This window comes from Urocitellus parryii, chromosome 4 (genome assembly GCF_045843805.1).
Source record: "Urocitellus parryii isolate mUroPar1 chromosome 4, mUroPar1.hap1, whole genome shotgun sequence".
NCBI classification, from domain to species: Eukaryota; Metazoa; Chordata; class Mammalia; order Rodentia; family Sciuridae; genus Urocitellus; species Urocitellus parryii.
This window is the reverse complement of record NC_135534.1, coordinates 54821560-54893058: the sequence shown is the minus strand read 5'-3', so window position 1 is coordinate 54893058 and position 71499 is coordinate 54821560. Positions and strand designations below refer to the sequence as shown.

General features: G+C 47.6%; 1 protein-coding gene across 1 annotated transcript; it reads right to left on the bottom strand.

Moving 5' to 3' along the window:
* Positions 1 to 21047: 21047 nt before the first annotated feature.
* Lmo1 (LIM domain only 1) lies at positions 21048 to 55692 on the bottom strand. The gene is made up of 4 exons (XM_026409577.2): positions 55678 to 55692; positions 25754 to 25967; positions 22651 to 22776; positions 21048 to 21153 (listed from the first exon to the last, which is right to left on the bottom strand). Exons 2-4 carry the CDS (start codon positions 25957 to 25959, stop codon positions 21048 to 21050), a joined length of 438 nt encoding a protein of 145 aa, XP_026265362.2. The 5' UTR covers positions 25960 to 25967; positions 55678 to 55692.
* Positions 55693 to 71499: the final 15807 nt, after the last annotated feature.

The window sequence follows — 71499 nt, the reverse complement described above, 5'->3', positions numbered from 1 at the left end:
TGAAGGAAGAATCCTGTGTCGTGTTTCCTTTGCTGGCGAGGGGACGCGGCATTTCCCCAACTCCCCCCTGTCTAATTTGGTGAACTTCCACTCCCTTCTCCCCCACACCTATTATTAATCAGTATCAACATATCAGAGAAAACATTTGGCCTTTGGATTTGGGGGATTGGCTTTTTTCATGTTAGCATGATAGTCTCCAATTCTATCCATTTACTGGCAAATGTTGTAATTTTATTCTTCTTTATGGCTGAGTAATATTCCATTGTTTATATGTACCACATTTTTCTTGTATATATGTACCATTCATCTGTTGAAGGGCGCCTAAATTGGTTTCATAGCTTAGTTATTGTGAGTTGAGCTGCTCTAAACATTGATGTGGCTGCATCACTATGGTATGCTGATTTTAAGTCTTTCACCAGGAAGGTTTTGACTCAAGGTTAACATGCCCAGTGGATTAATTTTACACCAAACTGGGGGATAATCATGTCAGTGATTAACAACAGTCATAGACTAGCCAAAGAGCTACATAATTGTGTCTAGGAGTTGGTATTTCTTTAGGTCTCATCCAAAGTAGTCTCATATACATCATTCAAAAATAAAGTTAGCTATTAATGCTAATTCATATTCTTTCAGTTATTTTAAGAGTTCTATCTATAGAAAATCATAATGGAGTGGAAATTTTCTCTGTTCTTAATAACAGGTAATGTATCTATTAATCTATTAATCTCTCTCTATCTCTTATCTGTGCATGTGCGCATGTACACACACACACACACACACACACACACATACACACATACACACAGAGTCATATATTTAAGTGAAGTGCCAGGAAGTGGGAGAAACAGGACCATGTTGCCTGTAAGCTGAGGAGAGAGCAGACCTAGTCCTAGAGGGACAGGAAGGATCTGGGAGGTAGAATCAGATTTATGTTTTCCAGAAAGCTTGAATTCAGGGGAGCATGGAGCCTGGGAGCCAGGACCCTGGACTAAGCCTTTCTGCTCACAGTGTCTTCTGTGGAGTGAACCTTCAGGCAGTACTTTCACTGAAGACTTCAAAGCTCTGTCCTGCCAGAAACCAGCCCCTAGGACCCTGTGTCCAGAACTCCTCCCACAGCAGCACTGGATCTCTGCTCCAAAGCCCAGAGGTGAAGAGCTAGCTGGCATTCAGACAGCATTTCCACGAGCACCTTGTGAGCAAGACAGGCATCTCAAGCCTTCATGGATTTTCTCAATACCCATCGAACTCTACTATTTTCTCCAGTCAGGACCTAATTCCTAATTTTAGAGGAATTGAGGCAAGGCTGCTAGCTCTGCAGGTTCTGGGGCCTTTGGAGTTGACAAAACAGAAATATATCAATGCTGCTGTGGCTGTGAGCCCTCTCCTATTTTTCCTCACCTCCCTTCTCCATCATGTATCCAGTCTTTAAAGTCTGAGGGGGTCTTAACAAAGCATCTAAATTTTTATTTACAGTCAGTGTGAAGAGTGGCAAAGAGAAAGTGAAAATACACTGTGGTTTGTCAATCACTGTAGAAAAGGAAAGCCCTGCCCACATGTTGCACAAGAGGCAATGGATGCTCAGAGAAGGGGAGGGGCTCACCCAAGGTCACACAGCAATTCTCTCTTTTCCTTGCTCTAATAAGCTTTTCTATCCACAAGACCATATTAAGGCCAAACGGTAGGCCACCCTCAAAGAAGAAGAACTAAAGAACCAATCTCAAAGTCTGCATCTCAGCCATAGAACCCTCTGTGTTACAAGGCCCTAAGGAAATGCAACCCCCCAAGTTTGAAGTGAGGAGGCCCCCTCTTGAAAAATCAGTTAGAATGCCCTCCTTTATGCACATGCCAACTTTGACTTCAAAAAGACTTTATTCCCAAGGATAAACAACCCCATGTTTGTGTAATATAATTAAGTGAAGGCATCTTTAAATGTCATACTAGCTTGTGCCCATTTCAAATTGTTATGCATCAACAGAACTTAACGAGATAGCCAAGCCTTCCCCTTGCTGTGAGACTGAGATAAGCCACAGCACTGTGGGCCCTTTAATAGATTGCCAAAATAAAGCATTTTCTATGCAAATTATTCATGCAGTGGGACAGCTAATCGCTTGCCAAGAGCCCGCCCACCGCCTCTCTGCAATTAGTCGTGAAGTTGAAGGAGCTCCAAACTCCGCAGGCGCACTCAGGGCCTCCTGCTCCTATGGCTTGTTTTCAGGTTAACAGGAACTTTCTTTCCTCCCATGTTAGGGCTCGTACACCCCCACAAAGGAGAGAGTTGGGTGTGTGGGGAAGGGGTGCAGTAGGCAGAGAGCTAAAGGTAAAAGAGGGAGGACTGTCCCTGGATTTTCTTGGCCCAGCTGCTGACCCCAATGTTTACAGTGTGTACTCGGGCACCTTTGCACTCTGAACCTTGGTTTCCTCATCTATAAAACTGGGGTGGACACTGGTCTGAGGGCTCCAATATTCTTGAGGACAAGTGGCAAAGAGAATTGGGAGTAAGCTCAGCCCTCTCCCTGCTCAAGGAAGAGGGCTCCCAGGAAACCAGATACTCAAGGTCATTCGAGGGATTTGGAGTCAAGAAAAACCAATAGGGTACCAACCCACCACCAGTCCCATCCCAGAAGCAGTCCTTGTGGGTATTGCATGTCTCTGTGGCAGCCAAAGGAGAGTCCCAGATAATCCAGACAGGGATAAGAGATCTCTCTCACACAAGCCTGCCAGCTCTCTGGAGGCCTCTCTCTGCTTCTCTTGTTAGTCTATCTCTGAGTCTCCCCATGACTCTCTCTCTATAGCCATCTTCGGTCACTGCCTCTAACTACCTCTTACCAACAACTGGGGAGCCCTTCTGAAACAATCAGAACAGATTTGACCTGGGGAAAGAAGACCAGGTTGTCTGGCCCCTGTACCTGCTTAATGCAGGGCCGTGTTCATAACCTGGATGGCACATTCACTCCCCAGAGAGATTGGGCTCTAACCCAGAGGAGAGCAATTTTGGGCTTCCTCTTTCAAGATTCAGTGAGATGGGCCAAACCCAAATTGTCCAAAGGAGCAGACTTGCTTGGTGAGGGATCAAGGAGTCCCATGAGAGCTAAGGCCATGTGCCTGGGCAGACGTGGGAGAGAGAAGAGAATGTTTTTGGTGCCTGGGCAGCTTCAAAGCTAATTGTTTACTTGCTAGGTTAGGCCCTGAGCTCACCCATGGGTTCTCAAGTCAATAGTTTGCTTATTGAACAGACAGCTGTATTTCTTATTAGAATTCAACACATCTGAATGGCAGTCATTGAACCTGGCAGAGCAATGACTGATGGATACTTGCCTTTGATATTCTTCAACAGCCTTATGATACACCGAGAGCCTCAGGGAGGGCACAGATGAAAGGATCTTTTGGTTGGGGCCATGAGCATCAGCTATGCCCCTCCTCATTCTGATGGCTGTCGACTCTGGGAGCCCACACAGTCAGAGCATGCAGCTGAGCCTCCCCTGAGGTCTGGGGCAGATCTAGAAGTGCCTGTTGGTCTTCCCATGCAGGACCCCATTCCTAAAGGGAAAATGACCTAGGAGGAAACGTCCATTAAGCCTGTGTTGCAGATTCCCATTAGAGACAAAGGAACAGATCAGATGGCCAGCTACCTTGAGAATATGTCCAGGAAGTAGAAAAGACTTTCAGCAGCTCTTGCTCTTCATTCTAGTCTCACTCAGTGTCACATCTGGAGGACTTCAGGACTGATGACTTTATTCTAATTGTTTTGAGGCTGAAGGCTCTGATGGCTCACTTGTCCAGGACACCATCGTCCTAAGCTTAGAGCTGTCCTTTGCTTAGACCAGTGTTGTCCCACCATACCCCACAGATCCCGTGACTGAGTCCTGTCACCTTTTAAAACTCAGATCCTTATACGTGGCCCGGATTTAGGAGCATGGTCCTGAGTTCTCTCACTAAGCTCCACCATTTGCAGAGTCCTCCCCTACCGTGTTGATAAGGACCACAGAGGCTGAGTTGAGTTATGCTTGGTATTTGGCCTTTACTTGGGGCCTCCTTGTTCCTGATGCTGGTCTAGCTCACACACAGCATGTAAGAGAAGGTGGAGGGAGAACAAGGGGTATTCTCCCTACGCACCTCATCCTAGGCTACCTTGAAGTCCAGATCCCTCTATGGCCCTTCTGCCTTAGTGATCAGACTTGCTCCTTCACATGAAGAGACACAATCAAGGGGGTCCTCTAGTGCCCATAACTCTGGATGTGTGGGTCTGGGTTGGGGGAAGTTATGGAAAAGGCAGAGCTCTGAGACTCTGAGCCCTTCCAGAGAGGGCAGGCCTGGGAGGGTGCCATGATAGAGAATGAGCTAGTGGGGTGAAGGGAGAAGATGGGGCACCACAGGAATATATAGGGCTCCGAAGAAACTTCCCATTCAGGAAGTAGCCGAATCTTTATCCTAGGCTTTGGGTCTTAGTAAGTGTAAAGGTAAGCCCCTTCTACCTTCTTCTTTCCTGATTTTCTCCAGCCTTCCTGATCCTGTGACCCGCTCCTGTAAAATGGATGTGCTGAAACTCAGCTCTACTATGGGTCTCACAGTATCTGGGGGCTAGCTTGGAAAGGTACCCTCCCGTGGGGACCCTCGTTTCTATGGAAACTCATCCTGGCTCCCAGTGGATTTCTGGAGGCAGAGCCCTGTATAGCCAGAGCTTGTCTCAACTGTTGGTCATGTGCAACCTCATTCCATACTGGACAGGACCCCCATGGGCATGACCATGGCAGCCTGCTTTTCTACCTCTTTGCTGGCCATCCTATTGTTCCCAGAGTGCCTTATGCCTACCAGTGCTCAGGACACATACTCCATGATTAAAAAAAGTGTAAGTTTACACTGCAGGGCCTGGAAATATGTGTATTTAATCTTCACCCCCACCCCTACCCCACTACCACCACCACCACCACCCCCCAGGTGATTCTAAGACTAAGCCAGGAGTGGAAACCCTGATCTTGTCAACTGCTTCTTAAACTTCAGCATGAAAGTCTTCTGGAGAGCTGGATAAAACAGACTCCTGGACCCCATCCCTATAGGCTTATATTCAGAAGATCTGAGGTTTCTACCAAGCTCTTAGGCAATAGGTTCTACAAGTTCATGGACCGTACTTAGAGTAGCGAGGATCTGGGCCAACCTCTTGTTTTCCTGAGAAAAAGACTGAACAATGATCAAAGCAAAGCAAAGGATGCTGGCCACCCACCCAAACACCCAAGTCTATAGGGCTTAGGTTCCCATTTAGGATGGCAACAAAATTTAGGCCAAACCCAGTGGGCCATGTGGCTGCATGTTGGGCTCTGGCCTGGCCCAGATGGCTGGGGCATAAAGAGTGTTAGCCACTGCCATTGGCTGATCCCTCATTGACAGGTTGTCACTGACTGCAGAAACCTGGCCAATGGCAATCAATCAGGGGGCCCGCGCTGCCTTAAATACCAGCAGAGCAAACAGCCTCAGACAAAGCTGTGCCATATATCAATTACCAAGAGGCTGCGTGCTCCTCTGGGCGGAGGCAGCCTGAGTGAGCGGCCAGGGCTGCTGCCCCAGCTGATAAGGGCCCGCATTGTTCCGGGACAGCTGGCAGCCCGATAAGGGCCTGCTTGCTTGAGATAATGGCAGTGGGCAGGCGCCTCGCGGCAGTTTAGAATTTCTTGGGTCTCCAAGAAAGGTTCTATTAAGCCCACTGACCCCAATTGAATATTAATTAGCTAATTAACGGATTTATTGTTCCACGCCATTTCTGGAGAGGCCATTTTTTTTGAGTGCCATTATTTTTGTAAATGATTTTTCGCATTGTGCATAATTGAATCTTTGCAGCTGCCAGCATCTTCTGCATGATTTGGCAAAAAAAAGGAAGCAGAAGCACTTAGGGTTTTCTCCCCCCACCCTCTCTCTGAACAAATGTTTTCAGCTCCTCCTGCTAATGCTGGAGGAGGGGGAGCAGGGGGACTGTCTCTGTTTCACAGGTTTGTTTCTTAAGCTCCACTGCAAAGTCCACACTCCTTTTTCCTGCCTTTTGTAGGCAGCTGAGGACTGAGGCACTCTGGGCGGTCCCCGTACCAGCCCTTTGTCTGTTTGTCTTCAAACTGGCTGGACTTAGCTTTTCTCAACCCAAATCCTTAAAGCATTGTGCTTTCTATTAGGAGGTAGATAGAAGGAACAAGGCCTGAGCTTGTCCTCCTCAGAGCTCTCCACAGAGGGAGGCCAGGTCAGAACTGCCGGAGGATGAGCTCTGACCAGCAGGGGAGCTCTACCCAGGTCTCTACCGGGGCTCCCCTATCTACCTCACAGTTCCTTACTGGAGCCTACAGTGGGTCTGACTGCTCTGCTCTGTTCTGGGGGAAGAGAATTCTCATCCCAGCGCCTCTCTGCTACTCTTTAATAAGTCTTTGCTCCAAATTTCACATCAGGGTGGCCTGATTCACTGATACTGGCATCTCCCCATAATAAATTGACCCAGATGGTCCCACAGGCAAATGACTGATTGAATCAAGCCCATTCCTCTGCAGAGGGTCTGGAAGGGAGGGTATGTGTGCTGGGGTGGGGCTGGGGTGGGCGACTTGGCAATATTCTCAGGCAGCATCAGGGAGCCCTGTTGGACCTCTTGGCCCCTTCCGCATGGGTAATGAAGCCAGGGGCAGACAGAGGCTCCAGGAATATTAGTCAGGGCCCCCCGGTGGGCGGATCTAAAGAAAGCTTGTGCCCAGGACCTGCCCCTGGCCACCAGGGGCTGCAGAGCTTTATTGGGATTTTTTATTAAGCCACCTCTTCCTGCCCCGCTCCCTGTCCCTATCCTGTTGTTTTGTGCTCAGAAGAGGAATTTTGAGGACTTTTCTGAGCAAGGAGATAAGTCAGAAAGGAGTTCTTGAGTCTTCCTCTGCAGGCACTGGCTGGGACCACCTTATCTATCCCTTTCTTTTCTTCTGGGCTGGAATAAAGTTTAGCAGACAAATGGACAGAGTATCATGGGCATCTCATCCAGGTGCAAAAGTTATGGAAGAAACCACATGATGTAATGCATATATTACCTAGATTTAGCCCTTCTACAATGTATGTATAGAGCAAAACATTATGTTGTGCACAGTAAGTACATGAAATTTTATCTGTCAAATTTAAAAAGTCATATAAAGGATGACAGAAGTCTACTTAAGAACTGGTGGTAGCCCTTAGAGTTGGCTCCCCAACTCTAATGGAATGGGAAGCTCACTACCACCAAGGCAGTTGATATTAACTACTATGTGCCACATGCTATACTGGGTATTTTTCATATATCACCTCTTGTAGTCTTCCTATTGTCCCTGTGAGGTAGGGAGGATTTTGAGGCACAGACATAAGAAGTAAGAGATGCAAGGTCATTAAGGAAAGTAACACCACTGAACCCAAAACCCAATGTTGACAAATGCCAGACTGCCCACTTTTGACCACTTTGCTCCATGGTGTGGAATGCCAGGATCCCGAAGCTGCACTCCTGCAGGGAAAATAAGCTTAGCTGCTATAGCTGTGCCTCCTTTGAGGTCTTTTCTGTTCTAGACCTTCCTCCAGAAGGAAGTCTCCTGGTCTGGCCAGGAGAGAGCAGAGTGAGCCTGTAATCTTCTACAGTTTAACCCCTATATTCTGTTAATACATCCTGGGTTGGAAATAAGGTTCTTAGCAAAGGGTCACAATCCTTCATAACGTCCCCTCTCCAAAACATTAGACTTGATGTTTTTTTTCTTTGTTGTTGTTTTTTTAAAAAAAGCTAAAAAGTTCACCCTCTCTAATCTTCTGAATTGTAGAAAAATTTGGTCAGATTCTCTCCAGGATGCAAAAGGTATAGCTTTCCCTAGAATCTAGACAGGGATCCCTTCTCTGATCCTAGTGACATCTGTAACCTTCCTACTGGGGTTAGTAAGAAAAGGAGGCCTCCATCCAGGAGGCCAGGGAGAGTGCATAGACCTGGCCTGCCATTTTATTCACACGATCCAGTGAGGACCATCCAGCATGGGCAGGATGCCTCCTGCTGGCCTCTCTGGGGTCCATGAGCCCCACCTTTGGTCATGAGGGACTTTCCTTCAAGTTGAATACTTACAGAAGAATTGGGGCTCAGAGAGGGGAAAAGAACTATTCAAGGTCACTCAGCACTCCAAGGAGCCCAGACCATAGCCTATTCTCTGCCTCTAGGAAAGAGCCAGAGGAGTGTTTGGTCATGGATGTGGGAAGCCAATGGTCATGACTGGTTCAGAGGACAAGAATTGGGAGGCTGGTTCTCTGGAGAGGATACCTCCTGGCCACTGGCCACCCTAGTCAGGCAAGCTGGAGTCCTGTCCCTATTCCCTTGGCCAAGTCCCTGGAGTCAGTATCATTTAAACCCTGCCCCTCACACCCTGCACTTCAGATGTTCTCAAGGCTCTTAACTCATTAGATGAAACAACCTAGACTCCATTGAGCCAATCTCTGTTCCCTGGTAGTGCCACCACTGACAGAGCTTCAGAGATTGTGCTGGGAGTCAAATCCATGCTTTTTGACTCACAGGTTTAGGGGACTTGGGCAAGTCAACATCTCTCTGAATGTCCATTCCTCAACGATACAGTGGTGATAATAATAATGATGCTCATCCTCACTCGGTGAAATTGTTGGAAGGATTGAACAAGAATAGGGTCTGTACTGCCATGCAGGAGTTTGTCAATGCCACAGAATAGGCATGGGCTTCTTCAATAAACATTTTAAGTAGACAGGAACTTGAAATATGTATTTTGAGAAGCATGTATTATGCATTGGCAGGATGGTTATTACCTTTGATAGGTAGTGCCTGGAAGTGGGCACTGGGGACTTCTGGCAATATTCCTTTTCTTCGTCTGGGGGCTGGTAATATAAGTATGCTCCTTTTGAAAATCTACTGTGCTCTATTTTGATTAGAGTACTTTTGTTTATGTCATACTTCAGTAAAAAAGCTTACTTTTAAAAAGGTATATTATCAACTGATATGCAAAGATGCATGTGAACTTTAAGACATAGCATGAAACTTAAAAATCGTCTTGCATATATGGAAGAGAACATTCCTCCAAGGTTCCCTGAGAACTCTGATAATTGGGGCCCTTTAGAGGAAAATTATGAGGCTCACATATAAGGGAGCTGGTACAAGGGGGTGGGGCCTCCCCATGGCTTAACTACAAAAGGTAGAGCTTGGGGCTTCAGGCAGATAGATTGAGGGATAATCTGGAATGTGGTGGAGCCCTCCCCAGCTCACAGAGATAGGCTCCCATCTCTTCTGTAGGCAGGACCACCTGCAAGCATCCAGGTACCAGAAGGCAGAAGACTCATGTTCTTTCTAAGATAGGAGAATGTGGGATAAGCGGCCTCTGGCTTGGGCCAGCAAAGGCCCTGTGGCAGGCTCTTCACTGAGCCCAGCCATTTTAAAGATGACTCAGATTTTACTCAGGAAAAATATCTTAGCTACAAAGTAGGGAGACATGGAAAAAGAGGGGTGAAATGGTCAAAGAGAAAGAGAGAGACTAAAAGGGAAAGGGAGGGAGAGACAGAGATGAAGACAGGGAAAGAGTCTCAAAGGAGAGACAAAGAACATTGCCAGGGAAAGGGCTTTTCAGTGGACCAGGCTGGACATCAAAGCCGCCAGCATGAGGCATCAGAGTCCCTTTCATGCATCCAAAGCAGGAAAGAGGGAGATCAGTTGTGATGGTTCCTGCGTTCCTAGCCATGCCATGCCTTGGAGCCAGGGCAGGACCTGCTTTAGAGAGCCTCTCCCGGCTGATGCTTCAGCCCTAAGGAAAGGTAGATTCTGGGCTTTGCTGCCTGTCAGTTGGCCCCTTGTTGCACTGTGCTGGGGTCTCATCTGGGCTCTGGTCCCAGTTGCTACCTGCATGTGCACGACTCCTCTCCTCAAGTAATAGGGTCGGGGAGCAAGAATGCTAGAGTAAATGGGAATGAATACAGGGGTGGATTTGGAGAGAACACCCATTCTTTATCTGCAGTACAAGCCTCTCCTTTTTGGCTCTCAGGTGAGGTGAGTGCATGATCCTCTAATACTATTCTCTTGAGAGGAAAATCAGGAAAATTGTCCCTGGGCTCTCAGGACAAGGGGTGCTGTCTGTGGTCTGAAATCCCTCTGGGTAGTGATGTCCAAAGGTATCTGAAGGAGGAGAAAGTCCTGCCCTTTCTCTCAATGCCAGGATACATACCTATGTCCCCCCAGTCTTACTCATGCTCAACTCCAATGGGTGTAAGCGATTATATCTATTGAAACCTTCAGCTAAACACCTCAAATCAACCCAGAGAGTTGGAAAGACCAGGGCACGGCATTTTATGCAGCCATAAACTTGTACCACAACAAGGGGCAAAAAACTTCACTGTTGGAGTCCATTATGGGGTGTACTAGTAAAGGTGCTTTGTGCAGAGAAACTTGGGAGCTGAGGAACCTAAAAAATAGAGGCATTTTGAGGTGGGTTGGGTCCCAAGTATGTGTAACAAGCAGCTTAATCAAGCCACCAAGGACATAGATTCTTTCATTCCTCCATTATGCCTTTGTTGGTAGAATCTTGATTGTAAGACTGATTTCCTTTTTGGACATAGATGGCTGTCAGGGGAATATAGAACTACCTATTTCCTTAGTCATATTTGGAAAGGAAGACTGAAAACTCCTCCAGTCATAGAATATTAGTCCTTAGTCCGATTAGGGCAAATTGAATATCTAACCCTGGACCAATAGTAGGTTTCAGGCATCCTTTTTAGACAGATCTGCAGAATGGAGATGCAGAGTCACCCAAATGTCCACCAGAGGGTGTCTCAGGGAGTTGCTCCCTTGTTCCTATGCATGAGGAGATGTTCGTGACTATACTGTGGTTCTGCCTCTCAGCTAGGCATGGATGCCTGGATCCTCCTGAATTTACCTAACAGAAATTCACCACTGCTGCAAAGCTGATTTTTACCAGAAGAATTCATAATCCGACTTACCTGGTTTTTATTTCTCTTCCATAATTATGACCTGGAACTATTGTGCAAAGTACTTGCTTCATTTATGACCAAGTTTTTATTACAGTTGGACTCCTCATTAACAAAGAATGCCACCATCTGGGCCACTTGGGAATACTGGCATCCTTCTCAATTCATTTCTCATTGAGCCCAAACTGCCCTCATATTGGGGGGATGAGGAGATGGCCACAGTTCATTTCATCTTATAAGAAATTATTTGCCCAATCTAAATAGCTTCCCTTTAGCCATTTTATTATCTGTGATTGAAGATGCCCTAGGAGCAGAGAGTGGATAAAAGTTCCTGAGAAGAGATCTGGAGGTTGTGATTTCTGAAAAGGAAAAACCGGATCTAGGAAACACTGATTGGATGGGAGCTTTTGACCTTCATATCCCCAAAAAAGTTCTAGTATATATACTTTTCAATAGACATAAAAACAAAAAGTCTGGCAGGGGCTTATTAAGAGGAAGTTGTGCAAAACTCATTTTTTTTTCACATGAACAGTAGAAGCTGCAGGTGTCCCCACCCTTGCTGTCTGCCCTGTCCCCACCCCTGGCATCTGCTCCCTCTGATTTGCCCTTTATGTCACCCCAGAGTGATGTCTCAAAAAATACAGATCTGATCTTGTCCTTGTTCCACTTACAAAGCGTTGATATTTCCCTGTTGCCTTGGGGATAAAGGCCCATCTCCCTAGCCTGGCACAAGAGCCCCTGCCAGCAGCCTTGCAACTGTCCTTCAAGGCCTCTGTGTTCTGTGTTGCAGGCACACCAAGCTCTGGACCAACTTCCAACCAAGCCTCACTCTTTCCCACTTCTGTGTCTTTACCCACTGCCAGATGTGCTCATCTTCCTATGTTTGAAGTGGTTCAAATATTCTTTCTTCAGATACTTTCCCTTCTCCTAGGCTTTGAGTCCCCTTCTATCCTTCTTTCTGAGCCTGTGTTCAGAGCTCCAACCTGACACTGACCACACTGAGTTATGATTTTTTAAATAGGCTAGCTCCTGACTCCCCTCCTCTCTCTCATATTTCTCAAGGGGGGCCTTTGTTTCATCTGTCTTTTGCATCTCCTTTGCCTTACAATCTATTAGACACTCAACATACATTGGATAGATGTAGAAAGTGGGATGGAGGGAAGGATGGGTAGATAGATGGGTGGATGAATCAAATCAACCCCACCTTTTTGCCTCAGTCACCAGATTGCTCAGGGCTGCTTTTCCACTTTACATGTGAGGAAATAAAATATGCTGCACTGTAGATAGATGGTACACAGGAGAGAATAGAAGTCAGTTCTACTGCTTCTTGGGATGGGAACCTTCTCTGTGTACCTTAGGTATAGACCACTAATATAAGTAGTACATAGGGGGAGTGGATGGATAGGAACTCTGTTGGTAGAATTATGATGAAGTGATGGCTCATGTGGCAGAAAATACCTGAGAAGAGGCAGATAGGAAGCTGCTTCTTCCACAGAGAAGAGCTCGAGATATGAAGGAAGGCCTTTGGGGTAGGGGAGGGTGGTAGTCTGTAATCTTGACTGGTTGATACAGAAGAAGGGGTTGGGAAGTGGAATGTGTTTAGAGTTGAAGTGGGGGACAGTAGGGGGACCTGGACATCATCCAGAGGGGATCAGGAGCCTGGAATCTCTATCTATTTGGGACATTGGAATTGACGTTCCTTCCTCTTCATGGAGTTCTTATCCTTTCTCAGACATTTACTTGCAAATATCAAAAGGCAAAGCTTGAAGACATACAGGACTGGTAGAGTGTAGGAAGAGGCTTCTGTGCTGAAGGTCACAAGAGACAAAAAACAGTGGTAAAAGGTTGAGTGTGATCCTTGCTTGGCCCAGAGCATACACTTGGGAGGCTTTGATGTCTCCAAAAGAGCAGACTGTGCTGCTTTTTTCTTCTATTTTCTCTCCAACAGTCTCGGTTATGAGCTACACATTGATGTTGGTGATCTGCTGGTGAGCCTGGGAAGAAGGCCTGAAGGGTCAGCTCACACCAATTGTCCCTTGGAAGGGGAGTAATGGGAAATGTGGGAGGGGGAGGGACCTTGAGGACTATGTAGCCAGTCAGTCCTCAATGAATTCAGAGAGAGCAGAGCCAGATGGAGTCCAAAGCCTAAGTTAGAGGCCCAAAGTTAAAGAAAAAGCATTATGAAACTAATTTAAATATAGGCTAAAATTAAGAATGCACAGTCTGTTTTTTTTTTTTTTAATTGGATTTCCTATTTTTCTGATTCCAGACAGGGGACAGAAGGAGAAAACACAAGTGTCACAATGAGGCACAGTGTCAGCCTCTTTTCTGTAGTCAGAAGCACCTGAGCAGGGGCCTCCATTTGTAGACTTGGGCTGCTCTGGTGGTAGCGAGCTCCTGTTTTCTAGAGAAAGGGCACCTCATAATCCCAGGAGCTGCTTTCCACCACCCCTTTCATTCTGAGCCTTTGCTCATGAGACAAAATGCTCTGTTCGGGAAACTTCAGGACCATGGAGAGCTCCAGGAAGCCCTGCAGCCCTGACTGGTTCCCCCTCAACCCAGCAAATTCAAATATTGGATGTGGGAGGGGTAGTTTGGCAGCTCAAAGGCCCCAGAGGCTCTCCTGCCTGCCTGCAGTTCAGATCTGCCCCCTACCCCCCCCCCCCCCCCCCCCCGTCTCAGCACCTCTTCATGTCACCTGCCAGCCTCAGCCATCCTGACCTGACGGGGGTGTCTGCCCAGAGGGGAAAGAGACTGTTGCTGTCTGAGAAAGTTCTGTGGGGAGCCACTGCCTAAGGTGGGGCTGGGTGGAGGGCAAGAGCAAGGTCCCTCCTCAGAAGGGAAATGTTTAGTAATTAGCCTTAATGAGGAGGGAAGGGTAGCCCATTTCACTGCAAGGAAATGGGATTTTTAAATCATTTCAAGGGCTGCGTCAGCTCTAAATGGCCTGTAGTGGGGCTCACAGGGGCTGGTAATTAGCTCTCTTGTCTCTAATCAAAGCAGAGGGCAAGAGAAGGGGGTCACTTAATGAACACAAGGATTAGCTTCCAAATAGGCCCCAAATAAGAAGGCAGGTGGGGGTGGGTGAAGGACAGGTTTGGGCCAGCTGAGTACTAGGTGGAGGGGCAGCCAGTTCAAAGGAACATGGAGAAATAATCCATGTTCTCCTGAGTCCCATGGAACTAGTGACCACCCCAACTCTACTTTGTACAAATTCAATCTCACTCCTTCACTGTAAGAGAGAGGCTAGGAGTAGAGGGTAGCCCCGTGGCCCCAGACCAGAAATGAGGGGCCTACTGTTACCTTGAGTGGAATTTGAAAACCCACAGGTCTCCATGAAAGCCTAAGTGAAGCAGGCAGGGACATCCAAGGGGCCAGACAACACACCCTTCCTTCCAGGGGGCCAGCTATGCAGCATGTCATCGACAGCAGATAGGAGCCAGCACATCCCAGCCTGTGAGGCACAGCTAAGAGAAACCCAGAAGCTTCATCCCATTTCTGGACCCCAGAAGCCAGAAAGGTACAATAAGAACCTTGAGGCTGAGGCTTAACTCAGAACTCCTCCACTATCAGAACAAAACATCCAAGCTGAGAGAGGCAAGGGTGGTCCTGCCAGCTCTCAATGTCCTGTGTCCCGCTGGGCATTGCAAATTCCTGCTTTTATAGCAAATTGTCTTTTTCCCTAGAAAACTAGTCATGCAAAGTCTGCAGAGAAACCCGCTTTCTGGATACATCTTCTGTGGAGGGCAGTAATTCCAAGTGTTCAGAACCATCACACTAGAATCCTCAGGAGAAGCCCAGAAGCCATAGATCTAGCCAATGTGTCCCTAGTTGGTGCCATTATGGGATGGAAAGACTGGTGATGGCAGCCAAGAACCCAAACCTAATTTCTTGGCATTTAAGGAATAATATTTCTTAGTAACCTGGAAAACAAAGGGAGAGAAGCACTGAGCAGGTGTCAGGGATGAGTGGAGCTTCCTCTTCTCCTCGAACTGGGTGCTCAAGCAGGATCATTAGCTGGAATGCAAGTCACAGGTTGAAGGAGGCAGAGCCCTGGGCCAGGAGACTAGGTCCCCAAGCTGGCCAGCTTACAATGTGTTCTTGACCATTGCTTCCTCTCTGGGCCTTAATTTCCCCAAAGTGAGTTCATTTGTCTCATCCCTGTCCACTCTAAAAAGGCTTCCCTCCAGCCACTCCCTGCCTGCAGCAATCTTTACCTTGTTATTATCTATTTATTTTTTTATTGTCTCTCTCCCACTAGACTATAAACCACCCAGGGTCCTGTCTGCCTTGCCCACTGATGTTTTAATTTCTCAGCATCCAGCACCATGGCTGCCATGTGGCAGGCACTTGACTCCCCTGTTGAGTGACTGATGGACTGGCTTCCGACTGGATGAATGGTGCTGCTGCATTGGGCCCCACCTCACTGATAAACCTCCAGCCCAGAGACTGGGCACACTGCCTGCACTGCTTCTCCTACCCAGCACAGACCAGGCTTGGTGATATGCTCAGGACATGCAATGAGGAACAGAAATGTTCCAGGATCCTCCCCATCCAAGGACCAAGCTCTCAGTGGCGTGTGGGTTGTAGAAGAAAACAGGGATTTCCTTCTGATAGCTTCATTAGGAGTAAAATCTACTTCTGGACTCCCAGATCCTTCTGTTGTCTGGGGCTGCCTCCGGGAGGCAGTTTCACTTGGGAGTTACCTGATGGAATTTTTTTAAGTTCAAATCCAGATTCTGTTACTTACTAGTACAGCAGTTTGAGCCTCAGTTTTATTCAAATGCTAGTCAGGGCTGGATTTCCCCATGGCTCTGGGGTCCAGTGTCTCTCTGCAGAGAGGCTGCTGTGGTGAGTCAGTCCTCCTGCGGGAAGTGGGGCCAGGATCAGATCAGCAGGTCTAGGGTTGCTTGCATTATGGGAATGGTCCCAGCAGCAGCTACATTCATAGGGCTCACCATGAATCAGTTATGACTCTGAGCACTGTCCATATGATGATCTTCTAGTGCAAACCCCAACCCAAGTGTCACAGGTAGCCAAAAAGTTCCTGAACCCCAAAAGGGCCCAAACTTTCCTTTCAAAGGCCATAAGCTCTGCAAAACCCAGAGTCAGTGAAACAGTTGGGGACCTGAATGTTTGTCTCGGGCAAGTCACAGGATGCAGGAGGCAGAGCCCTGGGCCAGGAGACTAGGTCCCCAAGCGGACTGACTCCAATGTGGCCTTGATGATTGCTTCCTCTCTGCCCTCCACAGAAAATGTATCCAGAAAGCAGGTTTTTCTGCAGATCTTGCATGACTAATTTTCTAGGGAAAAAGACAATTTGCTATAAAAGCAGGAATTTGCAATGCCTAGAGGGACACAGGACATTGAGAGCTGGCAGGACCACCCTTGCCTCTCTCAGCTTGGATGTTTTGTTCTGATAGGGGAGGAGTTCTGAGTTAAGCCTCAGCCTCAAGGTTCTTATTGGACCTTCTGGGGTCCAGAACACATGAAAAAAAAAATCAGGGTCTGAACGGTAGCCACTGGAAGCCTCAGGTAGGTGTGTAGCCTGGAGTCGGGAGAAAAGAAGGCACTTGTGTTATAGAGAACACCACAGCATAGAGGGTTTCTACCAATTCTCATGAAAGAGAAGGATGGTGTCCAGAATAAAAACCTCTTGGGAGAGTCCAAACAATTTGAATGTAATTCTATCCCTGCCTACCGCATTGGAAGTGAGCTTTACAAGTCGATTTCTTTCTCCTGAGTTGAGTTCCCACCTCCCTGAGCCTATCAAGGCATGATCCAACCCCTCCTCCTCCTCACCCCTTCTGACATCCCTGAAGACTGCTTTGAGCAGCAACTGTCTTCCGCCTTCCTAGGTCTGCCTCAGAATCCCTGCAGGGAGGGTCATAAGGGTCTAACTTAGATATAAGGAGCCCCATCAAGTGATGTCCCATCTCTAAGAAGGGGATACAGGTGGCAAAACTTTTTACAGGGAGGAAATAAGTTTGATGTAAAAGAATTTTTCAGTGGAAAAAAAAAAGATGGAAGAGTTTTTCAGTGTTGAAGATACTTGTGTTTTAGGGGAGGTTACCACAGTGGTAGCATCAAAGAGATGCTGCTAAATTGGGAACAGACCCCCTGGTAGAACAGGCTGGTTGTTGCTGGGTGACAAAAGAGATACCAGAAAGAAGGAGTTCTCATGATAAGCCAAGAGGAACCCATCTTCATATCAGCTTATCTTTTAAAATTCATTTCCAGGTAATTCTAGTTTTAGAGGTAAAAGCTAAATATTGACTCACAGAATGACATCATTTTCTCACTGACATTTTTTCCAAAGGTGATTCAAAAGAGTTGCAGCTACAAAATATCTTTCCCAAGCCTATTTCACTTAGTACCATTGGGTGTTGTTGAGGATTACTCAGGGCCAGATTTGGTTAGCCTGTCCGTGAGGGGTCTCTGACAGCTGTAAGGGAGAGAGCAATTGTGTTTGTAGAGATGAGATCTCCCAGGCAGGAATGGCACGTGGGTTTTGTCTACAGCCCCTACATGTCTCGTGATGTAGGGCAAGATTTCTGGGACCAGGCCCAGGAGGACCATGTGAGGTTTCATAATGGGCTCTAAAGTAGTGTCAAAATTGGAATTGATACCTGAAACTCAAAGGTGGAATGTCTTCTCTCATAGTAGAAGCTAGAGTAAAATAAAGGAAAGGGGGAGGGAAGGGTAAGATTACAGAAAGAACCAATCAAATACAAATTAACAAATAAATGAAAGGAAGCCTAGTAGAGGAAGAAGAAGGGGAGGGGAGGGAGGTTGGGAGGGAGAAAAGGGAGGAAAAGGTGGGATCCTGAACTGAAACTGATTTCCATGCATGTCTGAGTTTGTCAGGAAGAACCCAACTACTATGTGTAACCATTAAGAGCTAATTAAAAAAAAATGGAATTTAACTTCTTTCCAAACATGGACTATGTGGTCCAGCTTTAGAACAAAGACTGAGGACACAGCAGATACATATTCCATGGGGCTTAGGTGCCCTGTTATGGTATTTCTGATACCAGGCCACCAAGGAGGTTAGGGAGGGGAGATGGGGTTCTATAGGCTGTTTATGAGAAAAGGGGATTTGTGTACAGCTGTAATGCAATGCCTGTCCACATCCCCACCACCCATGTGCCCCAGGATCCAGTTGCTACAGCTTCTGATCTTCTCATTCAGCTCTTCTTTTCCTCTTCCCCCTAATCATTCACAGTGGCATGCTGTCCCAAGGAGAACCAGTTCAGAATAATTCATGCTCTAAACTTAACCAAGGTTCTCCTAGCAGTGTCTAGGGGTGAGGATCAGGCTTTGCCCAGGTCACCCTTAGAGGTTGTGAATCCTCCCCGGGTGCATAATCTCTAGACTCCAGTAGGTGTTCCAGCTCTGCTCTTGTTGAACCTACTACTTAGAAAGTGTGGCCTCTGCTCTCTCCCAACCCTCTGCCTTCCTACTGGTTTCAGACCAGTTGGTTGATGCAATCAATGCTTATGTGCTTTTTCTTCAAAGCATCTTTGGACTGATTGAGGACTTTCTGATGAGGGGTTCCCCAGTCAGGACTTCACAAAGTCCAGGACGGTGACCCCAGCTCATCATGTAAGTGCCATACTTCACTTGTTAGATCTGGGCCATGTGGCTGGCCTGGGAAGCAGATCATCCCATTTCCTGTATGAGGGTGGTGAAACAGCAATAATTGGGTCCAGGATGCTGGGCTTAGCATGTTCCATGTCGTCATGTTGAGCAGTGAAAGCTCCCGGATGGGGTCTGGGGTGGGTAGTGTGGGGCTAGGGTCTTCTCAGAAGACCAGCTCTGTTCCTGGGGGCTTTCAAACCCTGCCTGCCTGTGTTTGAGTCTATCTCATTGTGAGTGAATTAATTGTTGTGCAACCTGGAGTGGTGAGACAAGTTAATTACATAATTACTGCAAAATGACATGTTATTTCATGGCTGCAATATGGTAACTCTGTTGGAAACAATTGTAATTGCCCAGAAACTGCATTCGAGTGGCTCCGTTATCTCTCCATAACCATGTAATTAACTTGTGTTACAACTTTATCTGCAGCAAACTCTTAAGTTAAAAGTTAGGGTCTTGGGGTGGGCATGGTCATCCTAGACCTATGGGTCCAGGAAGGATCTGGCACTGGGCGCTTTACTATAATCCAGGGAAATAATTTGTTCTTCCAAATAGAGCAAGAAAATACCTCATTATAGACTCCAGTCCTTCATGTCTCTATGTACTCAAACTCATTCAAAAATTTACATTGCATATGATAATTATCATTGTATATGATAGTTTCCTAGTCCCACAGCCACATCAAACCCACATCACACAAAAACACCCACTGTGGCCAGACTGACTGGCTCTTTGCCTCTCTTCTCTTGCATATAAATGGGTGCAGCTCCTTTATAGAAGACAGATGCCCCCAAAGTTAAGAACTTTTACCCCAAGATCCCTGGCCCTAGCCATCCCTTCCCATGGACTGGGCCTCAAAACGATAATTTTCCAAGCACCTGTGAGAGCCAAGCTGTCTTCCCACTTCAAAGTGGAAGAGCAGGCCTGGGGACAGGGTGCTTCGAGGGTGTAGCCCAGCCCAACCAGTTCCCTGCCCAGGAGCAGGCAGAGCTTCAGGCCATAGTCCGGCTATATCAACCCTTAGCTTCCAGCAGTGGTCAGGCTGAAAATAGCCCCTGGGAAAAAAGAAAGCAAGCTGCCTGGTGGTGGGTGGGGAGCCCATTCTACAGTTTTCCCTGTCCAGGCACTAGAATTTCTCTTTTTAATACTTCTTAATGACATGATAGCTTCTCAGTACTAAGCTCTGTGCCTGGCCCTTGGTGTCCCTGCTGCTCAAGGTGAGCCTGGCTCAGCCAGGAAGGTGGAAAACACCCTGGTGTCTGCCTTTTTGCTGCAGGTCTGGCTGTCTTCTGGCCTGGGCTGAGTGCCTGCTGGCTTGACTGTCTTCCTGCCTTGCCGGCACCTGTGTGTCTGTCTGACCCTGTGTCCATTGGCTCGTCTGTCTCTGACTCTCTGGCGTCATTGCAAGTGGTGGTGTCTGCTGGAAAGAACTGGCCTGTCCCAGGTCTTTACAGTGTTCTGTCCTCACCATGGTGTGCTTTGTTTTCCTGGCTTTCTCCATCTCTGGCTTTGCTTTCTAGTCCCACAGCAAGCTCCTCAGAGGGCAGGGGCTGTGTCCCATCTATGATTCAACCTGTGTCTGATTTGCTTTGCCAGCCTACTCAGCATAGGGTTGAGACAAAGTAGATTAAGGTTTGCTGACTGACTGACTGTCTCCAGCCAGCATGCGCCAAGTTGGAAGGAAACAGAATTGGTCTCACTCACTGAGGAGCAGAAAGTAAGACCCCAGGTCAGGCCCAAGACAACAAACACCGTCTGTCATCCTGAAAGGGAAGAAGGGTTGTAGGAAGGTACTTCCATGATAGGAGGCTCAGGATTCAAGGTCTAACTGTGGAGCAAATCAGAGCTAGGTCTCCATCTGTGCTCTTTCTGGGGTCTCAGTGGGGGTCTCAGGAACACAGGATCATCTTGCCCTTCTTCTTAGAGGCCTGCTTAGAGCCAGGGTATATATGTTCTCAGCAAAGGGGAACACCCCAATTCTTGCCTGTGGCTGGGGATGGGGGACTCTGAGTTATTCCTTCCAGTTTCTTCCACCTAAGGCCACCCCCCAACCCCCACCGCTTGGCAATAGCACATGCTGGCCATCCACTCCATACTCTACCCAGGGGGAGCAGACCCCAGGTTTGTGTCAGTCATGTGAACAACACAGAGTAACTTCCCCGGAAACATTCATAAGTTTAATCCACGCCAGTAATAAAATCGCATTACATTTCTCATAAAATAAATGTTCCCATTTATATACAGAAGACAGACTGTACAGGCCCAGCCCCAGCCCCAGAAGGGGTCACACACAGACAGGCAGCAGCAGTGGAGGAAGTGCCGCCCTCCCATTGAGGATGGAGAAGTTCTCTGTCGGCAGGTCAGTGGCTGGCCAGCCCTTGCTGGCAGAGTGGCTTGCCGGACAGCCTGCCAGGCAGATGGCAGACAGACAGATGGGCCTGGAGGCCAGGCGCCGGGCGTTACTGAACCTGGGATTCAAAGGTGCCATTGAGCTGCCCCTCCTCATAGTCCATCTGACACAAGATCATGTTGTTCTTCAGGAAGAATTTGTCTCCCACGCAAAATCTAGAAAATCCAAGCAAAAGAGAGAGAAGCCATGGGAGGGATCCTAGTGAGTGACAGGACCCAGTCTGGCCCAGAAGGCAGGAGGTGGGGTCCTGGGATATGTTTGCTCCTTGAACTTTCTATAGGGGAAAAGTCCCACAGAAGGCCTAGTTAATTACCCTTAGACAGGATCTGCGGTGTGGGATGCAGGACAGACAGGCAAGTCAAGGAGGGGCCACAGGTCTCCCACCATCAGGTCTCCCATGTGTGGGGGCATAGGGAGTGGAGAGGTACAGAAGTAACTTATCCCAAGAAAGGGAGAGAAAGAGAGCCCAAAGAAAGAAAAAGAAGAGAGGTGGTGAGAGATGGAGATAGAAAAGGGAGGTACAGATAAAATAGTTGGTTTTTCTATCTCTCTGTTTCTCCTCCCCTACTAGGAGGATGACTTAGTCGAGGGCATGTTTCCTCAAATAAAATCTGCAGGCAGCCTGGAAAATCCTTCTAGAATATCCTATTCTATCATTTCTTCTCCTACCCAAGGGAGGCCATGCTATGAATCTCTAGCCCTTTACAAATATTGGGGGATCCCAGCCTTTCACTCAAAGATGTCCCCAGGGTGGCTGAGGACTTAATTGAGCCCCAGGGTCACTGGCCCAGTCCCAGCAGATCCCAGTCAAACCACCAGGTGGCGATATAACTTCACCAACTCCTCCTAGTGGTGGGTCTGGCCAGAGCCTCCAGCCAGACCAGAGTTCCCTGAAGGTCCCTATGGACCTCACCCTCTATGAATACTTGTGAATTCCTACCTGATCTGGGGGCTCCTGAGAAGAGGGCCTGATTTCTGGTACTAGGCCCCTGTCAGGGGTGAAGGGCTCTGGCTCTTTAAGTACCCAGGGCTTCCCAAGGGATGGGGCACTGAGTAGGGCCCCAAAAAATCTCAAAAGCAGCGGGGCTAGAATCAGATTCACAGGAGTGGGATCAGGAATGAGTGACTAGTCCCTGCAGGTCTAGACTGTACATAAACTCACATGCATGTATTTACACATAAGGATACTGTGTACACATACCCCTATATATAAACATTTGAAATACATTCACAGGCATACTCATCTATGTACACACAGTACACACACACCCCTTGCACACGGACTAAAAACACACACATGTACATATATGCATATGTGCATATTAATTCCATGCATATATACCCACTGTACATAGACATAGACATGCATACTATGCATATACAGTAAACTCATGCATACCTTATCATTATATTCATACAGAAATGTGCCACATGTGCACACCCAGTATTGGGGTATGCACATTTCACGTTAAAGCTTAGGCATACATAAAACTCACGCTCATGCGTGTTCATGACAACATGCATACTCAGCCACACAACATGTGCACAACCCACATTTGCATGCCCACTTCCACAGCACTCCTGGCCCACCCAGCATGTCTTAGGCTGGGGTCTGGGGAGTATGTTGGGTCAGCTACAGGTCCAGCACTCACCTCTGGTTGCAGAGCTGGCAGGCGAAGCAGTCCAGGTGATACACATTGTCCCGGGCTCGCATCACCATTTCGAAGGCTGGGATCAGCTTGCTGCAAGCAGCACAGTTTCCTGTTGTGCCAAACAGCCTGCCAGAGAAAGAGCATAGAGGACTCAGAAGCTTGCCCAGGAGCTGGAGGATAGGGAAACTGCCTCTACCAGAGCCACTCCCAGCCTGGGGGCCACAGCTTGCCTGGGAAAAGGGTAAATGAACTAATGTCATCATGTGGATCTTGCCGAAAAATTGGCACCCTACTCCTAGCGAGACTGTGGAGGGGGGTAGGGATTGGCTGAATCTGCCCCCCAAAACCCCTCCCAGGTTCCCACTAGGGTCCATCAAACACCTTGAGCCAGCAGGAGACCATTAGAATGGGCTCTGGGAAAAGGCTCCAGACTCACACAAGCCTGAGTTTAAGAGGCAGTCTGCCCATCAAGGGTTGTATGTCCTTAGGCAAGTCACTGAATCCTCCTGAGCTTTTCTGAGCCTTGTTTACCACAACTGTCAAACAAAGACCAAAACACACTCCTCACAGGGTTGTTATAAACTAGTCACAACTCATTTGGCAAACACCTGATGGGGTTTCCATGGGTCAGGTACCACTCTAAAAGCTCAGAAAGATGACCTCATTTGATCCTGACAGTAGCCCTGCAAGGTGGATATTTGTATTAACCTCCATGTTCAAGATAAGAAAAATGAGCCAGTGGCACATGCTTAAAATCTCAGCAGCTGGGGAGGCTGAAGCAGTTGGATCACAAGTTCAAACCCAGCCTCAGCAACTTAGTGAGATCCCAAGCAACCTTGTCTCGAAATAAAAAATAAAAAGGGCTGGGGATGTGGCTCAGTGGGGGGGGGGGGAGGAGGAGGAGGAGGAGGAGGAGGAGGAGGAGGAGGAGGAGGAGGAGGAGGAGGAGGAGGAGAAAAAGGAAGAAAGAAAAAAGAAAGGGGAAAAAAAGGAAGAAGAATGAGTCCTAGGGAAGTAAACAACTTGCCAAGGTCACATGGCCTGGATCTAGGGGGAGGGAGGTTCTCTATACCACTATATGATGCAGCCTCCCCACCTTTAAAATTATAGGGCTTGATTAAATCCTTTTCCTGCAGTGAATTGTGTTACTCGCCCAAGTCTCCCTTTCTTTCTCTGAACCTCAGTTTATACTTCTGTAAAACCGGAATGCTGGACCAGATGATTCTTTCTAAAGATGCATCTAGATCAGAACTGATGCCCAGAAGATGTTCCAAGGGCATGAAGCACAATGGCCTCCTTGAGGTTGGCACCTCTCCTCAACTGCTGGCTGTAGAGCTCTAGGGAGAGAAACTTCACTTCCTCCCCAGGCAGGCCAATCCATGGCTGGATGCTCCAATGGTCTGAGCCAACCAAGCTCCTCCTTGCTTCTCTTCTGCATAGAGGCAGGACAAGCCCCAAGTGAGGCAAGGGGGCTGAAAGGCAGGCAGGAGGCCCCAATAATCCCTGATTTGTCCAGCTCAAGCTCAGGCGCCTGCAGACGAGCTTGGTTCCATTATTCATCAGCCTGAGCTGCCTGGTGGCTCAGATAAAGGCAGACAAAGGCTGTGTCACAGCATTTGCCTGCCAACAGGGGCCTTCCTGCTACCAACCCAAGGAGTGGTTGCTGCAGAGGGGCAGGCTCAGGACAGCCATACCTTTGGCTGAGCAGCTCAAGAAAGTCACACCCCACCCTGGCCCACTGGTCTACTGGCCCCCAAAGTCATTCTGTGTCATTCCAGAGTGCAGGAAAAAGATCTTTCAGCTCCTGGGAGCTGTCAGAATAATACAGGCTCTTTGGTTCTCCTGACAGGCACATCAAGCTCGTTGGTCCTCCCTCTAAAAGTCCTTTGGATGGTCTTCCACCTCTCCCTGGCATGGTAGGTTCAGCTGCCCAGGTGGATACCCTAAACCTCCAGACTTGAAGGCCCTTTCTAGGTCCCCAAGGGGGGTGATTCCCAGGAGCATCCTTTACCCCTCCTCCTGGCCTCAGCCTCTTCACTCCAGCCCCAGCCAAGAGCACTAAGCCACAGATCCTGTTTCATTGCATCATCTTTTTAAACTCCTGCAAAAGGCAGGAGTTAGAAGAAAAAGTACAGACAGGTAAATCTCAGCCTCTTCAGGGAAGTAGGGGAGCTTCCACTGATAACCCCACCCTGTTCCAACTTGCCCTGATTTTAGTATAGGAGCCCCACAGCCCTTGTCCCAACCTGTTAATTAATGCGATGGGCCTTCCTTCCCTACAAGGCCCGGCCACCATCCAGCAGTCTGTGACAGAGCCAAATGCAGGTGCTGGGTCTCAGCCAAGCCCCCTGCTTTTGTGGCCTCCTTCCAGCCTTGCTGATGTCATAAATGGCCTGAGGGAGAGTTAATTGGGGGATACAGCCCCAGGGGATGAGATCCAGGTTGTGGGGAGGGGGTGTTAGAGCTCTGAGGAATGCAAGGCAAGGAAGCAGGATTCTTTTCACCACTTCACAGGGAAATAAACTGACCTCCCTACCCCAGAAAGCTAGAAGACAAAGGTTCAGAGCTGGTTCAAACCCAGGCCTTTAAGCTCTAGCATTAGCTTGTCCTAGGATATGCAAGGCTACCTGCCAGGCTCCAAGGCAGATGGGATACCTAATCCCAAGCACCACCTGGAAAGGGAGGGAGTTGGGCACTGGGAGAGAGATGGGCAGGAGACTCCATCAGAAAGGAAGGCCCAGGCAAGCCTGAGCTTCCCCACCTGCTCCTCAAAACCCCTCTGAGGTGTCCCCTCCCAGATTCCAAGAAGGGGTGTGTCAGAAACACCTGGCAAGGGCTGGAGCCAGGCTGGTGTCCTTGAGAAGTTGCTACAAATGCCTGCCTGGACCAAGCTGGCCCCAAGTCCAAGGAGTTAAAGATATGGGCCAACCCTCAGGTGGCTCCTGGGGCATCTGGGAGATGCAGGGCAGGGGTGAGGCAGTGAAGAATGGGCTGTGCCCAGGGGTGCTGTGGCTAGAGCTGTGGCAGAGTCACGCTGGACCTGGAAAGATGGGGGTGCTCTCTAAGCAGTTCGGGGCTGGGGAGGCTCTGTGAAGGGGCCCACCTCAGATAGTCACGACGGCACAGGATGAGATTGGCCTTGGTGTAGAGGGTGGAGCCCACCTCGCCCAGGCGGCAGTCGCAGCAGGCACACTTGAGGCAGTCTTCGTGCCAGTACTTGTCCAGTGCCTTCAGCAGGTAGCGGTCCTTGATTTTGCGGTTACAGCCTGCACAGCCCTTCTGTTTCCCTTTGGGCTGGACGGAGAGCATCGGCACGCCTGTGGATGGACAGAAAAACAGATGGACACAGGACTGGCTTGTGGCTCTGGGAATGGGGAATTTGCTGCTTCTTTCTGCTGCTTCTGCTAGGTTTGGGGCTCCCAGGAGCCCTCACTTTCTATTTTCTCTGTGGTAACTTTCTCTCCTGGCTCTGGATCCTGCCCTAGGAGCAGCATGGCCTGGCCCGCTTCCTGGCCCTGTGAAGAGGCTGCAAGCAGCAACAGGGAGCCCTGAGTCTGCTCTGCTCCAGGGCACACACAGCCTCCTTTCTGGCCTTAATGAGCCACTCCTCCTCTTCCTGGCCACCCCTGTGCAGTGTGATCTGGAGAGGCTGAAAGCCCTCTGCACACAGCCACCATCTCATGGGCTTCCAGCCACAGGCCTAGGAATAGGGTCCATTAGAATTCCCAGATCTTTCTTGCCGACTTGTGTGTTCCTCACTGTGCAATGGACAATGTGAATTGACCATTCCAATCTAGTCAGGCTAAACCTCTTGGTCTACAAGTGCAGAACTGTGGGAGTGTCAGGAAGAAATTGAGTGTGATTAAAATACTCCCCAAAGAGCTCATGTGTTAGGCAATGGAGCAATGTTCAGAGGTGAAAAGACTGGATTGTCAGAGCTGTAACCTCATCAGTGGATCAATCCACTGGATGGATTGATAATTTGAATAGGTAGTAACAATAGGCAGGTGGGGCATGGTTGGAGTAAGTAGGTCACTGGAAGCATGTCCTTGGGGACTATATCTTGTCCCTAGCTCCTCTCTTTTACTCTCTGCTTCCTAGCAGCCATGAGCTGAGCACTGTCCTGCACCAGACCCTTCCACCATGATGTTCTGCCTCATCTTGGGTAATAGAGTTGGCCAACCACGGACTGAACCTCTAAAACTGTGAGTCCAAAATAAACTTCCTCCTCTGAGTTTCTCTTTTCAGGTATTTTGATCACAGCAATGACAAAAAGCTGACTAACCCAGTGAGAGACTCCTGGGACACTCCCAAGAGGGAACAGGAGCTTCTGGAGTCCTAGTGCCTGCAGAGAGGTGGGACCCTCTGGGGGTCTCCTTAGGATGCTTCAGCCAGAGTCAAATATCTATTTGCCCTCAGCTGAGAGGGATGTTTGGAGCCTTGGGGCCTTGAAGGCCTGGAGGGAAATGTGGGGGTTCTCAGGAACCTGGCCTGAGACTTTGCCGGTGAGGTGCCTGTGAGAACGGCCTGACAATCCACCCCTCCTGAAAGCAGGGGTGGGGTGGAGGCAGGTGCCTTCCCTGACAAAGGCACAGCTAGATGGAGGAGTTGAAGGAGCCTCCCCTGCCTGCCTCCCCTCCTTTCCAACAAGGCCTGAAGTCTCCAAAGGACACTGCTCTCTCCAGGGCAAGAGTTCAGCTCCTGTCCCCTGGTTATCACTCCCATTCCTGGCCTTGCACCTGCCCCCACCTGGGGGTGCTAGGCCAATTCCCCTTTTCTTTTTCTTTCCCTCTTCAAGCATGGCTTTCCTCAGGCTTCAGGGGACAGTCAGTCATCAAGGGGTCTCAGTCTCAGAATCTACAGATGTCAGTCAGAAGGCCCTCAGTTCTTCCAGTCATATGCTTTTATTCTACAGATGGAGAAACTGAGGCCCAGGTGGCTAGAGGGGGCCAGGGTAAGCCAACCATCAAGCTGGCCCTGCAACTCTTTCCTTCTCTTATGCTCTTTTTCAGCCCAGCTATATCCTCAGACTTCTATAGCAGAAGGGGTTGGCCCTTGGGCCAGAGCAGCCTTCTCTGCAGGGAGGGAGCCAGGCCTGCTGCAGGAACAGCGGGCAGGTGAGGGCAGGGAGGAGGCACCACAGGCTTCTCTCTCCTCCCTTCTCTAATGCCCCCAGGGCCAGTCTGTTAGCTGGGAAGTTTTGCTGCTTAATTTCCTTAATGCAGCTCTAAAGGTTAATTGGTCTGAGAGAGTGATGGGGCTCAGGATGATGCTGTCCTTAGGCTTGCCTATATCTTCTCTGGTAGGGTCCAGGCTGTCCCTGTCACAGAGCTCTTGAGGATCCCATAGAGCAAGTCTCCTAAGAGCTGAGGGTCCTATGAGGCTCCAGGGCCTTGCCTATAGGGATAGATAAGGTATAGGAAAATAAGGGAGAAGTTAAAAAATGGCTGGATTTAGGGAAGGCCTAGGGTTCAAAGAGTGGGACTTTTGTCCCTGAGACAAAAAAGAGTGGGACTTTTGTCCCTGAGTACCCAGCCAGCACAGCTCTGCATGTAAATACTAACTCTAACCTCTATCTGGAGCACCTGTAAGGCTGATGTCCTCCTTGTTCACCTGGGCTTGCAGCAGGCCTGCTCCTCCCTGCATCAGAGCCCCTGCCAGGATTCTTTATTTGTATGATTATTGGCAGGTGGGTGTCTTTATCTCCTCAGGAGATACCCCAGCCCACTAAAGTATACCCCCAAATTAAGGGGACCAGTGGAGACCCCAGCACTAGAAGAGTCTGCCCTACTCCTTCTTCTATCTGGGCAGATTGGCCTTCCAAGTTCAGGCTCCAGCATGCCTGGCTGCAGAGCCAGCAGGCTCAGCTGTCATCCTAACACTCTGGGGTGTGACACCTAGAAGAGCATGTGGAATTCCTGAGCAGCAATCCATAAGCTGTTCTTGGTTCCTTCTCTCCCTGCTTGTGCCTAGGCAGGCCTGCCACATGCAAGTTATCTAGAAAGTGTGGGCACCCCTCCTGTGGTGTGTGGAACTCTGGTTTCCTACGCACTGCAGAACTCTAATAGAAGCTGTGTGGCTTCTGCCAAAGCGTCCCATGTGCCCCATGACATGAAACACCAAGGCCAGAGCAACGGGGGACCCTTGAGATTTATCTGCTTGGAAAGGCCAAGGTCCTAGGAGAAGCTGGTCCCAGAGTGTGCCTTTGGATGGATCTGCAGCTTCTGGCCAGGTGGTCCGAAGCTGGTGTCTGGTCTTCCTGGGCCTCAGTTCCCTTGCCTTTCCAGGAAGGAAAACTGAAATAATCCTTTGTTTCCCTCTGAGGATGGAAGAACTCTGGGAGTCGCACAAGACAAGGGAGTCTTTCTTTGGTCCTTAAGTAGCACTGCATGTGGCTTGCTCCACTGGGCTAGTCCAGGAGACTCAAAAATGCTCCCAGGAAGGTGAAGAACTTTAAGCTGGGGAGCATCTTCAGTCTCTGACTCCCCAAATGGAGGGGGATGCTACCCAGAGGGTCCAGGCTCTCACTCCGTGTCCTGCCTCCCAGCCCCCCACCCAGCGGGCCAGCCTGCCCCCTGCAGACCCTTCTTCCCTCCCTCCCTCCCTGCCTGGCTCTGGAAGCTAAGCCTCAGGCCATGCACTTTCCATTAAGGAGATAGCATCCCTTTGCTGAAGTCCATTTGGGATCCATTTTAGTGTTATCTAAAAATCAAATCTACATGGTAATCCTTTTAATGTACTCCTGACTTCAGAAAAAAAACAGCTTTGCGCTCCTTCAGGAAAGGTTTTAAAGCATTACCCAGTAATTACTACTCACCCATGAAAACACTGATATTTTTACAATGGATGATGTTTGTGCCGACACACACACCCGGGCACACGCTCAGGCGCTCACACAGCGTTCAGCAAAATAACCAGTTCACTGGGCCTGTGTATCACCCCTAAATTTTAGGGTATAGGGGGAACAACATTTAAGGGGAAACAAGTCAAACTACAACCCCTACCTCTATCAGGGTGGGGGTGGTGGCAGGGTAGCTGGAGAGAGGCAGCCGGGCTACAGGGACAGCCTCCTGGTCTGACTCATCGGCTGCCAGACACTTACCCTCAGTGGGTAATCTGGGACAAAGCCAGACAGTCTGGGTGATGGGCAGGGATTGCCAGAGGTCATTGTGCCTCACCTGCATTCTTGCTCCAGTTAGGAGAGAAGCTCTTTTTACACAGACCTTCAGAGTTTCCTGCCAGGGCAGACTCCAGGCCTTGGCGATGCCTATCCACCTAGCACAGCCCAGGCTGCCCCGCAGGCCCAGCATGTGGACTTTTTCAGAGGCCAAGCCTGTGGGCTCCCAAGCCCAGTGGTACCTCCAGCTCGGCCAGTGGCATTTGTTGCTGTTACTTACTCCCACTGTCCACCAGTGAGCTCCTCCAAGGCCAGTCTTCCACCAGTGTGTCCATTCCTCCCAGCTCCAGGTCATTCCAGGCCATGCTCTGTGCCTCCCCTGCCAGGGACCACTGAGGCCAGCAGTGGGGACTCTACTGGGCATCTGAGAACCCTCCCACATGCCAGTGCGTCCTGCTTGGCCCTGCTGGACTGACTCCTGGCAAAATCCTGGAACGCTGTCCTTTCCATCCCACAAGTGGCTCTCGTTTGCTCCTGTTCCAGGCCTGTACTCGCCACTGCTCCAGGAAGAAATGCCTCTGTCCTGTCCACGACCTCCCTTGCCCAAAGGTCAGGGTCAATGAGGGCCCAGGCTAAATCTCAGACCTGAGAGAGCAGTGGCCCTGGAGCAGACCCCATCACCTTTCTGGGGAATGGGACCATACAGTCCCTTTCCACACAGACTGTAGAGAGGCAAGAAGAAGTCACCACCCTGTGACCACAGCACAGAGGTTGGCACCAGCTCCACCCAGGGGATGCCATCCCTGCTTGGCTTTTATTCCTGCTTTTTTTTAAACAAAATGTATTTTTTAATTTTAGGTGAATACAATATCTTTATTCTATATTAATTTGGTACTGAGGATCAAACCCAGTGCCTCATGCATGCTAGGCAAGCGCTCTACCACTGAGCCACAACCCCAGCCCCTGCTTTTTTTTTTCTATCTTGACATAATTTCAAACTTTCAGAAAAATTGCAAGAACAGTAGAAAGAATTCTGTGTCCCCTTCACCCAGATTCCCTAAATGTAAACCTTTCATCACAGTTGCTTTATCTTCCTCTTTCTACCTATCTATAATTTCCTCCCAAATCATTTGAGAGGCTCTCTACCAGAATACTTTGGTATGTAAATATTTTGCATAATCACAACACAATAATCAAACCCAGGAAATTATCATCCAAGTAATATTACCATCTAACTACAAATCTTATTCTGATTTCAACAATGCTCCCAATAACATTTTTTTTTTCTGGTACTGGGGGATTGAATCCAGGGCTACTCTACCACTGAGCTATAATCCTAGCCCTATTTATTTATTTAGAGACATGATCTTGCTAAGTTGCCCAGGCTGGCCTTGAGTTTGTGATCTTCCTGCCTCAGACTCCTGAGTAGCAGGGATTACAGGTGTGCCCCACTATGCCTGGCCCAATAATATTTTTTTATGGCAAAGTTTTGGGTCACACATGGTGTTCAGTTGTCTACTTAAACACGGAAGAATTTCTATGCCTTGCTTTCAAACATAGGTATGTTTGAACCCTATAGGCCAGTTGTTGTATGAAATATCCCTCAATTTGGGTTTGGCTGATACTTTTATCCAGATGACCTTAATTAACCATGTGCTTCAGTTGTCTTTTTGCTAAAATGGATAGGAAAACCATAGTTACAGAGTTACCATTAGCTATAAAGGAGTTAATGTATGTGACATCCTTAGGACTAACAGAGCCTGACAGTAAAGTTAGCTCTAATGAGTGTTACCCCATTTAGCACTCAGGGGAGGACAACCCCAGTCACAGCTCCATTGCAAGTCTCCAAAATAGTGAGGGATATTTATTTTGCAGAGTTATAAACTGATCTGAATGTGCCACTGTGGTTAAAAATCACAGAGGCACTGGTTAGAATCTGGTACCACCCAAAGGCCAGTCTAGTGGTCAGTGCATGTGTGTGCATAAAGTCAGCCCTCTCCATTCAGCAGGTTGGCCTAGTGATCACTCAAGTGTGAAGTGGTGGCTGTGGCAGCTCAGAGGGCAACTCAGGAGGTCCCTCTGGAGGTGTGGGGAGACCCCTGGGGACACGGGCAGGTATAGCATTGGTATTTCTTATGATCCCTCAATGTACCTCAGTCCTGGTTCCATACCAGTGCCCAGTCTTCCTTGGCCTGGGATGAGGAGACTCAGTTGCAGGCCCTGCTCAGAGCTCACAGAGCACAGCACAACTGCTCATTGCAGTTCTGGGGCTCCCCTTCCTCACCACAAGCAATGCCTCTGACCCCTGGGACAGGGAGGGAGCCAGGCCTGAGCAATCTGCAGGGAGAAGATGCTGATTGAGTACCCACCAGTGTTCAGCTTCTAGGGGCTTTGTTCATAGCTGCCTTATGAAATAGGTAACATTTTAACAATGAGGCATGAGAAGTTCATAACTTGTCACAGTTACTAGAAGACAGCTGCAGTTTGAACCCTGGCAATCTGTCTCCTGGGCCCAATCGCCTGACTCATCTGCTAGATGGCAAGGCTGTATGCTGAGATGCTTAGAGACGCAAACAGGAGACTATATTTATAGAGACTAGGAGACACAGGAAGGTATGCAGTTGTGGGTCATACAGCCACAGGACACATGCACAGAGCACACAAATACTTACCCATGTATGTGTGATCACACAGGTACAAAAGGAGCACACAAGGAGAAACTGTGTCTGTTTTTTCACCCCACAATAGTTTTATTCCAGTGCCCAGACAAATGCTGGCATATACTAGGTGCTCAGTAAGTTACACAAAAACATACGTCCATGCATTCCAAGCATGCACATGCATGGTGTGTACAAGCATGCATTTGGTGTATTCACATAAATATACACCTTGGCACAGATGCACACACCTGCATGGGCTGTCATGGAGATGTTTCCTGTCTTAAAAGTCTACAGCTCCAAAAAAGGGGATCACCACTAAAAATAAAGCTCTTATTTTAACAAACCCCCAAGTGGCCTAGAAATAGAAGGAAATGGAAGACAACGAGCCCCTTGGATTCACCCAGGTGGATCCACATAGAGCCTCAGAGATTGCCCAGAATTCAGTCCAAAAGCCTCACATCCACCTCAGCTGCAAGGGTTTGGGGGTAATGGGCTTGAGAGTTCTGGGTCCCTGCCAATGGCAAGGTCCTCTGCCTGCCCAGGGCCACACCTAGACCTGGAACTACAGAGCAGGCTCCCAACAGGCAGCCTGCTCCTGAGCATCAATCCCCTTTAATAAGGAAATTTGAAAGTGTAATCTAATTCTGCAGAATCTCTTTAAATCTCGTTTTCTCAGAAGTAACTTCATTTCGCACGGACACATCCAACCTTGTGAGAAGGCCTCCATTTCACACCAGTTTTATCTCCACAATTTCTCGTCTCGCTGCACTCCTATCCCAGGGTCTTGCCATGTGGCAGGCAAGGCCTGAACTAATAGCATTTCCTACTCATTTGGAATCAAAAGCCAACGAGAACAACTGTTGAAACGCGTGGCCACAGCCACCTCGCTCACGCTTATTACTGCCTCCTCTACGCACCCATTCACAGGAGGCTGTTTACTGTGTAGGATGAGGGAGGGAAGTGGGGGGTCCCATGGCCTCCAGCCCCCCACTGGGGTAGGGAAAGGAAGTCTGGGAGGCTGGACTTGGCTCACAGAGTGGTGGTCTGCTCAGTGGAGGGACTGGCACCTTTGACTCTGGTGCTTCCCCTAAGGGGAGTCACAAGAGGCAGGTAGTATACACTTATGGACCACGGGCCCTGCGGACACATGGCCTCAGCTTGAGTTCTGGCTCTGTGGCTTCCTAATTTTGCCTCGATTTACTCACCTACAAATGAGAACAGCCTATTTTGAAAGATCATTTTGAAGATTAATTTAAATAATAGGTGCAAAATACTTATAATAGAATTTGACATAGTAGTTTAAAACGATCAGCTAAAAAAATTTATATATATTTTACGGCCCAATATTTCTATTCCTAGGTATATGCCCAACAGAAATGAGAGCTTATATCTACCAAAACGGATCAAGGAATGTTCATAGAAGATTTTTTTTTCTAATAATAGCTCCAAACTGAAAACAATATGAATGTTCAGTCATAGAAACAGATAACAAATTATGGTTTATTGATGCAATTGAATACTATGCAGCAATAAAAAAGAATGGATTATTAACACACACTACCTGGTTGAATCAGACAACATAGAGTTAAATGAAAGGAGCCAGACACAAAAGGTACATATTATATAGTTCCATTTATATGCACTCGCCAAACAGGAAAGACTGATGTGATGTCAGAATAATGCTTACTTGAAGGGAAGGGGACTGCATTATAACCTGAGAGGAGATATGAGGAAACCCACTGTTTAAACAGGTTTACACATGTGTAAAAACTCATTGAATGGAAGGAACATTTGAGACTTGGATTTTTTTATACATTATACTTCAATTATAAATAGAACTAAGATGGAGACCCTCTTAGACAGAACTCTGGATACCTATTCATAAAACCCACCATCTACTCAGCATTTCCTGGGCTAGCTGCTGGGCTCAATTATTTCAGTGAATCCTCATATGAACTCTGAGGTACTAAGTGATTACCCACATTTCACAGATGAGAAAACAGAGGACTAAAAAGGTTGGGGCCCTTATCCAAAGTCACCCAGCTCAAAGACTGCAGGGTGACAATGAAATCCTGGACCTCAGGCTCCCGTTCTCATTCAAGCCTGCCCCACTGCCTCCCTGAACAGCCAGTGTGAAGGAGGAGGCTGAATTGGTTCTCCAGTGCAGCCTGGAGGCTGGAAGACGCTGAGGGTGGGGGTGCCGCATGCTTAGAGCAGTGTGGAGGTTCCGACCAGGAGGAATGGCTGTCCACACAGGGCACTCACTCCATGTTCTGCGGGTGGGAGGGCCACAGGTTGTTTCTGCTCACCTGCTGATCCTTCAAAAGTTGTGGCTGCTGTGAGATCTTTAAAGGGTTTCTAGGTGTGGCCAGCAAGGTGACAAGGGGACAAAAACTAAGAGGACCTGGGGCTGGAAAGGCAGCAGAAAGGTCATGCAGAAGCAGAGCCAAGATGTTTAACAAATTGCAGCCTTGAGAGGGACAAAGAGGCCTTGAGATGACACATGATGCTTGGGAACAGACCCAGCTATGGCAGGGCTGGGTGGAGAGAGCTGGGGGGCCCAGAGCTGCAGTAGGGGAGGGAACCTTAACCAATGGTCAGGACCTTGTGTATGAATGAGGGGAGGTGGGGAGTGGAGAGGGTCCTGAAGGGGGCCTGGCACCGAGGAAGACAGTTAAAGAAGTACAGAAATTCTCGCCTTCTCTAAAGTCCAAAGGTCTTCCTGCTCTCTCTAGTCCACCACAGGAGGGAAGGCCTACGGGGAGGTCTGCTCAGTCCCACCCTTAGCATCAGCAGCCACTGTCCTCACATTCGACTGGATGATAATAAACTGCATCACCCCTTGCTGAGTGCTACTTCGTGCCAGGAGCTTTACACTTGTTAACTCAGCTCTTCGTGACCCTGAGGTTGTAGAAATGATGCAACTTGCCTAAGGGAGGCCTGGGAGTGTCCAAGTGAGGCCAGAAGTACATGCTGCTGGCCAGGAAGTACCCTGTGCCCTTCCTGCTCTATCCTAAAACCAGAGGTAGTACTGTCACCTTTTTTTCTAAGCAATGGGAAAGTGAACTTACACTTGGACCTGGTTGGACACTGCCAAAAGAAGATTCTAAAATACCCCTGGCAAGGATATGTCAAGGCCTGGTAGGCTGCCTGGCCCCAGAGGCTGAACAGATTGGAACCCCTGGAGGGGCCATTTCCTGTGAAGAAATAGGAAGCAGTAGGTATTTTCACAGTGTGTTTTGGTGGAGGCAAACCTGACCTTAGCAATGTTGCACCTAAAGCCTAGACATGCTATGACCTTGGAGTACCCAAAGATGAAGGGGCTGAGGTATTCCTACCTTACAGGCCTTTGTTATGGAGGGAAGTGAGCCCAGTAAAACCCAGAGTGGACTGTCTTAGTCCTTCTGATGGATCGGATGTGAGGAGTCCCCCAGAAGCTCATGTGTGAGACAATGCAAGAAGATTTAGAGAAGAAATGATTGGGTTACAAGAGCCTTAACCCAATTAGTGATTTAATCACCTGATGCGATTAGTTGAGTGGTAACTTGGCTGAGAACTTGCAGGAAGGCCCAGAGGACACTCTGAGTGAGGGTCTGGGGCAGGTTCACATGGGATCTGCTCTTGCAGCCTCATGGAGTTTTCTGTGGTTCTTTAGTGAAGAACCTAGACACACAGGAAACTGCATGTGCTCCTTTGGAGGCTCAAGTTAACTACATAGTCATCTGTGGCATGGGAGCAGGCATCCTCTTCTAATTCCTCGGTGTGCCTAGAGCCTCAGATTTATCTCAAAAGCAACAGATCCAAAAATGGGACTCCTGACTTCCTCCCTTGAGCCGAGCCCCTGTGCCCTCATCCCTGGCTTCCCTTCTTGATACCCACACCATCATCCACCCAGAGGCTCCTGCAGAAACTCAGCATCATCCTCATCCTCTCCCCCTGCCACTTTCTGTACCCACGCCACCTTCTTCCTGTTTCCAGAGCTACCGCCATCTTTCACCACACGATAGCAGAACCCCCAGCAGCCTGCTGGGGTCTAGTGCCTACCACCCCATCTTCATCAGTGTCCACAAACCAGTCCTCATTCAGCAGCGGGAGAAGTCTTTCCAAACAAATCAGGGCAAGTCACTGCTCAGCATGGAACCCTTCTTCCATAGCTTCCAGGGGCTGAGCATAACACCTCTACTCTTCATCTAGCCTACAAAACCCTCACGCGGTTGGGCCCCTGCCTCCCCGTCACACTGAGCTCCAGCAGCACTCTGGATCTCCTTCCTGCCTCCGAGCCTTCAGATGTGCACACACCTTCCCTGCCTCTTCAGTGGTCAGCACCTCCTCATCCTGGAGCTTCAGCTTAAATGTCTCCTCAGAGAGGCCCTTCTTACCTCATTTCTTCAAATGACCTGCCCTCCCAATCCCTTCCACCCCTGGTCATTTCCTTCAGAGTTTTGAATCATAATTTGTAATTATTTCATTTTTCTTCAGTGTGCTTACCAGAAAAGTGATTGGTTTTTCTTCAAACAGCAGAAGTCCCATGAAGGCCTGTTCTTAGGCCCTTGTCTATCTTGTCTATCACTGTATCCCCAGTGTTGAACCCCACAGCGGTGGCTTTTAAAAATATCAGTTCGATTAATGAATGAAGAGACTGGGTGGAAGCTATCCAGATACTATTGGCGAGAGTTTGCTGGCCAGAGTGGGCTGATTCAGAGTGGCAGGCTCCCAAGAGTGGGGCCTTGATCAGGCTTGTTGCTGTCCTTGTGTCACACCTCCCAAGACACCTGTGGCTCTATGGCTGTAACAAAACATGCAGATCCAACTGCCTCAGCACCCAGGTCCCACTGCAATAGCAACCAAGGTTTTTGAGAGGCACATTCCAGGGCCTCAGCTACAAAACGACAACACTCATAGGAAGTGCAAACCCTTTATCCCTTCAAAAAAGGAATAGCAAAATTCTGTCCTTCAGCCCCTGCAGACCCATGAGGAAGGAGACCTCTGCTCTCTGTCTACTTTATCCATAAATACTTCATCCACCCCTCAGGGAGTGGCAGGCAGACCTTAGGTCTGGATGTAAGGCCAGCAGCTCAGTCTCTTCCTCTGCAGTTCTGGCCTGGGCTCCTCCTCTCCCAGACACAGACCTAGCCTCCCTCACTCCCTGCAAGTCCTGTTTCAGCCTCTGGGGGCCAGTGAGAGGAAATGAGTCCTGGACTTTGTGACTGAAAAACCCCAGGTCCGAGCCTTTCTCGGTCTGGATCCCCTATCCCCAAGCCATCCTGGGCTGCTGGAGCCTGTGCCCAGGTTCCTTAGCAGGATGCTGCCTGGAGCTACACAGGTATGGGGACCAGAGGGAAAGCATCTGGAAGCTGTGTTCTCCAGACAGCAATTCAGGTGCTCCCTGGGCACCCTCGAAGCCCGCATCACCCATCTAATGAAATAGGGCTCCCAAGGGGCCTGCAATCTCCTCAGAGGAGGAGGACACAGACTCTCAGACGAGTCTCAATTTCACAGCATCAGAGATGTGAGCACCAACGCGCTGAACCAGAAAACGAGAGTCTGGCGGGAGCTGCAGACACACCGTGAGCGCCAGGGGATCGGAGATTAGGGCCCTTCAAAATCAATTTTGAATTCAAACTTTTAAATGTGTTCTCCAGGCACAAAGAGGGGACCCTCCAGGCAGGCTTGGCCTAGCCAGCTGCTGGGTCCTACTTCCTTCTCGATATAGCCAGAGCCCATCTGCTAGCCACTGGGCTGGCCAAGAAAAGGGAGGGTATGGGGTGTAGGGAGACTCTGTGCCCTGCCCCCAGGACAGCAGGGATAGGAACCCCTTGGGTTTCTGCTCAGATAGCACTGCTCTGGGGCTTCCTGTGGAGGCCCTGGAGGCTGTTGCAGCCCTGGAGAAAAGAGATAAAGACAAGGACCCCATGGATTACAACCTGGCTGAGAAGGCTCATGGGGCACCAATGAATTAAGCCATTTACAGTTTGGGTTTTGGAGTCCGACAATTAGGGATTTATATTCTAGACCAGCCAAGAGCTCTAAGGAGAAGATCCTTGTCACAAGTAAATATCCCTTTTGGAAAACTGGCAAAAGAAAACCTAAAGCTCCCAGGGAACTGAGAGGGGCCTGAATCCCTGACATGGGAGCCAGCAGGGCAGTCTGGCTGCTGGTTGCATGAGCCACTTCGTGGTTTCTGCAGCCAGGGAGCTGACATCCGCACGGTCTGTCAACGGTCAAGACATGCCTGGAGTACTGAGTACCAGTCTGGACACTGCCCTGTGATGTCACAGGGATGCACAGGGCAGTGGGTCACATTGGGAACCTGAACAGAATACACTGCTCAAGTCAACCCCTGGCCAAAAAGCTGCAGGGCCTGAAGGAGGAAGGTCTCCGAGCCTTGGGTTGACAGAGGATGCTCCAGGAAGTCTAAGCTGTGGACCTCTACTCCCGGCTTGGTTGCTGGAAAGCCATGTTTGTTCTTCCCAGCCTATGATCAGCCCACAGCTGATGCCTTCCCAGTCTCTGGGTGGGGAAGCTTGTCTATATATAGCAATATTCTTTGACCCCTCACTCAGGCCCCCAGTTCTCCAAACCCCAGGTCATCTCTCAACTTGAAGCCACATTCCTGAAACATAAACACACAGGTCTGGGAACCATTCTGCAGGTGAGAGACAACAGGATAGGTACCAAGGCCTGGTCCCTGCAAAGGCTTCACGGGGAACCCTCCTGGACTGAACAGTAGGAAAGAAGTCTGGGGTCCCCAGATCACACAGGGGAGAAGAGGCTGGGACTCCCCAACCCCTCCCACCCCCTAGCTCAGGAGAGGGCTGCTGGCTTTGCAAGGAAATTACAACGTGGGCCTGGGTAATGCTCCTTTTAGTTACAGCATAAACTGCGGCAATAAAGCGTACCTGGGGAATGTTTAGAGAAAGCACTAATGATTTCTTCCCCAGTGGTTAATAAATTCACTTCCAGATCAATTTGTTCGCGATAGAGCCCGGCGAGCGGAACCCGCGCGGCGGGCACAGCCGAGTGTGTCTTTTTCAGTATAAATGATTTATTACGATGATTAGCGGCACATAAACAATTTAAAATACAACGCTAATTAGTTTGGGGAAGAAAGGAGGGGAAAAGCCACCCTGCCTCTCTCCCCATTATGTTCTACTTCCCTAAGTGTGTACTTTTTAATTAAATCCAAATGTCACAATAAATTTAAAGTGTTTTATTACCACTCGGGCTAACTGAGGCAGTCATGCAAGCCCCCACTCAGGCATCTGCAGGCAGGGTGGGGGCAAAGATTGGAGCACCAGCAGGTCTAGCCACAAGCTCTCCTCAAGACAGAGGTCATTCTAGATCCCTGCAAACCCCTCCTGTTTTCTGACAGCCCCAGGCTGGAAAACACTGGGACCACCCAAGGGACCTCCCACCTGAGAAGCTCACCTTCCTGGCCATTCTGAGTGAGATCTCCTTAAAGCTTGCTCTGACCAGCCCAGAAGCTAGTCACTTCCCTTGGTGGTCACACAACACCCTGCAACCCTCTTCAACCCTTCTTGTGCGTCTAGAAACTTCTTCTACCTACTACCTTCTGTGTGCCTGGCACTTTGTGTCAACTTTTTACCAAATGCTGGTTCCAGTGCTCTAAATAATATTATTATATTAATAATTATTGCTTTGATTATATGGATGGGGAAACTGAGGCTCAGAGAGATAGAACAACTTATTTGAAGTCTCACAGCTAAAAAGCAGACTTTTGCAAAGTCTCCTTCTATGGTGAACTCTACCTTGGAGCTCACACCTGACCATTTTGGGGCCCTGATTTCCTAGCTCTCAGGTTGGGGCAGAGAACATGGCAGCTGCTCAGGCATGGCCTTGTCTTGCCCTGAGACACATCTGAGGAAGGGACCTGGACTCTGAGGTGTGTGGGTTCAAGTTCAGGCTGTACCACTGACTAACATGGTCAAGTCCTTTAGCCTCTCTGAACTTTGGCTTCCTCATGAGCAGAACTAGAACGGGTAAAGCAGAATTTGAGATCCTTGACAGGCTGTGGTAGTTGTACATACTTTAAAAGTCCTTGAGATGAGACAAGATCAGGACTAACCCCATTTCATAGATTGGAAAACTGAAGCCATCAGAGGAAAGGACTCACCCCAGCTTCCGCAGAACCCCAGGAACCCAGTTGGGACAAGGCTGCCAAGTAACTTCCCTTTTGGAAGTTCAGACATCCAGGGATGGTTTCTCTCCTAAACTCTCTTGCACTGTTCATTTGAATTTAAAAACAGATATCCCTAAACATAGAGTGTTCATATGATCCAGCAAGTCTACTCCCAAGTATATGCCCAAGGGAAGTGAAAAAAACAGTTCTACACAAAATCTTTTACATGAATGTTCACAGCAGCATTATTCACAAAAAGTAGAAACAACCAACATGTCCATCAATTGACAAATGGATAAAATATTACACATACACAGAATATTATTTGACCATAAAAAGTAATGAAGTATTGGCATATGCTGCAACAGGGATGAACCTTGAAAATATTATGCTAGGAAAGATGCCAGATTAAAAAACCACATATTGTGTGATTCCATTTATATGAAATGTCCAGAATAGGCAAATCCATAGAGACAGAAAGTAGATTAGTGGTTGCCAGGGAGGGAGGATTGGGGAGAGACTGCTAATGGGTACAGGGTTTCTTTTTGAAGTGATGCGAATGTTCTCAAATTAGATAATGGTGATGATTGTACAACTCTACGAATATACTAAAAGCCACTAGATTGCACGTTTTAAAAAAGTTAATTTTGTGGTATGTAAATTATACCTCAATAAAGATGTTATGTAAAAATCATAAAATAAATATTCCTTTGAGAACAGGAGAGACTGGTTCATAAAAAAAAATTGAGTCCTGGCCTCACAGGACAACCATAGGGAGACAAAGTTTCCAGAGTCCCTCTTTCCTTTCTATTCTCCAGTCTTCCCTCCTCATGCAAAAATCTGACTCCACCCACTTTTCCAGTCTCGCTCCCCAGGACACTCAGTCAGACCTTACCGGATCCAGTGCTCTTCTCTGATCCATTTGCTTCCACCACTGCATTCATGTTTTATCTTTCCAATTCTGTTGAAATTTATGCATCTTTCAAGGACTATGCCCTGTCTGGAAAGTAGCCTTGCCCACAGGAGACAGGTCCTTCTTTCAAGACTGTGAGCTTGTCTTACGTGGGGTGCCACAAGTGACATGTGCATAATGGCATGTGCACAATGAATAGGATCACAGTGGAAGCTGGGGATGGAATGCTGCCCTCTCCCAGGACCTGTGAGCCCAGCCTGGGGCAGGGTGTGCGAGCTCAGATCCACGGCATGGTGCCAGGAAGGAAGGCACTAAGGATGCTTTTGGAAGAAGCCTGTGTCCAGGCTAGGGATGATGCCCTTTTGTGACTAGTCTGAGAGAGTGACTCAAAAACATGGAATATCTAGGGTATCAGGGGGAGCAAGGAGAAAACTGTAGCAGGGCATAATCCCCTACCCCCTACATCTAGGGAATGTCAGGGTCAGGATGAGAGTAGCAATGGCCATCCAGGCCTCATCTCAGCAGAGAAAGGCCAGTCTCCACATCTCTTGCATGTGGAGAGGGCCCAAGATAGAACAGGACAACTCTTGTCACTTGAGAGGGATAACTGGGCCTTGAGGCAAAGGGACACATGCCCATTTTCTAGGCATGAGGCTATTTCATGAGTCTCTATGGATTCACCATGGAGTGTTATCTTAGGAACTAGCCTCTAATTTCTGGGGAGCTAGGACTGAGAAGACCTCTCAGGGGTAAGGGTGGAAGGAACAAGTGTCACACGCACCCTTGCTTCCTGCAGTCACTGTGTACTCACCAACAATTCTTCAGGTGAGCACAGTGCTGCCCAGCTGACAAGATGCATGAAAGCATTGTTTTTCATTTGAGTTCTGGGTGGGAGACAGGGAGGATACCCTAGGCCCTAATTTATGTATGAGAAAACCGAAGCTCAGGGGGTTTAAGCGATTTGATCCGGGTCATGCAGCAGTAGGTGGTAGATCAACACTTGCCTGAGATCTCATAGTCAAGGAACAGCAGAGCAGGACTGAGATAAAAAGTTGTATGTGTTGCCAGCCAAGCCCAAAGCAGGCTGCCTCTGCAGTAATTAGTCATGCCCTCATGAAGCTGCTGTTTCTTTTAAAGAATTCTAAAGATTACAAATCTATGTCTCTCCCCTTCAGCCATAGGTCCAGACTGCAAGTGCAGAAAGAAACTAAAGAAAAGCTGGAAGGAGCCTAGGGCAGTCAATTAGGGGTGTGGGGGGAGTCACCTGTAAGGCTAAAAAGGAAGGACCTTCCACACATTGTGCCCTTTTCTAGCTTCTAGTTTTATCACTTCCAATATATTCTCCATAGAGTAGCCCAAATAAGCTTAATAAAATATCAGTTTGATCATGAGTTTTGATTCTGCCTAAAACCCTTCAAAGACTTCCCACTGACCTTAGTACAAAATCCCAGCTCCTAACCATGGCCTACACAGCTGTGCATAGGGTGACCCTGCCAATGCAGACCAAAACTACAGCCATGTCAATGACACCCTGGGCTCCAGCCCCAACGACCTCGCTGGCCACCAACTCAGAGTTCCTGTTCTCTCTCTTCTCTTTCTCCGGGACAAAGGAATCCTTATGATTTTCTCTTTTACCCTTTGACCTCCTTTACCTGTTAACTCAGTCATTTACTCACTATTCAACGAATATTTATTAAGCATCTGCTATTGGCTGATGCTCTGGAGGGTTCTTCAACTACTTCCTCTCTAATGAACCCAGACCAACCAGACCCCTTCCTGCCCCCTCCAATCAGGCTTAGAATGCCAGTGCAGAAAGAAGTGAAGGAAGGCAGAAAGGAAAGTAGGGGTGGTCCCTGATACTTGTAATTTGGTTACAATTATACCAGTGCTGTTTTTTCATCAAGAAATAGTTCTTAATAAACTACCAAGTGGACTTATTTTCTTAATCAATTTCATCTTCAATAGTGTTGAATCATTTCTACCTCCACCCCTGTTTTTAACTTATTAGCATTATTTTCTTTGGGATCAATGATTTTAAAATTTTTATGTGACTATTTTGTTCATGATCAGTTTTGGCTCATGTCAACTCATAAATTAGGCTTTTGCTGCTGTTGAGATTTCTTATGTGGCAATTATTTCTACCAGAAAATATTTCTGGTGCCAACTTCTGCAGATCTAAATTTTGTCGGGAAGCTTTGATTCTTCTGTCAATTTTTAGTCAATAACATATTTTACCAGGTGCAGTCTTAGTGTTGCCAGTTTTCTTTGTGTTAATTATTTCAACCAATTTTAATTTTTTCCTGGATCTTTTTTTTTTTTGCATTCTTACTAATGAGATATTATTCTCATGTATAAGGCACATTTTCACACTGATCTGATAAAGCAGTCTGAAGATCAAAGAGAAGTGTGAAAACATCCTGGGGGCCAAAAGGCAGGTAAAAACATTGCATTCTGTGCTTGGGTGGCATGCCAGGCTGGAACCCAGTGCCCCAGGGAGCCCTGCCCACTGCCCACTGCTTCCCAGGCTCCTGAATGTGCATGATGCCTCACAGATGCAAAACAGATCCTGACAAGGGAACACAGCTGCCTGGAACAGCCAACCTCTGACTGACAGGCAGATGTGGGCCTCAGGCTGGGCTTCACACAGCTTCTTTTGAGCCCTAGACTTTTCTACTCAGAAAGTATCTCAGACACAGTGAGTTGGGCAGGATTCAGAAGCTTTGGTATCTCAGTTTTCTTGGCCATAAAAGGAGGGAAGTGACCATTGTGCTCTCAGCCCGGCGTTGTAATTTCCACTTCTTGGCCTTGAAGCTTTGGACCTGTTCCAGGGGACCCCTCTGCCTCCTAGTTGAGACTCTATACTACCAGGAAACAGCAGGGTCTAGAGGCCTTGGATCTGGACTCAAATGTGGCGAGACCAAGTGTAGAGGGCTGGGGTGGGGGAGGAGGCACAAATGCTCTCACCTATGAACTCTGTGACTCCCAGAGACCAAGAAAGAAAAAGAAACCTCCAAGGGGTCCTTTTCTTGCCGGTCTCTTGCCCTACAGTCATGGTGCAATATCCAACAGCACAGGAATCAAGCAGCACCCTTGGCAATCTAAATGGGGAAACCAAGGTCCAGTGCAGGGAAGGGACCTGCCCAAGTACACACTCAAGGTGGTGGCAGTGCCAGGATGTGGTTGCAGGGGTTCTGCTTCTAGCCTCGTGCTCCCTGGGCAGCTGATGGGAGTGCTTCATCCCACAGGAACCCTGCTCCCTCACAAGGAACTGGGGAAGCCGCCTCTGCCCAGGTTTCCTCACAGACCTGACTCGGCCTCACCTAGAAACATGCAGGGGGAAGGGAGGCCCTCTGTCAACAGCTGTGGCAGGCTGGCTCACAACAGTACCATCCCCACCTCCTTCGAGGGTCTGGTGAGCAAACACTAAAGGAGAAGAGAGGCCCTGAATGGATGGTCCACAGGCCTCTACAACCTTGGCACACTTATCATCTATAAAAAAGGGAACAGAGCAGTTCCCAGTTCCAGCCTGAGGGTGTGAGTGTGAGTGTGAGTGTGTGTGTGTATGTGTGTGTGTGTGTGTGTGTGTCCCCACACACAATCAATACCATCCCCTCTCACCACTAGGGCCAGGAAAAGCCTGAGAGTGTCCTTTCTACCACCTCCCTAGGCTCATAGCAGGCAGGGGCCTTGTTCCTCTAAACTCTGTCACATGCCAACTTACTAGGGTAACCCAGGCAGGTGTCTATGGGTACAGCCTACTCCTCTGCAAAATGGGGCTAGCTTATATTTGTCTTGCCAGCCTCCCAAGGTGCTATGAAGATGAAATGAAAGACTATGAGACATCTGTAGCTTCCTTGGTTGGAACTGACTGGTGACACTGGTGACTAGGCCTTCCCTAGTCATGGCTGATGACTCCAGGGGAAGCTAACCTGTTGGACACTTGGAGCAGAGGTGCTACTGCAGAGGCAAACCTCTTATGGCAGACCAGTTGCTAAGACAGTCACCACCAACCCTGTCTTTGGCATTTATGCCCTTGTGTTCATTTACCCGGCTTCCTCAAATGTGGGCTAGACCTATTGACTTGCTCCCAAGGAAGAAAACACACCAAAAGTGATGGAATATCACCTCTGTGATGAGGTTGTAAGACTGTGACTTCCTTTCTTTTTTTTTTTTTTTTGAGTTGCTTAGGGCCTCACTAAAGTTGCTGAGGATAGCTTTGAACTCCTGATCCTCCTGCCTTAGCCTCCCAAACCACTGGGATTACAGGCATGCACCACTGCACCAGGCTTGTGACTTCCTTCTTGTGAGCAGACATTCTCTCTTGATGGTGTTAAGAAGCACACTGCCATGCTGGAGTGTCACGCATGGCATGGAGCCAAAGGGCAGCCAGCAGTCAATAAGGAATTGAGGCTCTCAGTCCCCAGCCCATGAAGAACTAAATCCTGACAGCAGCCAGATAAGTGTGTTTGAAAGTGGCTCCTTCCTCATGGATCTTGAGAAAAGACTGTGGCCCCTGTCCAACACCTTGATTACAGTCTGTGAGAAACTGAGGGCCCAATTAAGCTGCCCCATGTTCCTGTCCCACAGAAATGATAGACTAAATGTGTGTTGCATTAAGCTGCTAAGTTTTGAAATAACTTGTTACTCAGCAATAACTAATCACTAATACACCACCATATTGGCCTGCACACCCAGGAGAGGAAAGACCTTTCTTCTGGCCTTTCAGGGGCAGAGATCCCTGCAGACAGATCTCTGCCCCACAGCCTACATTGCTGTGAGCATCTTTGAAGAGCACAGGCCTTGCTAGGGAGTGTTGTGAGAGAGGGGCCCAGAGGACACAACCCTGTCTCCAGCCCACCCCAGATTCCTGCCTTCAGTGGGCAGACTAGGAAAGAGGGTAGAACTGACCTACCTCCTCAGGGAGTGGTAGCCCTGAAGAGCTCAGAACCTTGGGTGGGCTGGGAGCAGAGCAAGCTTGCCAAAGCACACACCACTTCCACCTTCTCTTTGTCTCTCACCAAAACCCTAGAAGGTTAGGGGAATTGTACCAACCATCCACAAGACTGTCAGACCTTTGCCTGATAAAGTCTCAACAGGCCTTAATGGTGGCTGTGATCATACCAATTTTATAGCTAAAATGACTATTAAAATCTACTCACTATAACTACTAAGCAGAGAAAGGATTAGAACCCAGTCTATGGAACTCAAAGCCCATGCTAGCCACACTCATTTTACAAATGGGAAAACCAAGAAAGCAGAGAGTTCACATATTCTCATGACACCCACAGGCTATAATACTACCCAACTGTTCCCGGAAAATCTGTCATCAGAGATGGGGGTTCTTAAAGACCCACGAGAGAGGGACGACGGTGGGATGGAACAGAGCAGTTGTGGGCCACAGGAGCCCAGGCCTGTGCTGCTCCCACTCATCTGGGAAGAGTGCGTCTCCCACCCCCCACCAAGTCATTGTGCCAACCAGCAAAGTTGAATTATTAAAACTCCCTTCTGGGGTACCACACGGATTTCTCTCCACTGAGACTCAGAACAGAGGGGTGGCCACTCCCGCCACACAATATTAAAATGTCAGGAGTTTAAGGCCTGCGTTGGTTGAGTCATAAGTTATCAGCACCCAGTGAGGGCCAACAGAATGCCTCCCTTAAATTATTAAGCAGAAAGCGTCAGACTGTAATATTTTGCTAAACCAAAGTACAGACACAGACAAAGATGTCATTTCAATATTTGAAACCAGCAAGTTTAATTTAAAATAAGAGCAAACCAATAAGCTCAGAACATAGCGGCGTATGAGAGGAAAATTATACTGTGAGAGGGAAAAAAAAAAGTGGAAGGACTTAAGAAATTTATAAAAGTAATCTCCAAGTGGAAATTAGAAATCAAGGCCTAGAAACAGAATAACACAAAAGAAATATTACTGTCCACTTTCTAAATCAATATAACACTGCTCCATGCCGGAATTACCATGGTAACTCAAGTAAAAAGAATCAAGCAATTCTTATTATTTCAAAATAAAATCACAGCCTGAAGCCTGGGTTTTATTACAACCACTGATAGATCGCTGGCTTGTATTTATCTGAAATATTGCTTTTCAATCAGCTGGTTTATGAATGTACACAGGCCTCTCACCAGCCCACTTACCGCCCCGTTTTGAGGCGAGGGGCCAACCAATGAATTGATTCTTGCCAGACCAAATCTGCATATATGGTTGGTTTAAGTTACCTCTGCTGACCACAGAGCTTCACCCCCTTTCAAAATGTCTGTCCAGTGGCTTTGAAAGACAGAGAGGAAAAGCTGGAAGAGGAGGCTGATCATATGGTCCCCTCCAAGCTTGCCCTTGGAGAAATGGGGACAGGACTCAAAGGCAGTTCCCTGACAATCTGCCCCCATAGCAACTTCTCTCCCACCCCCGGTCATCCTCTGGAAGGCTCCTTCTACCCACTCAGTGTTCCTCTCCCCAATTCCAAGTCTGACTGTGGGAAAAGAAAGCCGGCAGAGCACAGAGAATGAGCACACAATTCTGTAGTCAGACCACCTATGTTCTTAGCCACCTCAGGCATTAGAGAGCTGTGGGGCTTGGGAATAGTTACTTAAGCTCTATGTACTACACTTTTCTTATCTGTAAAATGAAGATAATAACAGTAGCTTCTTCCTAAGGTCATCATGGGTATTAAATGAGATCATACAAGGAAGATACATGGCAGATTGATTACAAAAATGGCCCCATCCTCCATCATTTCCAGTATCCCTGCCCTTTGTAATATGACTTCTCAGCTTCCTGCCTTCAAGAGTAGAATCTGTTTCCCCAGTCCTTGAACTTCGGCTGGATTTGTGATTTATTTTGGCTGATGGAATGCAGCAGAAGTGACAACATCCCCATGCCAGACCTTGGCCTCGGGAAGCCTTGTGAGCTTCCATTCTTCCTGGACCCCTCTCTGCCACCAAGAACAGGCCAGATGAGTCTGCCAGATGATGAGGGGTATGCAGTCCTGTCTCCCCAGCATTCCACTGAGCAGCCATCCTCCACTCTCCAGGTGTGAGTGAGAACAGAAAAACTGCTCAGCCAGCACAGCCTAAATCACCGACCCACAGATTTTTGAGCTAAATAAATGCTATTGTTTTGAACCTCTGAGTTTGGGGTGGCTAGTGATACAGCAATAACTGATACATGTACATATTCCAATGCCTCATTTTAAAGTAAGCTTTCAATAAGATGAAAGCTACTTTGTTTTTATTACCTCGGAAGACACAGAGGCTGAAGCCAAAGAGATCACACTGTACCATGCAGAAAGCAATGTCAATTCACACAGGCAAGAGGCTTCCTGGTATATCATGTGTATATATGGACAGTAGGTGCCAGTTAGGTGTTGCTCCTACTGTAGAAAACTGAGGTTCAGTAAGTTGTCTGAAGTCACACAGCACTCAGCTGGGACTAGAACCCAGGTCTTCCGAATCATGTTAGCAGACTGCACCTGGAGACAGTAGGGCACTCAGGAAAACCTTAGTGATCTCCAGGGGAAGGGGAAGCAGGTAGGAGCTGATGACTGAACTCAGAAGACCTCCACATTGGGCATTTACCCCTGTAAGCTGCTTCAGCCTGCCCACACCTCACACTACCTGCTTTTAATTTCCCAGGTGTATCAGCGACTATGGGCTTCCATGATAGAGCACAAAATAACATATACCAACCAATGAGAGACTAGCTTGTTGCTAGGTAGGTATTCTCTGAGTATGGCCAACTAAAGGATGCAGAGCATACCAGGCAAGGGGGACAACAAGAGCAAGGGTACAGAGGCAAATGCCGAGTTTCCATGGATCACCAACCACTGTGGTCATATTAGACCTGCATAGCTTAGAGTGATGATAGAGGTGTCAGTCAGTCTCAGGTAAAATGCCAGGGTAGCAGAGGATGGTTCAGTCTGTAATGAGCATGAGGAAAGAGAGAGGGTAGGTGGAGTGCAAGGTGGAGATAGCAGAACAGTAACAGATAGGTCCAGAGTCCTAGGTGGACATAATCCAGTGATGTGCTGATGTTTAACTATCAGCTTTCCAGGAAAAAGCCCTGATTTGTTTCCATGATGTAGATAGTCCCGTCATGGTGATTTCAAGCTACTGATGTGATATTACTGAACTCAGAAATGGGAAGACATTCACAAACAAGCCAATGCAAGTTGACTCCATGGTGTAGTTCTTGAGCATGGACCTGCCAGGAAACCATCCTAGTAGCACTGTGAAGAGCTAAGTCTGGGGGTAGGAGGATATCCTGCATGCCTCAATATCCTTCACTCCCTGCATGTGGGGCAGGAAGGCTGGAAGTCAGGCAGGATGGTGTATGCACTAAATGCACCTCTAGGGTTCTTCAGTCTGAAAGGCCTAGCACGGACAAGTGCCCATCAGCATTTACAGCTGAAGACACAACAACATTCCCTGGGCTGGCAGTAGGCTAGCTAAGGCTATGTATGAGTGAGACACCCAGGCATGCCATCCTAGTCCAGCTAATGTTCCCTGTCATCAGAGTTTTCTAGCACCCAATCTCATCATGCCTTGGGGCAAAGAGGACATGACAGCTGAGAATGGAACCCAGAAAGATGCTTAGGCTCTGCCACATAACCCAGGCAACTCTCTTACCCTCTTTTAGCCTCAACATTCCCCCTATAAGTGAAGGGTTTGTGAAGAGTCATCTTGGAGGCCTTTCTCTTGATGATCCCTGCCCTGAGGATCTGGGCAATGTTGAGAAATGAGGCCAGCCTGCTTCTCATTCAGCAGTGACCAAGGACCACGGAGGATGAACTGGAGGAAGTACAGTGAAGAACAGTGCTCATCAGTGAACAAGGCACTGGACTGGGTCCAGGACTATTTCATACCATACTGAAACTGATCAGGGGGCAATATTGCTTCACACAGCTATGAGGCTTTCTGTGGATCAAGGGGGTACATGAACAGTATCTCACCTAATCCTGATAACAAACTTGTTAAATATGGTTGTTCTTATGGTAGAGGTAAGAAAGTATGGAGGTAAAGCAATCTCAATGTTGAGTGAACATGAAACACAAAACCAGTGGACACAGTAGCTGCACAGCTTAGCATGAAGGTAGAGGTAGCAGAAGGTCTAAGGACACACAGAGGCATTTATACCCTTTTATCCACCTTCTGTCCTAATTCTTTCCAATCTTCTCAATGACCCTATATCAGGGCTTTCCAGGAGGCTGCGTGACCCCTGGAGATAAGTCCAAACATCCTTGGCATCCGGGCTACATGAAAGTAGCACTGCCTTCAGTAAGGCGCAGTTCTGGAAGAGGCTCCTAACTCTATACACCCACATCTGCTCAGGTCCCCAACACACCTCAGGTCACTCCCTGCTCAGCCTCCTCAGACTGCACCACCATAGCCCATCCAACCACAGCCACTTCCCAATTTGGGCACCCTTGAGCTGGCAGCCTAGCTGAGCCGAGGCTGAACTTTGTGTCTCCTTTGCCCATGACCCCAGAGGGTCAGCTGTCAATGCTCATTGATAATCATCTATCTGTTCCAAGGGCATGAGACCAAACTAGGTCTTCTCTAGGTCCTGCTCACTAATGGGGCCTGCTGAGAGGAACCTTAAATGAAGAGGGTAGGACAGTCACCTGGTCTGACTCTGGGACACAGGATAGGGTAGAGAATCAATTCTCAGGAGGAAAGACAGGCCCCCAGCTCTAGGCAATTACACATTTCCATGTGCTAAAAGCATCTTCGTGGGACATGTTCAGAGAGACAGCAAGAGAGAAAAGCAGTTCCCACAGCCACAGAGGCCAAGTGAGTGGCCATGTCAGCACTGAGCACCGGCATGCAAAGGGTGAAGCTTTTAGGCAAGCAGCGGCCAGTGATCTCAGCTTCCCCAGTCCTAATGCTCCTGAAAGGCTCTCTCCTGCTCCCTGTAATTGGGCATCAGTAGTTAATGCAGTATTGACTGCATTACACGCTCCCGTGCCTCCCCTCGCTAATGCCAATTGCATCACCTTGTACAGTCACCGGCTTGCTTAGCCAATAGCCGTTAAAAGCAATCCAAATCATGAATCATATGGGAAACTTTTAGCAAGACACCGCCATCCAAGGAGACAATTTACAGTTGAGTTAATCTGGGTACATTAGCGAGACATGGATTCTGGACGACAGACCAATTTATGTTGTTTCCCTGTCCCCCCCACCCCGCCCGCCTTAGTGCAGGCAAATGAATGGAAGTGCAGGGAACCGAGAGGCACCTGCCTCTTTACCCAAAGCTCCAGAAGAGGGTAGAGGAGACCCATCTTTATAGACTCTGCCTGGCTGAGTTTGGGCAGGAAGGAGAAGCAGCTATATATGCTACCCAAAATTTCTGACACCTCATTCCCACCAGTGAGGAGATGCTGCTCCTGGCACTGGTTATGGTAGATGCAGATGGAGACAACCCCCACTTCTAGGTACCCAGTGAATGCCAGGTCTGGTCCCTACCCTGCCGACCTCACAAGGCCTTTATTAGCCCTCCTCAGGCAGCAGTGCCTACTAGGGTCTGCCTTCCTGCCCTGCCAGCAGGCTGGGGTCTCTGGCATGGAACAGCATCAGGGCCCATTCCCTGCCTCTATCTGCAGGGCCCGGTGGTCCAGACCACACTGTCAGAAAAGGCCCTGGGACCCTCTGTGGTCCAGGCTGTGATGGGATATCCATGGATGTCCTGCTGGTGGCTGAACAGGCGCTGGTCAGTAGCTGAACACAGCCAAGTGCCTGTCTCTTAGACAAACCAAGTCAGCTGTGGTGGCTGTGCTCCTAGCAGTCATTAACTATTGAAGACTCCTCTGTCTGGTCCTCCTGAGCCCAGCTCCATTTTCCTTAAGCAATTTTTACTTATTAAAAATGCTTTAGGAATCATGTCTGGTGTTTAGTTCCACAATCTGCCTGCTGCTTCCTGTGGTCACCCCAGCCGTCCTGCTGGGCCTTTACAGAGGCGGTTTATATGCAGTCTTGCCCTTCTCTCGCATGAACCTGGGAACATGCCAGTATCCCCAGCTGGGTGCCCTCAGCATCCTCTCTTGCCCAGGCCCACATGGCTCAAGCTGTCACTGTTCTGTCCATCCCTATGAAGGGCCTCTTCTTCAATAGCTGAGGCCTAATTTGATTCTCAGGGTTCAGTATAGTACCTCCCTTTGCTCCCCTGGGACTTCAAATCTCCTGGCAAAGGCACACATTCTGGTGCCAGCCCAAACTGCAGGTGCCAGGAGAAGACAGGCTGTTTCTCTGGGGAAGTTGGAGCTCAGCTCCCTTTCGCTGACAGGCAGACCCGGCAGCGTTTAGAAAGCCCGGACCCTGAGTTCCAGTAAAGTGAAGATAGCTAGGCCAAGAGCAAGCGTCCAAATGAAAGCAATTAATCTTAAAACCCGAAGTTTAACCGTTTGCAAAACAGATCTTTCTGTCTCTGTGGTGACCCTTCACTGCTCGACCTAATGGATTACTTTATTAATAATGCACTGTGCTTAAAAGCAAAAAAAAATTTTTTTTTCTGACGATTCAATACTTCAGAAAGTCTCTTAAACCCGTTGCTACGGCAAAACGATTGATATTTTATTATCTTTCAGAAGTGCAACATGAAAGCCCTGCAGCCCAGCAGAGCAAAAGCTTTGGTCCTCAGCAGCTGGCAGACCCGACTTCAACCAGTGGAGCCCCAGCCTCTCCCGACAAGATGCTGTCAGATGGAGAAAAGGCATTGGGGGTGGTTAATAGGAGCCGGGAGTCCCTGTTGCAGCCAGACAAAGGGTGCTGAGTAGAGCCCTAAGGAACATACTCCTTAGGACCTACAGAGCCAATGTAGCCACCCAGCTCAGATGGCCACTTGCGGGGATGGGGGGGCGGGGTAAAGTATATAAGAAGTTACTGTGGGTGTGGACGAGTGAATCCAGAGTCTTTCTCCCTCCCCCAATGAAGGTGTGTGTGCCTTCAAGGTTTCCTGGAACTAGGGGAGGCCAGACTCTAACGGGGAATGGAACATAGAGTTATGAGCAAAAAGATTGCTTTTGAAGGACAGTTTTAGGCTGTGAAGGACAAGAATTTGGTGGTTGCTCAGGACTCCAGTCATGTGTCTTTTTTGTGCTATAATGGACCCCAGAGCCTAAGAGAGTCAATGGTAGCAGGCACCATATTGTTTAGAATGGACAGGTGGAGGGACATTTTGAACTCTCCTCTGCAGCTCTGGCTGGGACTAGGGCAAATACATACTCTGAGGTGTACTGCAGTCCAGAGGCTCCAGAGATCCATTTGAAACTCTTAGTATTATCAGAGCCCAAGGAACTCTAAAGGTCTGATCATAGATTCAGCTGCAGATCCTAGTTGGAGGTGAGGGTGCCATCTTGTTGGCACAAAATCAATCTCCCTGGCCTGAAGCCTCCCTTGTACAGAACTCTGGTCTTCTGGATTCCTAGCTTAAACCTGTGGAACCAAGCACATAAAATAACCTCAGCTAAAGATGCATCCTGATTTCCACATGCACCCCACAGTAAGAGTCCCTCCAGACACCAAGGAAGGACCATCTGTGCTGGCTTCTGCAAGTCCTTCGTTTTTACTGAGAGAGAGAAAGACAAGTCTAGGGATGGACATGACTGATCCAAGGTAACACAGGGTTAGTGACAAAAGGAGCCAAATCAAGGTCTTTTCCCTGCCTGTCAGACCTGACCTCAGACTCCTTCTTCTCCTTTTCTTTCTATGTAAAATGGCACCATCCCAGTCCTCTAATAGTTCACAAAGGATTTGGGGCCAGTGAGGGGAATCAGTCTGTGAATTCAGAAGATGGAGATGATATCACGCTTCAAGCAGCCTAAAAAGATTTAGTTCCCCCACCTGCTTTCCTCTTTCTATATGCATGCCAAGAATCAGACTTATGGGCTTATCAGCCCCAGAGTTCCCCTACATGTTACCTCTAAGCCAGACATTTTAAAGACCCCCTCAACTCCTCATGTTTCTGAAGGCATAGGTAGACTGGGGCATCCGAGTATGGTAGTGTCAAAGTGAACATCCTGTGTGACCTTGAACAAGTCACTTAACTTGCTATCTTTACCAATGATCATGTCAATAACACAACTGCCTGAGTGAGCAGAGGGCATAAGCCCAGTGAAGGACAGTCACCACACTCTAGGGAATGCTTGTACTCCCAGCAAGCTCACCTTTTCAGGTTAGCATCAAAGATAGATGCTAGCAGCAGTACAGGTGCCAAAAATCATGTCCAGTTCTCCCTACAAAACCACATGAGCCTCACCTGTAGAGCAGGCCAGAGGATACCAGAATACCGCCACTCTGCAGACCATGGGGGCCTTAGGTCAGAGGTCATACACCGTTTTTTACCCACAGGGGACTGAGGTGCCTAACTTTGTATGACTCTTAGGCAAAGCACTCCCAGCCAGTAAGTCTTTAGAGTTTATGGAGCCACCTGCTTGCTAGTGACCTCCAGCATCCATGGGCACCTGTGTTCTGACTTTTTGGCCCTGAGGTCTGGGGAGATGCACCAAAGCCCTTGTCCAAGGAAGGACCATGTTTCTCTCAACGGGTTATCCAGCAAGCTACTGGACTGTGGCGGGACACTTCCTCTGGGCCAAACTCCCGCCCCGCTCCGGGACAGAGATGGTGGGCCAGCACAGGAGGTGTCCTTCTCACCAACAGACGTTTGTCGTAGCTGTGCCCAGGAGGGCCCAACCGGTCTTTCCCTCCCGTACTAGGCACCCTGGCTCTTCACGCCATCCTCCCGCTTGCCCCAAGCTCTGGAGTCTGATTCTCCCCAAGCCGCTGATTTGCTTTTGCGCCAGCGCCTCTCGGGTTACGCGGTTGGCGCGAGGGTGATGGCTGCGGTGAGAGGAGCAGCCGCAGAGACCAAATGCTCAACGCGAACCGCCTCGGCGCGGAGATCCGAGGGCAGCCGGAGCCTCCACGCGGCCCCATCGCGCATCACACGGCCAGCGCACAGCTCACCAGCTCTCGGCCGGAATCCCGGGGTGGGGGTGGGGGTGCGCGCGGCCCCGGGCTCCTCCACCCCACCCTGTCCCACCCCGGCCCAAGTCGGTTGTACGCTGCGGGCTCCGCGATCCCAGCTGAGCCCAGCAAGTGTGCGCCGTTGCCCCTGCATATGTTCCCGCGCGCCGCGGCGGGGGAGGGGGGAGGGTTGGGGGCGTCAGGACCCCCGCCCGCCACCTACCGTCCTCCTTGTCCAGCACCATCATCTCGGGCGCTCCGTGTCCAGCCGCAGCTCGGCTCGGCCGGGAGAAGGGCGCCGACTCGGGGCACGCTTGGCGGGGCGGCCGGTCCTCGGGTAGCGAGCGGGCTCTAATTACCCGCTTGTCCGGCTCTTAACCTAGATTGCACTCAGCTAGAATTACATTCAGGAGTGAAGCACTTCGCAGATACAAAAGCAGTCTCACCTACTTTTGTGCCTCAGAATTGCAAGGAACTACGAACTGCAATTTAGAGAGAGAGAGAGAAAGGGAGAGGGAGAGAGAAGGGGGAAGAGAGGATCAGAGCCGTTTCTTTGATTCTCACCTTCTAAATGGCTCAATTTGCCCAGTATAATCTGTCTTAATGTAATTGCATTTGATAGCTCATAACCCTGGCTCTGGCAACGACACAGCTTTCAGCCTCATAAAGTGTTTTCCCCTCGGATTTAATCTGAATCTCAATCTAAAATTATATTCAAAGAGATGGGGGAATCTCGGCGGCCGTCTCCCGCTGCCTTTCTCCCTCAATGTATGAGGTTTGCACTCCTGCTACTGAATAAATGCACACATTTCGCGAGGTCCCCCTCCCTCCCGGGTTAATGGGGAGTGGAGACGCGCGGCTGCCCGGCTCCGCAGCGCCACCTGGAGGCCTCTCGACCTCAACTCGGCGCGTGGCTCCGCTCTCGTCCCAGGGTCTGGTTCTCCGCTGTCAGTCTGGTGGACAATCCGGGTCTGTTACTTCCAATCCCTAGGCCTTGAGTTCTCTCTCTTCACAGAAGGGATATTTCTCTGATCCCGTCCCCTCCCTTCCTACAAGCCCTGCCTGGGGGTTCTGGTTGATTCTGGGATTGTCTGGCAAAGTAAACCCTCTGCAGGATACAAAACCTCCCACTGAGTCTAATAGCCTACCCTTGACCCTAGCAGCTCCAAAGAACACCCTGATTCCACGGAGTGGAGGAGACTGTCTCATCTTTTCTCTGAGCATGGAATGACCCTGAATATTTTCTCCTTCCACTAATATTTATTGAGCATGTATTTTGTGCCAAGCACTAGTCTAAGGCACTAAGGATACATCAGTGAACAACAGCTTCCTGCTGCTGTTAGCAGTTGACAATTTTTGCTCTGTAATTCATAAGGCAGGAAGGGGGTCAGACAGTGCCCATCTCTTTCCTTAGCCCTGCTTCTCCTCAGAGCCCTGGGGCTGGTGCCCAGGCTGCCTACTCCTGGAAGGCCACCTATTTTTAAATCCCAAGAGCTTCCCCACCCCCACATATAGTACAGAGCTCCAGGGTAAAGTGGAAATAATGCTTTTCCTCCAGAGCAAAAAAAAAAGGCTCCAGATATATGTGCTGGGAATTTGGTCCTGGCAGCCACATCTAAGGACTAGACCTAGGCAAAGGGAAGGAAGCTGAAGTCTTCGGAGTGCCAAAGGGCCACCAGATGGGATTCTAACTCATCTCTGACAATTAATGATGGTGGACCTTAGTAAGTCAGTTTCTCCCCTTGGGCCTCAGTTTCTCTGTATGTGAAGTGGGACGCCTACTCTTCCTGGCTCTAAGACAGCTGTGGGGATCAGATGAGATAATGCATGTGAATGTGCTTTGTAAACTGTGGCACTCTGGACAATGGGGAGGATTATCTGGTACAAAGGAAACCTGGATGCTAGGTCTTGCCCCTTCTACCCTGAAAGGCCCCAGTGCTTGACAGGGTGGAGAATTAGGGGATGAAGCCCATCTTCTCCTCTCCTAGGAAGGGAAGTCAGGCTTTGAGGAAACAGAAGAGTGGCTGCTTCTAATGAGATGCCTCATCTGCAGCTCAGAGGGTTTCGCTTTTCCCTTCATCTTGAATACTTAATCCTAATAGTCCTTGAGTATATTTGATGTTAAATATATCATTTTGCTCAGATTCGCTGTCCCTCAGGACTACAAGCTTGATCTCTCCCTTGCCACTTCAGCCGGAGCTGTGCCTGCAAGGGCTGAAGGAGGCTTCAGCACCACTGCCACTGTCAGATTTGGTGTCAGTTCCCAACCCTGACCTGCGCTGGGGACCAGACAGTGCTGCAGAAACCCCTGTGCTGCCTGAAGGCATTCGCTCCACAAAAGCTGCAGCATTACTCCTGACCTCCAGGGACACTTCTCCTCACTTTTAGGGTCTGGCCCTGACCCACAAACCTAGGACTTGACTAGCTGGTGCAAGACCCAGCATCCACATTTCCACTCTCTTGTCCACATGTTGTGCCTGGGCCTTTTGGGAGGATACCCAAAGAGGGTATCCAATTAACAGCAACATGGCTGCCTTCGCTTTGGGGAGTCAGGACCCTGCGTCTCCAAGTACTGAGCAATGGGCTGCAGAAGGAGATAGGGCATGTCAGCAGGAGATCAATGTTGTGTTTGAAGGCTACTTCTGCCCACAAGCAGCTCTCTCTCAGCTGTGAGCATGACACTTTCAAGCTGAGCCAGAGAGGTTGCCTTCACAACTGGGTTACAAAACTGCCTAACAAGTCTCAAAAGGTTTGGGTGGCTTAAATTCCCAGCTAGGAAAGGGCCTGCTGGGTTGAGAGAGCCAGACAGAGGTTTCAATCATTGGGCAATGTTCTCCTCAGCCCTACCAGGTAACTCTCACCTCTATGTTCACCCCCACCCAAGCAACCTCCAGGTCCAAGGACACACCCACAATGAAGTGGAATCCTCAGATCCCCTGGGGCTGGAAAAGGCAGTTTTCACCCAACACATTCCACAGGTGATGAGCATGTATTCTCACTTCTACATGCCAAGAGTGCTCCAAAATGCCTTTGAAATGCCTCTAGGGATAGCAGGAGGAGGCCAATTGATAAGTCCCCAAGGTTACTTTGAGGAGAAAGGGGGTGCTATTGGCTGGCATACAAATTTCTGGGCAGGTCTCAGCATTTTGTCCTTGGCCTGGTAGAAAAGTCCTGAGAAAAGGTTCCTGCAGTGGGGGTTGGGGGCTGGTAGGACTCCATACCTGAGGACCCAGACATACTAGATATTCCAGAGCTCTTCAGTGGAGGCTGTCAGATGTTTCAACCTAAGGGCCCTGCTCTCAACACAGTGCTGTTGTCTCCAAGATAGGGTTTAGGCCTGGCCTTATAAGTAACACTTAGAGAGCTATTCTAAGTGACAAGGATTCCTTCCCTGTGGCCACTATAGTTTACAGAATAGAGTGAACCTACAGTCTTTGCACTGTGTTCAGGATGCCTGCTAAGTTCAGATGCCCTGCCCTACCCCTGAAGCACACAATAGCAGCTCATGCACAGGAATTTGCAACCAGCTACCCTAAAGAAGTGCACAGTCTGCAAACTTTCCCTCTTTTGGTGTCTACAGAGCCCAGATAGGCCTTCTGAGAAGCTGTAGTCATAAACTGTTAGGCCTTGTGAAGTCCTAAGCCAAATCTGTACCTCAGAAAAGAAGTCTAGCTTACCCCTTAAATAAGTCTTACCCCCTGAACATCAGTCCTGAAAAAGTTGTAGGTGCTGGCTGACCCACTGTCCAGGTTTGCCCTAGGACTCAGAGATATCCAGTGCTGCAAATGGAAAGAGTCTTGAGCAAACCAGAACAGCTGATAACCATAGGGAATATGGTAAGGTGGGACAAGGGACTAGTGGGACTAGAAAGAAAATCCAGGCAGTCAGATCCTTTCCCTGCAGACCAGCAGCTGCCTCCGGAATGCAAATTTTCTAGCTTCCTGCCCCACCACTTTCTTTTTCAGGCATTACTGGACTGTCCCAGCCCCTGAGGCTGGTCCATGGCCAGCCAGATCTTTGAGTTCTACCAACATACTGGCAATGTAAAGAGTGTCAGTTGGATACAGGGATGGATCGTTTTTGTGAAATCCAAAGTTGGCTGCAGTTTAGGGTGGAGGTTCTTTAAGCAAAGGAATACAAGATTATTAATACAAAATTACCAATACGGATCTGGCAGCTGAAAGACCTTGAGGACCCCAAACTTCCTTAGCTTCAAGACAAATATGCCTCAGAATGAACCTGGTAATGTGAGCTATATGGTTCATCCACCTCCTCTAGCCAGCAGGGCACCTCTCAACACCAGCTGGGTGAATTGATGGCATGCTTCCTCCTGGGCCCTGCAGGGGTGGAGGCAATATTAACCCTCCCGCAGCTATGAAGTCCCTGACCTAAGGAACCCCACGATCATGCTGCTTTGCACCCTCAACCCCAAGTTCTCTGGGAATCCCCCTGGGGATCACTTCCGCAGTAGGGGGACATGCAGACGCTCAGGCCCAGAGACAGCTGGCAGTAGTCACTGTCGGGAAGCCCGCGGCTCTCTCGGGTAGCAGAGGCGCTCCGGATGCCTGCAAGGCGGCAAGAGCCGGTGAGAAAGTTCCCAGCCTGAGCGTGTGGGGTTGGCGGGCTCCAGGTGGCGGAGGAGACTTCCTAATCCTGTCGAGGAACACCGGGGACTGAGCCTGGCACCCCGGACACTCACACCCGCGCACACATCCAGCCGCCGAGCTTCCGGGGAGCAGCCAACCCGCCTGAAGCGGCCCGAGCGGGTTCTGGAGACACTGTCGCCGAGAGCGGGGTAGTCACGGCAGAGCCCGTGCGGCCGCCCTCACCGTGTGCCCACGCGTCCCGAGTACCGGCACCACGCGTCGGTCACCTACCGTCCTCAGGGTCCAACACCATGGTCCTCCGGCGGCTCCAGCCGGGCACACGCCGAAGACGCAGAGGGGCGCGCGGCTCAGGCTCCCGCCGCCGCCCGCTTGCGGAGCACTCGCCAGCCCAGCGCCGGCTCGGTGTCCAGCTAGCAGCGGCCGCCGACCCGCGCGGACCGACCCGCGCTCGGAGCGCAGCCCGGGGGGCAAAGAGCTCGGGAGGAGGGAGCAAGGGCGCGGCGCGGCGCGGGGGCGGGGGCGGGGGCGCGGCGGCAGGGCCGGGACGGCGGAGCCGCGGGAGCAGCCGCTGCCCGGGCCCGGCCGGAGCAGAGCCGGAGCCGCAGCGGCAGCAGCGAGCGGGTTTTTCTCTGAGCCGGCTGCGCTCCCCTCTGCAGAGTGCAGCCTGCGTTTCCCAGGGCCCCTCAGATTCCCCTGTTAATTAAATCAATTCATTATGCTCAGATCTGATTAGCGGCCCTTCCCCCCTTTGAATCAATTATTCAATACACAAACATAATTGCTTGGGCCAGAGGTGCCCGCCATTAGCTTATTTAACTCCAAGGACACTAATTACCCGCAGGGCACGGGAACTTTTCTCATTAATTCTGACAAAACACAAAAGCACAGCCAGAGTGTGTGCGAGTGAGGGACTCTGTGTGTGTGTGTGTGTGTGTGTGTGTGTGTGTGTGTGTGTGTGTGTGTTCGCATGCCAGAGTGAGGGCTGTTTGGGGTGGTGGGCCACTGTGTGAGAGGGGAGGGTGGCATGTGTGATCCCGAGTGAGAGTGTGCAGTTTTCAGCCTGCCACAGTGCAGCTGTGAGTGGGGGACTCCCTGTGTGTGATTGTGAGGCATTGTATGAGTGCATCTGGCTGGGTGTGGCTCTGGACTGGACTGTCAACCGAGGTTGGAGACCCAGCACAGGAATGTGTGTGAGATTGTGAGAGTGCTTCTGTGTGACTTTGTGAATGTGACTCTCTGGCTATGGTGGCAGGCACTCCATCCTCTCTCTTTTCTCATTACTGCCTAGCCATTGTCCACTGCATATTCAGATCCAAGGGGGCAAAGTACAGGCCACAGAAGAGAAACCAGGGAGGGTCAAGAGGGAATAGGTGACACAAGAGCCAGGCTGAGCCACAGTATCCAACCCCCTCCCCAATCACCTGTTCCTGCACTGATTGGTCTATGCTCCCCCACATACAGGATATCACCTACCTCACTGCCCTGTTCAAACCCCTGCTTTCCTTGCCCTCTCACTGTCCCTCCCAGTTCTGCCTCTACTGTCTCTACTTTTATCTCAAAGCCCCCTACACTTCATTTCTACCTATGCTTGACAACCCCACCCGCTTGACACCCAATTCTCAACTTCCTGTGTCAAGGCTATACAGAGGGTGTGGTGTGCCTATGCCTGACCAACTTCTCCACATTTTACCTCCCAGGAAATCTCTATTGAGAGAGCCAGTGAGAGAGCCCACAGAGGCAGGGACACAGAGGGTAATTGATTCCCCCAAATTAGGTTTCTGCTTTCTAAAGACCGGTATTGTTCCTGTTCTCAATGTGCACAGAGGTATTGAAGATTTCCTTTTTGTTTCCTCAGGCAATGAATGAGCTTAATCCATTTGGCTTTATAAATCAGGAAACTAATATTCGCTCCTTCCATAGCAGCTTTTTAAAAAATTTAATTGGTGGGGGAGGCGCTGTTAGTCACCCTTATGCTGTCCCCAAGCCCCCACTTATCAAAACACATTCTGATTGAGGGGCGGAGAAAAGGCAGGGGGAAGAGGGGTCTCCTGCTGATTCTCCTGTCCTTCTCCACCCTTCAACACGGACCCACAGAGTATCTGGAAAAGTCTGTGAAATGATTGCATGAATCATATTTGATTTAATGAAGTAAAGGGGAATGTTCACAGTTCTTCAGAATGATTTCCCAAATTGGCTACTCTTAGTTCCCCACTAGCTCGGAGCCACTCAGAGTACACACACTATGCCTTAGGTTTGGCAAATCCTCTTCCTCGTCATCCTGCATAGGCACTGGAGTCATTCCCTCTGGTGCCAAGATCTGGCCTTGTTTCTCCCCTGCTCAAAAAATCTTTGATAGCTGTCCATTGTCCACAAAATAAAATCGTAATCCAACCTCCTTGTAATCTGGGGAGGCTTGGCTACCACCACTACTCCTCACCCAGTTCAGTTGATGTCTACTGAGTTCCATCCACTTGCAATCCTGCTCCTGCAGCCTGCTGTACTGTAAACGAACGTACCTGCAGGTTCTGACCCCAGTGACTCTTCTCACTCTGTCCTTACCTCTCCAAGTCCTCTGAGGAAACAGCTCCCCTATGATCCTCCAAGTGGGGTATCTCTGAGTGAAGGTTAGGTTTGCTGAGTGGTGTATGGATTAGTCTGTTGAGGCCTAGGGAATAAGTTCAGCCCCTGGGACACGGTTCACCTCTCCCCTGGAGCAGGTGGACACATGGAATATCAAGAGTCTACTCTGTTTCCCTGGAGAAAATGGAAGCCTGAGGAGTAAGGGAAGGAACTTTGATTTCCTGGGCTTTCAATTTAAGAATGGAGGTTCAGAGACCCTAAACACTCACCCCCACCCCCCAGGATGTCATATAGATGTTATGAGAGCAGAGATTGGAGCACACTTCCTCTGAAGGAATATGTGGATCTGCATGCTCACTCTGCTCAGTTCTCTGGGGAGCCAGGCAAAGCCACTTCCTGGATTGGTGTTAGCTGGTACTTGTATTAGGGTATCTTGAACAAGTAAGGTCTAAAATTTTGCCCTCTCTCTACTCTCTCCAAGCTATGTTCCTGTCATGAGTTGTACCCATTCAGAGAGGGCACCTTATGCTACTTTGCACAGAGTGTCATATGGAGTGGCCTGGCCCCAAAACTGGGTATCTCTGCTTGGCCAGAGTTCATACTCAGAGAAGCCAGTCTGAGGGGTAAACACCCAGTCTCCCTGCTCTTACCTCACTTGTGGTAAAGGCTTATATGTGCTCTCAAAAGATCAGCTCCCTGGTTTTCCTAAAGAGATACAGAGAAAGAAAGTTCTGAAAGCTTAATCATTATGGAGCAGTGAGGTGTTGCAACAGATGCCCAACCCTATCTGTGCATTTTATATGGGGCTTTGACTCCTGGTGAAAGAGTGAACTGAGTTCATAGCTGGGACTGAGATGGACGGACAGAACTGTCACAGGTACTGAGTTTCCCACAGGGATCTGTGATAGAGGAGAAGCAATAGGTGCAAGGGGATCTTCTGGGTGGACTAGACTGTGAAGCATGGTATGAAATTTGGAAAGAGCAAGAGTTCCAGAGATGGTGCAAAGTTGAGCCTGACCTATTCTTGACCACCATTCTAAGAAGAAGAGGGCGGTGGTGCAAATGAGGAACCTGGTCATAGGGAGTTCTCCCCTCTAAAAGAACTGATCACTAGAAGCTAAAGTGTCATCTTGCTAGGTCAGGAAGGAAAAGAGCAGCTTAGTTCAGTAAACTGGTGGCACTGGCAGCAGCTTAAGCAAGATGGCAGGAACATCAGGCAGCAGCTCTAATTAAACAGGAGACATCTATTCCCCCAACCCTACTGCTCACCCCTGGGATTGTTAGGAAATGACTCTCTAAAACTCAAAATCTAGTGGTGTCCAGAGAGTACTTCAGTTATTCGTGTGAGCATTCCTAGAAAGGCCTCACAACTTTTTGGAGAGTAGAATCCTAGAAAGGAGAAGTGGAGCATCAGAATTGGGGGTTAATTATTGCAAATGTATGAGATCTGGTCCTTGGCACTTGTATTATCTTTATGTTCCAACCTGTCTTAGCTGCATGAAGAGCATGATGGGAAAGGCTGTGTGAGCAAGAATGGACCAGAACAATAACAGGAAGCAGCACCCACTGGGACCGCCAGTCTTCTCTGGCAGCAACGGAGCTGGGTATATCAGTATGTTACATTAAATGTGAAGAAAGTGAATTTTGCTATCACAAAACAGATTGTCTGAGTTAAGTTAAAAAATAAAATACAGCCAAATGCTGTTTACAAGAAATACTCCCAAAACAAGGTGACAAAAAAGACTGAAAATAAAGCAATAGGCAAAAATATACCAAGCAAATGCAAGCAGAGAGGGAGTAGGAACAGCAATATTAATGTCAAACAAAGTTGATTTCAAGGCTAAAAGCATAAACTGCTTGAAAACTAAGAAATGTACTCTTAAGTTACTACTGAGTCAAGGATAAGATCAAACATGAAATTACAGATCATCCAGTAATGAAAAAGAGAACTCAGCATACCATACAGAACTTAAGGGACACAGCCATATCAGAGGAAACAATGCTTTTAAGGTTAAAAAGAAAGACTGAAAGTAAATGAACTAGATATGCAATCTAAGAAATCAGAAAAAGAATAAACAGCCACAAAAAATAGAAGGAAATTAACCAAGCTAAATTTAGAAAATAACAAAATAGAAAATAAACAAACATAAGAAAAAATCATAATTAAAAGGAAAAAAATAGAACCAAAATCTGGTTGTTTGAACAGACCAACAAAATAGAAAATCCTTCCAAGCAAACCTGGTTAAGAAAATAAAAAGGGCTGGGGTTGTGGCTCAGTAGTAGAATGTTCACCTAACATATGCAACATATGAACATATGGGTCTATCCTCAGCACCATGTAAAAATAAATAAATAAAATAAAGGTATTGTGTCCAACTACAGCTAAAAAGAATAATAATAATAATAATAATAATAATAATAATAATAATAATGAAAGCGAAAATGCAAGCTAGGTGCAGTGGCACACACCTGTAATCCTCAAAGCTAGGGAGGCTAAGGCATGAAGATTGCAAGTTCAAAGCCAGCCTCAGCAACTCAGAGAGGCCCTAAGCAACTTGGTGAGGCCCTGTCTCAAAATAAAAAATAAGAAATAGGCTGAGATGTAGCTCAGTAGTTAAGCACCCCTGAGTTCAATCCCTTGCACAAAAAACAATGCACAATATTAGGTTTGAAAGAGAATGATATATATCACAGATACAGCAAAGGTTAAAGACTTTTAACAATAATATGTATAAGCCTATAAAAATAAATGTGAAAACCTAGGGGGAATGGATAACTTCAAGTTAGGCAGAAAATTATCAGAACTGAGCATAAAAGTCAAAATCCTGAGTAGGACAATAAATGTAAGAGATTTGAAAAGAAATTAAAATTCTGCCATTAAAACATCACAAGGTACCATATGCTCTGGCAATTCCATTTTTGGATATGTAGCCAAAAGAACTGAAAGAAAGTTCTCAAAGAGATAGTTATATGCCCACATTCATAGCAGCATTATTTACAGCAGTCAAAAGGTGAAAGTAACCCAAGTGTCCATTAATGGCTAAACAGATAAACAAAAATGTGGTATATCTATACAATAGAATATTATTCAAATTTACAAAGGAAGGTAAATTTGATACATGCTACAGCATGGATGACTTTGTGGACAGGATGCTAAGTGAAATAAGCCATTCACAAATAAGCCAGTCACAAAAAGATAATTAGTGTATAACTCTACCTGTAGGGTACCTAGAGTATTCAGATTCATACAAAGTAGAACGGCAGCTGCCAGGGCTGGGAGGAGAGAAGAATTGGAGTTGTTCAATGGATATAGGCTTTCAGAATTTTTAGATTAAAAGAGGTCCACCGATTGATTGCATAACAATGTGAATGTATTTATTCTACTGAGCTGTACACTTAAAAATGGTTGAGATGGTGAATCCTACATTATGTGTATTTTGTCATGACTAAAATTTTAAAAATCACAAGATATGGATTACATTAAAATAAGGTTTTTATGACCTTTAAAAAGATAATTTTAATGTTGCTTAAACTACTCCAGACCAAAGAAAAAGTTGAAAAACTCCCTGGTTTGTTTTAAAAGCTAGCATTTTCTTATTTCTCAAAACTTAGAAAGAATGAAGTTTAAAAGAAATAAAAAATCTGAACAGTTTGAATATGAGTGCAAAATCTGAAATAAGATATTAACTGAGTGCTGGGAAGTGATGTTGGCCAAATTGTGTTGTTATATTGTGTGCATGTACGAATGTGTAACAACAAGTTCCATCATTATTGGTACAACTATAATGCACCAATAAAAAATGAGGAATGAAAGAAAAGATAAAAGATTAACTGGTTATGGGAAAAAGTATCAAAATAATAATGCACTATGATAAAGGCGGGTTTATTTCAACACTATGAACATGACTCAGCACCAGGAAATCTATCTATGTTAATCACTGTATCAACAAACAAAGGGAACAAAATATGATTATAGTAATAGATGTCAAGAATCATTTGATAAAATTCAGCATAAAGTGCTAATATTAAACAAACAAGAAATAGAAGAAAACTACTTAAATTTGTTAAGACTATTTAACAAAAACCTGATGGCAGATATCTAAATAATGACATTCTGAAGCTATTCGAATAAATTGGGAACAAGACAGATTACCCATTATGGGTGCTACTTTTTTTCCTCTGAGGTGCTGATGAGCACATCCAGGGCCTCACACATGCTAGACAAGTGCTCTGCCACTGTGTTACATTCCCCAGTCACATTTTTCAGCAATGCTATTCAACATCTTTTAAAGACTATTATTCAATAAGACAAGAAAATAGATTAATCAGAAAACAGCTGGTTTTAAAAAGGACAAACACGTTTACTTACAAATTATGTGATTATATATCAAGAAAGTCCAGTAAAACTGAGTTTAAAAACTATTATAATTGATTAGATAATTGGGAAGATAGCTAAATACAACATTAACAGATAAAAATCTGTAGTGATTTTTCTAAATGCAACTGCATATGAGAAATAGAAATAAAGAAATTGATACACTTTAACAGTGACAAAACTGTAAAATACCCAGAATTAATTTAAAAACCACCACAACAACCATCACAAATGGAAAGATCTTTGAAGAAAGTCCTGAAATCACATAATAAGATTTGAACATATAGAAAGACAGGCGTGTTTCAGAAAAAGCCAACCCTTTCAAAATTCATATATAGATCTAATGCAATTTTTATTAGAATCCCAAGTTAAAAAAAACTTTAGAATTTAAAAAAAATTAATTTGCAGTACATTTGAAAATTAAATATCTGAGACTGGTTAATAAATAATAAAATATATGTAAAGAAGAGAACTTGCATTATCAGATAATAAAATATACTATCAACCCACCATAACCTAACAGTATAGTATAAACCAGGAAAAGATAAATAGGTCAAGGAATGGAGAGCCAATTAAAAAGTTCAGAAAGGATTTATTTTTGTTTTTGTTTGTTTGTAGAGGGTTGAACTCAGGGGTGGGCACTTCACCACTGAGCCACATCCCCAGTCCTTTTTGTTTTATATTCTGAGAGAGGTTCCTTCTGAATTGCTGAGGCTGGTCTCAAACTTTTTTGAGATCAGTTTGACCTCCTGCCTCAGCTTGATGAGTGGACCGGGTTATAGGCATGCATCACGGTGCCTGGCCAGAAGAAAGTTATGACAAAAATGGCTTTTTAACTCATCAGAGAAAAAGAAGATAATGGTATTGTCATTTGTAGACATTTCTTCAAGGGGGACATAAAATTAAGCCAATAGGGCTGGGGATGTGGCTCAAGCGGTAGCTCGCTCGCCTGGCATGCGTGTAGCCTGGGTTCGATCCTCAGCACCACATACAAATAAAGATGTTGTGTTTGCCGAAAACTAAAAAAATAAATATTAAAAATTCTCTCTCTCTTAAAAAAAAAAGCTAATAAACACTGAAAAGATGGTCAACATCACTGATCACATGAAAACTACAATGATATACCACTTCACACCAACAGGAAGCTAGAAGAAAAAATTCAGATGATAAATGCTGTTGCAGATGTGAAACAATTAGAACTACTTCACACACTGCTGGTAGGAATGTAAATGATACAGCCATTTTGGAAAATAGCCTGGCTGTTCCTCAAAAAGTTAAACACAGAATGACTATATGACCAGCAATTTTACTCCCAGATATATACCCAGGAGAATTAAAAACATGTCCACAAAAATTTGTACATTAATGTTTATAGAAACATCATTCACAATAACCAAAAGATGGGGAAAAAATCAATTGTCCAGCAATTAAAAATATTATTCCTCTGTAAAAAAAAAAATGAAATTCTAATAAACGCTGTAAGATGGATGAATTTTGAAAACATTACGCTAAGTGAAAGAAGCCAGTCACCATAAAAGTACATATTTGTGATTCCACTTATATGAAACAGCCAGAATTGATGAGTCTGTAGAGATAGAAAGCAGATTAGTGTTTTCTAGGGGCTAAGAATAGAAGTGAGATGATAGCTAAAGGTATAGGGTTTCTTTTTGAAGGAATAGAAAGAAGAGAGTCAACCTAAGGTTGATTGTGTTGATTTACATGTCTGTGACTTTAAATACTTTAAATGGGTGAATTGTATGATATGCGGGGCTGCCACAACTGGCCATTCATCTAAAAGAAACAAATGAGATCCCTACCTCCTCCAAATATAAAAAGTGTGTTCCAAGTGATTTAGATATTTTAATATAAGAATGACACAACGAAAATATTAGAAAATCTTTAAGAGAAAAAATGGATTTGAATAATAAAAACATAAATTTGGTGGGAGGAACAAAGGAAAAGATACTTTATATTTGAGTTTTAAAGACTTGGATGGCCAAAGATAACATAGACAAAGGAAAAGTAAAATTAACTTATTGAGAAAAGACTTGCAAAATTTGTGAGAGTTAAAAGGAAAATATGCTGTATAGACAAAGAATTTCTGTAAATTGCAAAGAAAAGGCTAAAGCCCAAAGGAGAAGCTGGAGTATGAAGAGTCCATTCAGAGTGGGAGAGACATAAATGGCCAATAAAAGGCTTACCTTCATTATTAGTTAAGAAAATGCAAATTAAAGCAAAATAAGACTTCATTATTTAAATTCATCATATTTGCAAAAAAATGTAAAAGAGTAAAATGTTCAGGTTTACTAAATTTTTGAGAAAATAGGTATTCTCATTTATTGCTAAGCAAGTAATCTGGCATTATTACAATTTGGGGCAGGTAACCTGGCATTATTTATTAAAATTAAAACGTACATGCTTTGACCCAGAAATCTTCCTTTTGAGCATCTATCCTACAGGGGAAAATCACCTACATATAAAAATAATCCTATAATTTTAGCAGTGTGTGTGGTGGCTGAAAACTGGAAATCTTTGGATATCAGTGTCAATCAATGATTGAATACATTTTCCTAGGCCCTACTGTAAAATATTATGCAACTATTAAAAATGAGTTCAAGCCAGGTGCAGGTCTGAAATCCCAGAGCTCGGGAGGCTGAGACAGGAGGATTGAGAGTTCAAAGCCAGCCTCAGCAAAAGTCAGGTGCTAAGCAACTCAGTGAGATCCTGTCTCTAAATAAAATACAAAATAGGGCTGGGGATGTGACTCAGTGCCCCTGAGTTCAATCCCTGGTACCACCCCCTCAAGAAAAACTGAGTTCAAGCTATAGCTACTGATTTACAGAGCATGTCTGAAATGATGTTAATGAGACAAGTAGCTTGCAGAGTAGCAAGTAGTATTATCCCATTTAAAAGAAACCCTCCCTCTGTTTAAAGGAATGAGAGTAAGTGACAGTTTGCTCCTGCTCAGGCTGTCAGCTTGCAAGTGAGAATGGAAGATGGCAGAGAAAGGGCAAGTATACACCTTTAGAATTTTTTCATTATGTATAATGACTAAGTAATTTATAATTTTTAATTTATTTAAAAATTTATTAATTTTCAGAAAAAACACAATTGTAATCCCAGCAACTCAAGAAGCTGAGGCAGGAGGATCTCAAGTTCCAGATCAGACTTGGACAATTTAGTAAGACCCTATCTCAAAATAAAAAATTAAAAGGCTGGGGATGTAGCTCAAAGGTAGAGCATCCCTGGGTTCAACCCCCAGTACCACAAAAAAATAAAAAATAAAAACTAGACACAAATTGGGGAGTTGTCTTTGACATTCCCTTTAATCCCTGTCACTGCCATGGCCCTAGACCAAGTGACCACTATCTCTTCCATGCTACTATAAAGCTTCTCATTGCCGTCCCCGAATCCAGCCTGAGTACCAGTAGTATAGACTCCATGTTGTGTAAGCAGCCAGGAGATATTTTAAAAGTACAAGTGAGATTTTGCCAATCAACTCTCCAACCTGTAATGGCTTCCCATTGCTCCCCAGAAAGTCCCCCTGTCCTGACATCCCTCACCCCTCACTGACTTGCCCCTTGCTCCAAGGATGCATCCTGCATCTCAAATTGCCCTCATCGTTGCCCACCTTCAGGCCTGCAGACCTGCTGTTTTTTCCTGCTTGGAACATCCTTCCCCTTCTCCTCATTTGAACCACCTTTTGCTCACCCCTGGGGTCTGGGATTTAATGTCAGGGTGGCCTCTCTCTGCAAGACTAAGCTAGACCTCCCTGTTATAGTCTGACACATCCCTCTGTGCATTTCCTCTGTGCTTATCACAATGATCTAGTTAATTACATAGTTATTTGTATAATGATTTGTGTGACAGGGATAAAAGAAAAACTATTAAGCTAGAAGTGTTTGTGTCTTTTTCTCCAGTCCTCTGCCTTGGGAGAGAAATGGGTCAGACAAGGAGGTCTCCACAGGATCCAACCCAGCTCAGAAATTCTGAACTTGCCTTGCCCATCATGCCTCTGCCACCCTAGCCCCAGTTGGGAGATTTTGCCTGACTCAAATAGTTCCTCCCATTCTTTCATTTGTCTAACTAACTAGCTTATTCTGAGCATTGATTATGGTAAAGCCCTTTGAGTTACTGGGGCAGGGGGTGGGAGGCTTGTGGGTTCTCCAGTCAGCTAGAGTGAAGTTGTAGGCTTACTCTATGTCCAGTGGTTTCATTTCTGAATCCCCTGTCCTTCAGAGACCCTCATTAAGATTCACCAGAGCCTCCACAGTCACCTCTGAGGCTACAAATACCCACCAACCAAGCTCCAGTATAAGCTGCAACTTCAGAATCTCAATCTGAACCCCCATTTTGCACAACTTAAAGCCATCTGTTCCCTTTCCCATCCCTCTCATCACCTGTCCACTGAGGACTGGAGACCCCAAGTGATCCTGGGCTGGGTCTGAGAGGTCAGGTGGTGTCAAGTGCTCCTGAGCCTGGA

Coding starts and splice junctions, on each gene's coding strand:
- Lmo1 (XM_026409577.2), bottom strand. CDS start 25,959: ATGCTCTCCGTCCAGCCCAAAGGGAAACAGAAGGGCTGTGCAGGCTGT. Junction 22,777..25,753: donor TGCCGTCGTGACTATCTGAG/GTGGGCCCCTTC, acceptor TTTCTCTGGCAG/GCTGTTTGGCACAACAGGAA. Junction 21,154..22,650: donor TGCCAGCTCTGCAACCAGAG/GTGAGTGCTGGA, acceptor TGGATTTTCTAG/ATTTTGCGTGGGAGACAAAT.